Source organism: Oncorhynchus mykiss, chromosome 26 (assembly GCF_057628025.1).
Source record: "Oncorhynchus mykiss isolate SJ-2025 chromosome 26, ASM5762802v1, whole genome shotgun sequence".
Taxonomy (NCBI): Eukaryota; Metazoa; Chordata; class Actinopteri; order Salmoniformes; family Salmonidae; genus Oncorhynchus; species Oncorhynchus mykiss.
In genome coordinates, this window is record NC_143047.1 from 31,040,001 (window position 1) to 31,109,842 (window position 69,842).

The window sequence follows — 69,842 nt, forward strand, 5'->3', positions numbered from 1 at the left end:
CCACCATGTGTCAGCACGGCACCGACCCTGAACTCATCAAACAGGTCCGTGTGCTTGTGTCTGACCCAGACCCTTGGTTGTGTTCTGACCATGACCCTTGGTTGTGTTCTGACCCTGACCCTTGGTTGTGTTCTGACCGTGATCCTTGGTTGTGTCCTGACCCTGACCCATGGTTGTGTTCTGACCGTGAACCTTGGTTGTGTTCTGACCGTGACCCTTGGTTGTGTTCTGACCGTGAACCTTGGTTGTGTTCTGACCCTGATCCTTGGTTGTGTTCTGACCCTGACCATTGGTTGTGTTCTGACCCTGACCCATGGTTGTGTTCTGACCCTGATCCTTGGTTGTGTTCTGACCCTGATCCTTGGTTGTGTTCTGACCCTGACCCTTGGCTGTGTTCTGGTTCTGACCCTTGGCTGTGTTCTGGTTCTGACCCTTGGCTGTGTTCTGACCCTTGGCTGTGTTCTGACCCTTGGCTGTGTTCTGACCCTTGGTTGTGTTCTGACCCTGACCCTTGGTTGTGTTCTGACCCTGACCCTTGGTTGTGTTCTGACCCTGACCCTTGGTTGTGTCCTGACCCTGACCCTTGGTTGTGTCCTGACCCTGACCCTTGGTTGTGTTCTGACCCTGACCCTTGGTTGTGTTCTGACCGTGAACCTTGGTTGTGTTCTGACCGTGACCCTTGGTTGTGTTCTGACCGTGACCCTTGGTTGTGTTCTGACCGTGACCCTTGGTTGTGTCCTGACCCTGACCCTTGGTTGTGTCCTGACCCTGACCCTTGGTTGTGTTCTGACCCTGAACCTTGGTTGTGTTCTGACCCTGACCCATGGTTGTGTTCTGACCCTGATCCTTGGTTGTGTTCTGACCCTGATCCTTGGTTGTGTTCTGACCCTGATCCTTGGTTGTGTTCTGACCCTGACCCTTGGCTGTGTTCTGGTTCTGACCCTTGGCTGTGTTCTGGTTCTGACCCTTGGCTGTGTTCTGACCCTTGGCTGTGTTCTGACCCTTAGCTGTGTTCTGACCCTTGGCTGTGTTCTGACCCTGACCTTTGGCTGTGTCCTGACCCTGACCCTTGGTTGTGTCCTGACCCTGACCCTTGGCTGTGTCCTGACCCTGACCCTTGGCTGTGTCCTGACCCTTGGCTGTGTTCTGACCCTGACCCTTGGCTGTGTCCTGACCCTTGGCTGTGTTCTGACCCTTGGCTGTGTTCTGACCCTTGGCTGTGTTCTGACCCTAGGCTGTGTTCTGACCCTTGGCTGTGTTCTGACCCTGACACTTGGCTGTGTTCTGACCCTGACCTTTGGCTGTGTCCTGATCCTGACCCTTGGTTGTGTCCTGACCCTGATCCTTGGCTGTGTCCTGACCCTGACCCTTGGCTGTGTCCTGACCCTTGGCTGTGTTCTGACCCTGGCTGTGTTCTGACCCTGACCCTTGGCTGTGTCCTGACCCTTGGCCGTGTTCTGACCCTGGCTGTGTTCTGACCCTTGGCTGTGTTCTGACCCTTGGCTGTGTTCTGACCCTTGGCTGTGTTCTGACCCTTGGCTGTGTTCTGACCCTTGGCTGTGTTCTGACCCTGGCTGTGTTCTGACCCTGACCCTTGGCTGTGTCCTGACCCTTGGCCGTGTTCTGACCCTGGCTGTGTTCTGACCCCAGGTTGTGAAGCAGCAGTTCTACATCATTGGAGCTGTGACTCTCAACAATCTACTGCTGCGTAAAGACATGTGCTCCTGGAGCAAAGGCATGCAGATCAGGTCGGTTCAGAGAGGCTGTCATGTCTTATGTATAGACAGACTGTGTCTAATGTGTTTTATAGAGTGTGTGTGTAACGTATATAATGTGGTGTACCAGGTATAACGTGAGTCAGCTGGAGGAGTGGCTGCGTGACAAGTCTCTGATGCTGTGTGGAGCCAAGGAGACTCTGGAGCCTCTGATTCAGGCTGCTCAGCTGCTGCAAGTCAAGAAGAAGACGGACGAAGACGCCGAGGCCATCTGCTCCATGTGCAACAGCTTGTCCACATCTCAGGTATCCAATCACAGCTCACTATTCTGCTCATGTACTAAACCAATTAGAGCCCTCTCTACCACTCACGTACTGAACTAACCAATCACAGCCCTCTCTACCACTCACGTACTGAACTAGTCAATCACAGCCCTCTCTACCACTTAGGTCCTGAACTGACCAATCCCAGCCCTCGGGTACTCAATTTACCAGTCAAGCCCTATCACTGCGGAGAATGGGACAGGGGATCAGTTGAGTTAATAGTTCAAGGTTCAACAAATGAAGTTTGTCTCTGTGTTTCTGTGTTCCCAGATTGTGAAGGTGTTGAACCTGTACACTCCAGTCAACGAGTTTGAAGAGAGGGTGTCTGTTACCTTCATACGAACCATACAGGTAAGATCTGTCTGTCTGTCTGTCTGTCTGTCTGTCTGTCTGTCTGTCTGTCTGTCTGTCTGTCTGTCTGTCTGTCTGTCTGTCTGTCTGTCTGTCTGCAACTAATGTATATATTTTCTCTCCCTGTTCTTCCCTTCCTCCCCCTCTCTCTGTCTGTCAGACTCGTTTGCGGGACCGCTGTGAGACTCCTCAGCTGTTGATGGACACTAAGATCATCTACCCAGTCACCTTCCCTTTCAACCCCTCCTCTCTGGCCCTGGAGACTATCCAAATACCAGGCTCCCTCAACCTAGCCTTCCTTACCCGCGTCTAACACACACACACACACACACATACACAACTAATAGATAGGCTATACATATGTACACATGCATACACAAAGCATTCTCTTCCTAACACATCCAAACACTTACATACAGTGCACACACACATACACACGCTCAGCTTCCACCCTACGGTAGTCTTTATATCAGTAGTTGAAAGCCCATCCTCCTCCGCGTGTACAAATGCTCAACTCTAAGAGAATGCACCGCTACAGGCCACCTTTTCTCCTATCTTACCCCCTTTTACTAAGCTACACTCCCCACCTACAACCCCATTTCAGACCTAGTACCGTGTTCCCCCAGTCCTCTTTTCTCCTCTTTGTTCTCTTCTCAATAGTGTAGTGTTTTCTAGCAGTCCGGTTCTCCCATAGGAATGTATTACGGTACACTTAAGCTAGCTGTCCAGGGCTAGCATCACAGCTAGCTAGCTCCTTCAGCTAAGCTCAGCTAGCATCTGTTGTGTTATGATAGGATGCTAGCGCTTCCACAGTTATCTAGCTAGCATCAGTTTTGAGTACATCGTTATCAACTCACCCACTGAACACATTCAAGCCAAGTGCAGTACCCATTGTCTGTACCATACTTTTATACATATATAAATACATATAAATATTAATATATATATATATCACGCTAGGGTGTTTTATTTATTGCATTTATCTCACTCCCTTTCCTAAAATACGTTTTTCTTTGCAGACAGAAAACATGGATACCATAGACTTGTAGGCTTATCTCTCCAGCTTTCCAGACCGGAGAGAAGTATGGCCTTGGAAAGACCACTAGAGTCCTGTAGTATTAGAATTATGTCTACAGCAGATGATCTATGCAGTCTCATTTAATTAGCACTATTTAATGTAGCTTTTTATTTGTTTAGCTCATGATGTATTGTGCTTTAAGATCTCTCTGCCGTAGCTTTGTCCTGCTTTAACCTGCTTCTCTAGTAGATCTGCACTTTAGCACCACTGCACCAGAGGTTGAAATAGAGGATTAGACTGGAACAGAGGTTGAAATAGAGGATTAGACTGGAACAGAGGTTGAAATAGAGGATTAGACTGGAACAGAGGTTGAAATAGAGGATTAGACTGGAACAGAGGTTGAAATAGAGGATTAGACTGGAACAGAGGTTGAAATAGAGGATTAGACTGGAACAGAGGTTGAAATAGAGGATTAGACTGGAACAGAGGTTGAAATAGAGGATTAGACTGGAACAGAGGTTGAAATAGATGATTAGACTGGAACAGAGGTTGAAATAGAGGATTAGACTGGTACAGGTTGAAATAGAGGATTAGACTGGAACAGAGGTTGAAATGGAGGATTAGACTGGAACAGAGGTTGAAATAGAGGATTAGACTGGAACAGAGGTTGAAATAGAGGATTAGACTGGGACAGAGGTTGAAATAGAGGATGAGACTGGAACAGAGGTTGAAATAGAGGATGAGACTGGAACAGAGGTTGAAATAGAGGATGAGACTGGAACAGAGGTTGAAATAGAGGATGAGACTGGAACAGGTTGAAATAGAGGATTAGACTGGAACAGGTTGAAATAGAGGATTAGACTGGAACAGAGGTTGAAATAGAGGATTAGACTGGAACAGAGGTTGAAATAGAGGATTAGACTGGACCAGAGGTTGAAATAGAGGATTAGACTGGACCAGAGGTTGAAATAGAGGATTAGACTGGAACAGAGGTTGAAATAGAGGATTAGACTGGAACAGAGGTTGAAATAGAGGATTAGACTGGAACAGAGGTTGAAATAGAGGATTAGACTGGAACAGAGGTTGAAATAGAGGATTAGACTGGAACAGAGGTTGAAATAGAGGATTAGACTGGAACAGAGGTTGAAATAGAGGATTAGACTGGAACAGAGGTTGAAATAGAGGATTAGACTGGAACAGAGGTTGAAATAGAGGATTAGACTGGAACAGAGGTTGAAATAGAGGATTAGACTGGAACAGAGGTTGAAATAGAGGATTAGACTGGAACAGAGGTTGAAATAGATGATTAGACTGGAACAGAGGTTGAAATAGAGGATTAGACTGGTACAGGTTGAAATAGAGGATTAGACTGGAACAGAGGTTGAAATGGAGGATTAGACTGGAACAGAGGTTGAAATAGAGGATTAGACTGGAACAGAGGTTGAAATAGAGGATTAGACTGGGACAGAGGTTGAAATAGAGGATGAGACTGGAACAGAGGTTGAAATAGAGGATGAGACTGGAACAGAGGTTGAAATAGAGGATGAGCCTGGAACAGAGGTTGAAATAGAGGATGAGACTGGAACAGGTTGAAATAGAGGATTAGACTGGAACAGGTTGAAATAGAGGATTAGACTGGAACAGAGGTTGAAATAGAGGATTAGACTGGAACAGAGGTTGAAATAGAGGATTAGACTGGACCAGAGGTTGAAATAGAGGATTAGACTGGACCAGAGGTTGAAATAGAGGATTAGACTGGACCAGAGGTTGAAATAGAGGATTAGACTGGACCAGGTTGAAATAGGGGATTAGACTGGAACAGAGGTTGAAATAGAGGATTAGACTGGAACAGAGGTTGAAATAGAGGATTAGACTGGAAAAGAGGTTGAAATAGAGGATTAGACTGGAACAGAGGTTGAAATAGAGGATTAGACTGGAACAGAGGTTGAAATAGAGGATTAGACTGGAACAGAGGTTGAAATAGAGGATTAGACTGGAACAGAGGTTGAAATAGAGGATGAGACTGGAACAGAGGTTGAAATAGAGGATGAGACTGGAACAGAGGTTGAAATAGAGGATGAGACTGGAACAGAGGTTGAAATAGAGGATGAGACTGGAACAGGTTGAAATAGAGGATTAAACTGGAACAGAGGTTGAAATAGAGGATTAGACTGGAACAGAGGTTGAAATAGAGGATTAGACTGGACCAGAGGTTGAAATAGAGGATTAGACTGGACCAGAGGTTGAAATAGAGGATTAGACTGGACCAGGTTGAAATAGAGGATTAGACTGGAACAGAGGTTGAAATAGAGGATTAGACTGGAACAGAGGTTGAAATAGAGGATTAGACTGGAACAGAGGTTGAAATAGAGGATTAGACTGGAACAGAGGTTGAAATAGAGGATTAGACTGGAACAGGTTGAAATAGAGGATTAGACTGGAACAGAGGTTGAAATAGAGGATTAGACTGGAACAGGTTGAAATAGAGGATGAGACTAGAACAGGTTGAAATAGAGGATTAGACTGGAACAGAGGTTGAAATAGAGGATTAGACTGGAACAGAGGTTGAAATAGAGGATTAGACTGGAACAGAGGTTGAAATAGAGGATTAGACTGGAACAGAGGTTGAAATAGAGGATTAGACTGGAACAGAGGTTGAAATAGAGGATTAGACTGGAACAGAGGTTGAAATAGAGGATTAGACTGGAACAGAGGTTGAAATAGAGGATTAGACTGGAACAGGTTGAAATAGAGGATGAGACTAGAACAGGTTGAAATAGAGGATTAGACTGGAACAGAGGTTGAAATAGAGGATTAGACTGGAACTGAGGTTGAAATAGAGGATTAGACTTGAACAGAGGTTGAAATAGAGGATTAGACTGGAACAGAGGTTGAAATAGAGGATTAGACTGGAACAGAGGTTGAAATAGAGGATTAGATTGGAACAGAGGTTGAAATAGAGGATTAGACTGGAACAGAGGTTGAAATAGAGGATGAGACTGGAACAGGTTGAAATAGAGGATTAGACTGGAACAGAGGTTTAAATAGATAGAGGATTAGACGTGCAGTAGTTGGCTAGACTGGACGAGTAGTTTAGATGGGTATGGGTATAAAACTATCAGGTTTAGACGGCTTCAGCTACTGTACTTGCTTCTCCACTTTAACTAAGTAGTTTGGTTTCAAAACCCCTACAGAGGACTCACTAACTCTCACACACACTAGTGACTGTTGTTAAAAACACTGGATCCTACATATCCACTACCACAGCGTTTCCCTGATTTTTAAAAATGGGGTCGGAAAAAAATACAATAAAACCGTTCATAGAACCAGGGTTACGTCGGTAACCTCCGGTAGCCTCGGTAACCTCCGGTAGCCTCTAGATACAGTTGTAATAAACAGAGCGGTTTCTGTTTTCTTCCTACAAATGTGGCTCTATCTTTTAAAAGATACAACATATAATGAATGACCCCATCACTGAAAGATCAGACTCTCAGGAACACGGATGTGTCTTCTGTTTCCTTCTACAATGGCCACAAGCCTCATTAGATCAGAGTGGACAAGACCAGGAACTAAATCAGCTAAAACAATAAGTTTACATTAGTGTTGATTTCATCACTTTTTTCTACATGGTGGAGGTGTGATTTGTTATTATATCAAAATGGGGCTGCAGACCAAACAGTTGGAACTCCTGCAGTACCAACTAATACATATCTACATGTCCTCACCCCACCACTCTGTCTGCTCCACTCTCTGTACATTATGATGGACAAGATCTATAGGTATTCCTTTCAGTATTATAGCCTTGGAAAGGAGGTTGTGTGTTACTAAACCTGGTTACCACTGAGCCAGTCTGTTTTACTGTAGTTGCTCTCATAATCCATCGCATTTAGACTCAATATCAACCATGTCTTGAATGTTTTCCCCTACAGCCTGTATGATAATGCTGCCTTGCCAGCTTTACTCCAGAAACTAAATCACTTCTTTGTAGACAAACTATTACATGCCCTGGCTACAGTCTCTACCCTACCCTACTCTAACTCTTACCCCCTTCTTTCATTCCCTACTAACCTACTCTAACTCTTACCCCCTTCTTTCATTCCCTACTAACCTACTCTAACCCCCTTCTTTCATTCCCTACTAACCTACTCGAACTCTTACCCCCTTCTTTCATTCCCTACTAACCTACTCTAACCCCCTTCTTTCATTCCCTACTAACCTACTCTAACCCCCTTCTTTCATTCCCTACTAACCTACTCTAACAACTCCTTCACTGTCTCCCCAACCCCTTCTTCACTGTCTCCCCAACCCCTTCTTCACTGTCTCCCCTACCCCTTCTTCACTGTCTCCCCTACCCCCTCTTCACTGTCTCCCCAACCCCTTCTTCACTGTCTCCCCAACCCCTTCTTCACTGTCTCCCCAACCCCTTTTTCACTGTCTCTCCAACCCCTTCTTCACTGTGTCCCAACATCAGCCAAGTCTGTTTTCATGGCTCTACTTTTAGAGAAAGCAACCATGTTTTTACTCAGTACCAGATAGTGACCAGGAGAGGGCGACATTGGACACTAGGTCACATGACTGTGGCTTCTCTAAAACCAGACGTTCTGCCAGATGTTCTATAGAATCAAAGAAGATATACTAACATTCTATTCACTACCACTAAGGCCCTTCTAACCTCTCTGACTGGTCAAGCGCTGAGGGACAGAAAGGATAGAACTACATTTCTCATCATCGTTGCCTCTCTTCCTTACTTGTGCCATCAGTGTTCACCCATACCCTAACTGCTCATCAACCATCAACTTTATTTAACCATCAACCTTATTGTTTAACCTTCAACCTTATTATTTACCGTGACCTTTATTTGCCTCCCAACCCTGACCCTTTGCATTTTGTTCCCTGGCCTATAGAGAGACACGACTCAGAAAAACATATTATTATTACTATCATTGATGTAGGAGTCAAGTTCATCTTTAAACTTGTTTTGTGGTGCATATTCATTAATAATCATATATTTATTATTGGGACCATCATGAGTGTATTGTATAAAAATTAAAAATGGCCTTTTTGTTACATTTTTGCAGCGTTGCATTTTAATGAAGGATTTTTAGGATGAAGTTTTAGGTTGTTCAACATGTTTATAGTGATACCAGATCTACAATGCATATCTGCATCTTGGACGATACTGGAATACTGCAGGTTTTAGGCTGTTCAACATGTTTATAGTGATACCAGATCTACAATGCATATCTGCATCTTGGACGATACTGGAATACTGCAGGTTTTAGGTTGTTCAACATGTTTATAGTGATACCAGATCTACAATGCATATCTGCATCTTGGACGATACTGGAATACTGCAGGTTTTAGGCTGTTCAACATGTTTATAGTGATACCAGATCTAAAATGCATATCTGCATCTTGGACGATACTGGAATACTGCAGGTTTTACCCTTGTGAATGTTTTAGCTGTTATTGATCATACATATAGGATGACTTCATTGATACTCATGTTTGGGACAAAGCCTTACATATGATTTTAAAAACACTATCATCTCCTGTCTTTGTCTGTGTCTGTCTGTTACACGACTACTGTTTTAAAAAGTAGCATTATTATTGAATGTTTTGACAAGTTGACCTTAGATCTTATTTCAGAGGCTGGGATGGAAGGATTGTTTTGACAAGTTGACCTTAGATCTTATTTCAGAGGCTGGGATGGAAGGATTGTTTTGGCAAGTTGTCCTTAGATCTTATTTCAGAGGCTGGGATGGAAGGATTGTTTTGACAAGTTGTCCTTAGATCTTATTTCAGAGGCTGGGATGGAAGGATTGTTTTGACAAGTTGTCCTTAGATCTTATTTCAGAGGCTGGGATGGAAGGATTGTTTTGACAAGTTGTCCTTAGATCTTATTTCAGAGGCTGGGATGGAAGGATTGTTTTGACAAGTTGTCCTTAGATCTTATTTCAGAGGCTGGGATGGAAGGATTGTTTTGACAAGTTGACCTTAGATCTTATTTCAGAGGCTGGGATGGAAGGATTGTTTTGACAAGTTGTCCTTAGATCTTATTTCAGAAGCTGGGATGGAAGGATTGTTTTGACAAGTTGTCCTTAGATCTTATTTCAGAGGCTGGGATGGAAGGATTGTTTTGACAAGTTGTCCTTAGATCTTATTTCAGAGGCTGGGATGGAAGGATTGTTTTGCTTTCTGTCTAGTTGCACTTTTTGAAATATTTACTGAACAAGTTGAATAAATGCTGATAAAGTTAGCTCTGTCTGCCCTTAACCTATCTGATATTCTAATTTCTTTGATCATCCTGTGGTTTATGCTCCTCCAGAGAGGTCATCTAGCTGTAGTCATTTACACAGTAGAAGGCTATAGTCTTACTGACTATCCCAAATGGTACCATATTCACTAGATAGTGCACAGCTTTTGACCAGGGACCATAGGGAATAGGGCGCCATTTGGTATGTACCCTTAGCCCATTTCTATGATTAGCCTTCTTCAAGCAGTGTAGATGGACCACTCTTCCCGCTCTCCCCTTCCCTTATAGTGTCCCAGTCTGTATATGCCGTGTGCCTCAGACAGGCTTGTTCACGTAGACACTCTGTGGTACGACCGGTCTTCACCTCATTTCAGATATACATTTTAACATCTCCAGATGGTTCTTAAAATAGATACTTAAAATCTCCCTTTTTTTTATGGTTTTGACAATTGAGGTCAATGCTAAAGTATCACATCAAGTCACGACATCATCACCAACCGACACATCTCATTGATCTAATGATCTTCAGACTTCATACAGTCCACCTGTGGAAGAGATGCTGAACTCTGCTCTCTCCTCTCCATCTCCTCGCTTCTATTCACTTCTTTGTCCTCTCTCCTCCCATGTGTACATCGGGTGAACTGGACTGTGTGTATAATTCCTGGTAGCTGTACTTAGTGAATGTGTTCACCATTAAGAAACTTGGAATAAGTTTAAATTGTCAAACTCTGTAAAAGACAAATAAAGGAATTCAGCACTGAAAATATTTGTTTATTTTTTTGTCCCAAGCCAAAAGCAAGCTGTGGTCATGAATGGGTTATGAAAATAATAGCAGTTATTATATTACTGTATTATTTATAAACATTCTGCCATGGAATTTTAGCTTTAAGTTCATATTAAATACGTTAACTATTTCTGCCCTCAGACCGTCCAGTGGCTAGCTGACCTATAGCCTGAACAAGTAATACAGCCCTTATTAACAACAGATCTAGGATCAGATAACATTACCACCAACAATAACATTTACCATTAGTGGAGGTGAAACAATCTGACCTTGGACCAGTGATTAGGGACAGCTTCTATCCAGTCGTAATACTTTGGGCTTCATCCCAAATGGAACCATATTCTCTTTCTAATGCACTACTTTTGACCAGGCCATCGGGTTCTGGACATAAGAAGTGCACTTTAAAGGGGATATAGTGCCATTTGGGGCGTGACCCTGGTCTGTACCTGAGGGTAATACTGTGGCGTGGTCAAAGCCCTTGGTAAGTAGCTTAGTGTTCCCTCTCTGTCCCTGCCCTCCAATCCTCTAACTAACGTTGGAAAACACTCCTCAGGATAGCATACCGTCTGACAGACAAACCAACTTCCCTCATTAGGTAAGAACTATATTATACGTTTGTTATGATGATGTCATGCAGTTGTGTTGGAAACAGTTGATCAGCAATTTTTTTTATATTTAAGGCATATCAGATCTGTAAGCATGTACAATATGAGATGGACTGATTTTAAATAATGACAAGGTGTCGACTTAGTTATAACTCAATATACATGGCCTTCAGTAATGTATTTAGGATATTACTTTGAGAATTTGATAGACCACTGAAAAGCCATACATGGACTGTATAGGGCTTAGTGTTAGGTGGATCACTATCAGCACTGTAACAGTAAAGCCTATTTCTCAGTCTCTATTTTAAGCATGTGGCTAGTACAGTACGGAACGGTGTACAGTAGTATAGGAAGTTTGTGGGTACCATCCACTACCGTTGTGCCCTCGAGCAAGGCACTCGCTCCGGCATAACCCCCACATAGCTCCAGGGGTGCTGCATTGTGGTTGACCTTGTGCTCCTTGGAAGTGTCTGTATGTTGTTATGTGTTTCTGTGCTGTCCTGGGGGTTGGGAGCAGCGCATCCTGCATTCCTAAGGCTACTGATCAAAATAGCCACATGGCTAGCAGATAACAAATATACTACATATCAACCTAGGATCAATGATTTAGCCAGCTAACTTACCTAAATATTTAGAAATATTCATGTTCGTTTTGTAAATGGGCATGGTCTACTACTCTAATTTACTCAACAACCAAAAACACAAAGTCCGATCATAAGTAAAAAATTGTATTAACCAGAAAACCAATAGTTATTTCTCAAAGTTAGCTGGCTAACTTATTGACCCTGCTTTGTAGTATACCCCTCAGACCCATGGTTCAGACAATAGGCAGACAAGACCGGAACAAAAATGGCAATTGTGGGAGGAGCACAAGGTCAACCTGGAGTTATGTAGGGGTAATATTCTAATAAAATAACATGTTTGTTGTCAGATGTAAACAACAGGTACAGACTAACAGTGAAATGCTTACTTACGGGCCCTTCCCATATAGCAGCAAGCGCCCTGCTCAACGGCACAATGGCAGCTACTAACTTCCTAATAATATAGTTCTATTTCTACAATTGTGTGTTTATCTCTAGTACTGTGTATGTCTTACAGCCCACAATATACTATATACAGTGCCTTTGGAAAGTATTCAGACCCCTTGACTTTTTCCACATGTTGTTAGGTTACAGCCTAATTCTAAAACTTTTTTCCCCTCATCAATCTACACACAATGCTCCATAATGACGTAGCAAAAACAGGTTATACATTTTTGCTCATTTATTTAAAAATATGAAATATTACATTTACATACAGTATCAGTCAAAAGTTTGGACACACCTACTCATTCCAGGGTTTTTCTGTATTTTTACAGGGTGGGGGGGGGTGTTAAGGAAAAAAATTGAAAATAAAAGTAACAAATAATTAAACAGCAGCAGTAAAATAAGTCAAATTGCGAGGGCACCGGTTAGTTGAGGTAGTTGAGGTAATATGTACATGTAGGTAGAGTTAAAGTGACAATGCATAGATAATAAACTGAGAGTAGCAGCAGCATAAAGAGGGGTCTGGGTAGCCCTTTGATTAGCTGTTCAGGAGTCTTATGGCTTGGTGGGGGAAGCTGTTAAGAAGCCTTTTGGACCTCGATCTGGTGCTCCGGTACCTCTTGCCGTGCAGAAGCAGAGAGAACAGTCTATGACTAGGTTGGCTGGAGTCTGACAATTTTTCGGGCCTTCCTCTGACACCACCTGATATAGAGGTACTGGATGGCAGAAAGCTTGGCCCCAGTGATGTACTGGGCCTTCTGCAATGCCCTCTGTAGTGCCTTGCGTTTGGAGGCCGAGCAGTTGCCATACCAGGCAGTGATGCAACCAGTCAGGATGCTCTCGATGGTGCAGCTGTAGAACCTTTTGAATATCTGTGGACCCATGCCAAATCTTTTCAGTCTCCTGAGGGGGAATAGGCTTTGTCGTGCCCTCTTCACAGCTGTCTTAGTGTGTTTGGTCCATGATAGTTTGTTGGTGATGTGGATACCAAGGAACTTGAAGCTCTCAACCTGTTCCACTACAGCCCCGTTGATGAGAATGGGGGTGTGTTCGGGTCCTCCTTTTTATGTAGTCCACAATCATCTCCTTAGTCTTGATCACGTTGAGGGAGAGGTTGTTGTCCTGGCACCACACAACCAGGTCTCTGACCTCCTCCCTATAGACTGTCTCATCGTTGTCGGTGATCGGGCATACTACTGTGTCATCGGCAAGCTTGATGATGGCGTTGGAGTCGTGCCTGGCCATGCAGTCATGAGTGAACAGGGAGTACTGGAGGGGATTGAGCACGCACTCCTGAGGGGCCCCTGTGTTGAGGATAAGCGTGGCGGATGTGTTGTTCCCTACCCTTACCACCTGGGGGCGACCCGTCAGGAAGTCCAGGATCCAGTTGCAGAGGGAGGTGTTTAGTCCCAGGGTCCTTAGCTTAGTGGTGAGCTTTGAGGGCACTATGGTGTTGAACCATAGAATGAATAGTATTCTCACATAGGTGTTCCTTTTATCCAGGTGGGAAAGGGCAGTGTTGAGTGCAATAGAGATTGTATCATCTGTGGATCTGTTGGGGCGGTATGCAAATTGGAGTGGGTCTAGGGTTTCTGGGATAGTGGTGTTGATGTGGGCCAAGACCAGCCTTTCAAAGCACTTCATGGCGACAGACAGGTCGGTAGTCATTTACAGACGGGTTGGGTCAGTAGTCATTTAGGCAGGTTACTTTGGTGTTCTTGGGCACAGGGACTATGGTGGTCTGCTTGAAATATTGGTATTACAGACTCAGTCAGGTTGAAAATGTCAGTGAAGACACTTTCCAGTTGGCCAATACTGTCATCAAGGCAACGGGTGGCTACTGTCATCAAGGCAACGGGTGGCTACTTTGAAGAATCTCAAATATAAAATATATTTTGATTTAACACTTTTGGTTACTACATGATTTCATATGTTATTTCATAGTTTTAATGTCTTCACTAGTACTGATCTTCTACAATGTAGAAAATAGTAAAAATAAATAAAACCCCTTGAATGAGTAGGTGTGTCCAAACTTTTGACTGGTACTGTAAGTAGTCAGACCCTTCACTCAGTACTTTGTTGAAGCACCTTTGGCAGCGATTTCAGCCTCGAGTCTTCTTGTGTATGACGCTACAAGCTTGGCACACCTGTATTTGGGGAGTTTCTCCCATTCTTCTCTGCAGATCCTCTCAAGCTCTGTCAGTTTGGATGGGAAGCGTTGCTGCACAGCTATTTTCAGGTCTCTCCAGCGATGTTCGATCAGGTTTTATGTCCAGGCTCTGGCTGGGTCACTCAAGTACATTCAGAGACTTGTCCCGAAGCCACTCCTGCGTTGTTATGGCTGTGTGCTTAGGGTCGTTGTCCTGTTGGAAGATGAATCTTCGCCCCAGTCTGAGGTCCTGAGAGTTCTGGAGCAGGTTTTTATCAAGGATCTCTCTGTACTTTGCTCCGTTCATCTTTGCCCCAATCCTGACTAGTCTCCCAGTCCCTGCCACTGAAAAACATCCCCACACCATGATTCTGCCACCACCATGCTTCACCGTAGGGATGGTGCCAGGTTTCCTCCAGACGTGACGTTGGCATTCAGGCCAAAGAGTTCAATCTTGGTTTCTTCGGGCCAGAGAATCTTGTTTATCATGGTCTGAGAGTCATTTAGGTGGCTTTTGGCAAACTCCAAGTGGGCTGTCATGTGCCTTTTACTGAGGAGTGGCTTCCATCTGGCCACTCCACACTAAAGCCCTGATTGGTGGAGTGCTACAGAGCTGGTTGTCCTTCTGGAAGGTTCTCCCATCTCCACAGAGCAACTCGGAGTTCAGTCAGTGTGACCATTGGGTTCTTGGTCACCTCCCTGACCAAGGCCTTTCTCCCCCGATTACTCAGTTTGGCTGGGCGGACAGCTCTAGGAAGAGTCTTGGTGGTTCCAAACTTTTTTTCATTTAAGAATGATAGAGGCCACTGTGTTCTTGGGGACCTTCAATGCTGCAGAAACGTTTTGTACCCCTCCCCAGACCTGTACCTCGATACAATCCTGTCTCTGAGCTCTACGGACAATTATTTTGACCTCATGGCTTGGTTATTGCTCTGACATACACTGTCAACTGTGGGACCTTATAAAGACAGGTGTGTGCCTTTCGAAGTCATGTCCAATCAATCAATTGAATTTACCACAGGTGGACACCAATCAAGTTGTAGACACATCTCAAGGATGATCAATGGAAACAGTACCTGAGCTCAATTTTGAGTCTCGTAGAAAAGGGTCTGAATAAATAAGGTATTTTTTTTCACTTTGTCATTATGGGGTATGGTGTGTAATGTAGTGTTCTATTTCTACTGTGTGTAATGTAGTGTTCTATTTCTACTGTGTGTAATGTAGTGTTCTATTTCTACTGTGTGTAGACTGCAGTGTTCTATTTCTACTGTGTGTAATGTAGTGTTCTATTTCTACTGTGTGTAATGTAGTGTTCTATTTCTGCTGTGTGTAGACTGCAGTGTTCTATTTCTACTGTGTGTAATGTAGTGTTCTATTTCTACTGTGTGTAATGCAGTGTTCTATTTCTACTGTGTGTAATATAGTGTTCTATTTCTACTGTGTGTAATGCAGTGTTCTATTTCTACTGTGTGTAATGCAGTGTTCTATTTCTACTGTGTGTAATATAGTGTTCTATTTCTACTGTGTGTAATGTAGTGTTCTATTTCTACTGTGTGTAATGCAGTGTTCTATTTCTACTGTGTGTAATATAGTGTTCTATTTCTACTGTGTGTAATGTAGTGTTCTATTTCTACTGTGTGTAATGTAGTGTTCTATTTCTACTGTGTGTAATGTAGTGTTCTATTTCTGCTGTGTGTAGACTGCAGTGTTCTATTTCTACTGTGTGTAATGTAGTGTTCTATTTCTACTGTGTGTAATGCAGTGTTCTATTTCTGCTGTGTGTAGACTGCAGTGTTCTATTTCTACTGTGTGTAGACTGCAGTGTTCTATTTCTACTGTGTGTAGACTGCAGTGTTCTATTTCTACTGTGTGTAATATAGTGTTATATTTCTACTGTGTGTAGACTGCAGTGTTCTATTTCTACTGTGTGTAATATAGTGTTATATTTCTACTGTGTGTAGACTGCAGTGTTCTATTTCTACTGTGTGTAATGCAGTGTTCTATTTCTACTGTGTGTAGACTCCAGTGTTCTATTTCTACTGTGTGTAGACTGCAGTGTTCTATTTCTACTGTGTGTAATGTAGTGTTCTATTTCTACTGTGTGTAATGTAGTGTTCTATTTCTACTGTGTGTAATGTAGTGTTCTATTTCTACTGTGTGTAATGTAGTGTTCCATTTCTACTGTGTGTAATATAGTGTTCTATTTCTACTGTGTGTAATGTAGTGTTCTATTTCTACTGTGTGTAATGTAGTGTTCTATTTCTACTGTGTGTAATGTAGTGTTCTATTTCTACTGTGTGTAGACTGCAGTGTTCTATTTCTACTGTGTGTAATGTAGTGTTCTATTTCTACTGTGTGTAGACTGCAGTGTTCTATTTCTACTGTGTGTAATGTAGTGTTCTATTTCTACTGTGTGTAATGTAGTGTTCTATTTCTACTGTGTGTAGACTGCAGTGTTCTATTTCTACTGTGTGTAATGCAGTGTTCTATTTCTACTGTGTGTAGACTGCAGTGTTCTATTTCTACTGTGTGTAGACTGCAGTGTTCTATTTCTACTGTGTGTAATGTAGTGTTCTATTTCTACTGTGTGTAATGTAGTGTTCTATTTCTACTGTGTGTAATGTAGTGTTCTATTTCTACTGTGTGTAATGTAGTGTTCTATTTCTACTGTGTGTAGACTGCAGTGTTCTATTTCTACTGTGTGTAATGTAGTGTTCTATTTCTACTGTGTGTAGACTGCAGTGTTCTATTTCTACTGTGTGTAATGTAGTGTTCTATTTCTACTGTGTGTAATGTAGTGTTCTATTTCTACTGTGTGTAATGTAGTGTTCTATTTCTACTGTGTGTAATGTAGTGTTCTATTTCTACTGTGTGTAGACTGCAGTGTTCTATTTCTACTGTGTGTAATGTAGTGTTCTATTTCTACTGTGTGTAATGTAGTGTTCTATTTCTACTGTGTGTAATGTAGTGTTCTATTTCTACTGTGTGTAATGTAGTGTTCTATTTCTACTGTGTGTAATGTAGTGTTCTATTTCTACTGTGTGTAGACTGCAGTGTTCTATTTCTACTGTGTGTAGACTGCAGTGTTCTATTTCTACTGTGTGTAGACTGCAGTGTTCTATTTCTACTGTGTGTAATGTAGTGTTCTATTTCTACTGTGTGTAATATAGTGTTCTATTTCTACTGTGTGTAATGTAGTGTTCTATTTCTACTGTGTGTAATGTAGTGTTCTATTTCTACTGTGTGTAATGTAGTGTTCTATTTCTACTGTGTGTAGACTGCAGTGTTCTATTTCTACTGTGTGTAATGTAGTGTTCTATTTCTACTGTGTGTAGACTGCAGTGTTCTATTTCTACTGTGTGTAATATAGTGTTCTATTTCTACTGTGTGTAGACTGCAGTGTTCTATTTCTACTGTGTGTAATATAGTGTTATATTTCTACTGTGTGTAGACTGCAGTGTTCTATTTCTACTGTGTGTAATGTAGTGTTCTATTTCTACTGTGTGTAATGTAGTGTTCTATTTCTACTGTGTGTAATATAGTGTTCTATTTCTACTGTGTGTAGACTGCAGTGTTCTATTTCTACTGTGTGTAGACTGCAGTGTTCTATTTCTACTGTGTGTAATGTAGTGTTCTATTTCTACTGTGTGTAATATAGTGTTCTGTTTCTACTGTGTGTAGACTGCAGTGTTCTATTTATACTGTGTGTAATATAGTGTTCTATTTCTGCTGTGTGTAGACTGCAGTGTTCTATTTCTACTGTGTGTAATGCAGTGTTCTATTTCTACTGTGTGTAGACTGCAGTGTTCTATTTCTACTGTGTGTAGACTGCAGTGTTCTATTTCTACTGTGTGTAGACAGCAGTGTTCTATTTCTACTGTGTGTAGACTGCAGTGTTCTATTTCTACTGTGTGTAGACTGCAGTGTTCTATTTCTACTGTGTGTAGACAGCAGTGTTCTATTTCTACTGTGTGTAGACTGCAGTGTTCTATTTCTACTGTGTGTAGACTGCAGTGTTCTATTTCTACTGTATGTAGACTGCAGTGTTCTATTTCTACTGTGTGTAATGTAGTGTTCTGTTTCTACTGTGTGTAGACTGCAGTGTTCTATTTCTACTGTGTGTAATATAGTGTTCTATTTCTACTGTGTGTAGACTGCAGTGTTCTATTTCTACTGTGTGTAATGCAGTGTTCTATTTCTACTGTGTGTAGACTCCAGTGTTCTATTTCTACTGTGTGTAGACTGCAGTGTTCTATTTATACTGTGTGTAGACAGCAGTGTTCTATTTCTACTGTGTGTAGACTGCAGTGTTCTATTTCTACTTTGTGTAGACTGCAGTGTTCTATTTCTACTGTGTGTAATATAGTGTTCTATTTCTACTGTGTGTAGACTGCAGTGTTCTATTTCTACTGTGTGTAGACTGCAGTGTTCTATTTCTACTGTGTGTAGACTGCAGTGTTCTATTTCTACTGTGTGTAATGTAGTGTTCTATTTCTACTGTGTGTAATATAGTGTTCTGTTTCTACTGTGTGTAATGTAGTGTTCTATTTCTACTGTGTGTAATGTAGTGTTCTATTTCTGCTGTGTGTAGACTGCAGTGTTCTATTTCTGCTGTGTGTAGACTGCAGTGTTCTATTTCTACTGTGTGTAGACTGCAGTGTTCTATTTCTACTGTGTGTAGACTGCAGTGTTCTATTTCTACTGTGTGTAGACTGCAGTGTTCTATTTCTGCTGTGTGTAGACTGCAGTGTTCTATTTCTGCTGTGTGTAGACTGCAGTGTTCTATTTCTACTTTGTGTAGACTGCAGTGTTCTATTTCTACTGTGTGTAATATAGTGTTCTGTTTCTACTGTGTGTAGACTGCAGTGTTCGATTTCTACTGTGTGTAATATAGTGTTCTATTTCTACTGTGTGTAGACTGCAGTGTTCTATTTCTACTGTGTGTAATGCAGTGTTCTATTTCTACTGTGTGTAGACTCCAGTGTTCTATTTCTACTGTGTGTAGACTGCAGTGTTCTATTTATACTGTGTGTAGACAGCAGTGTTCTATTTCTACTGTGTGTAGACTGCAGTGTTCTATTTCTACTGTGTGTAATGCATATCTCCACCCTAATGTATATTTTACAGCCAACTATGTATTTATACAGTATTTGTCTGTATCAGATTGTGGTTATGTATCTGTTCTATTTCTGCAGTGCCTAATGAACTGCAATATACACCGTGTAGAAACAGATAAATAATGACCTGCAATATAGACACTGCAGAAATAGAACAGATAGATATTGCAAGTCATTCTATACAGTTGAAGTGGGAAGTTTACATACACCTTAGCCAAATACATTTAAACTCAGTTTCACAACTCCTGACATTTAATCCTAGTAAAAATTCCTGTTTTAGGTCAGTCAGGATCACCACTTTATTTTAAGAATGTGAAATGTCAGAATAATAGTAGAGAGAATTATTTATTTCAGCTTTTATTTATTTCATCACATTCCCAGTGGGTCAGACATTTACATACACTCAATTAGTATTTGGTAGCATTGCCTATAAATTGTTTAACTTGGGTCAAACGTTTTGTGTAGCCTTCCACAAGCTTCCCGCACACGCTTTTTCAGTTCTGCCCACAAATGTTCTATAGGATTGAGGTCAGGGCTTTGTGATGGCCACTCCAATACCTTGACTTTGTTGTCCTGAAGCCATTTTGCCACAACTTTGAAAGTATGCTTGGGGTCATTGTCCATTTGGAAGACCCATTTGCTACCAAGCTTTAACTTCCTGACTGATGTCTTGAGATGTTGCTTCAATATATTCACATAATTTTCCCTCCTCATAATGCCATCTATTTTGTTAAGTGCACCAGTCCCTCCTGCAGCAAAGCACCCCAACAACATGATGCTGCCACCCCCGTTCTTCGCGGTTGGGATGGTGTTCTTCTATTTTTGTTTCATCAGACCAGAGGACATTTCTACAAAAAGTATGATCTTTGTCCCCATGTGCAGTTGCAAACCGTAGTCTGGATTTTTTATGGCATTTCTGGAGCATTGGCTTCTTCCTTGCAGAGCGGCCTTTCAGGTTATGTCCATATAGGACTCGTTTTACTGTGGAAATAGATACTTTTGTACCTGTTTCCTCCAGCATCTTTACAAGGTCCTTTGCTGTTGTTCTGGGATTCGCACCAAAGTACGCTCTTCTCTAGGAGGCAGAACCCGTCTCCTTCCTGAGTGGTATGACGGCAGCGTGGGCCCATGGTGTTTATACTTGCGTACTATTGTTTGTACAGATGAACGTGGTACCTTCTGGCATTTGGAAATTGCTCCCAAGGATGAACCAGACTTGTGGAGGTTTACAATTTTATTTTTTGAGGTCTTGGCTGATTTCTTTTGATTTTCCCATGATGTCAAGCAAAGGGGCACTGAGTTTGAAGGTAGACCTTGAAATACATCTACAGGTACACCTCCAATTGACTCAAATGATGTCAATTAGCCTATCAGAAGCTTCTAAAGCCATGACATAATTTTCTGGAGTTCTCCAAGCTGTTTAAATGCACAGTCAACTTAGTGTCTGTAAACTTCTGACCCACTGGAATTGTGATACAGTGAGTTATAAGTTAAATAATCTGTCTGTAAACAATTGTTGGAAAAATGACTTGTGGCATGCACAAGTAGATGTCCTAACCAACTTGCCAAAACTATAGTTTATTAACAAGAAATGTGTGGAGTGGTTGAAAACGAGTTTTAATGACTCCAACCTAAGTGTATGTAAACTTCCGACTTCAACTGTATCTGTTCTATTTCTACACTGTGTATATTGCAGCTCATTATTTATCTGTTCTATTTCTGCAGTGTCTATGTTGCAGTTCATTAGACACTATAGAAATAGAACAGATAGATAACGACCTGCAATATGGACACTGCAGAAATAGAACAGATAGATATTGCAGGTCATTATATCATTATATATCTGTTCTATTTCTACACATTGTATATTGCAGGTCCATATCCAGCTCTGCATGTCTATGATTCATTCCTCAGACTATCACTATCAGTGGCAGTTACCGATCCCCACCATTATACAGTGTAATAATGTACATCCAAGTGTGTGTGTGCATGCATCTCCTAAAATAGGCCTACTGCTCTCCCCTTCTCTGAGCAGGATCAGGCAGGAGGGAGATTCCCCACTGCTTATCGTCAACACAGCTGTCAGCACACACACACCTACACACACACTCTCACTCCCTCAATCCTCTCACTCTGTCTCTTATTCACTATCTCTCTCTAACTGACTCACACATACACACATTCTCTCCCTATCTCTCTAGCTCACGCTCTCTCTCTCTCTCTCTCTCTCTCTCTCTCTCTCTCTCTCTCTCTCTCTCTCTCTCTCTCTCTCAATTCAATTCAATTCAATTCAAGGGCTTTATTGGCATGGGAAACGTGTTAACATTGCCAAAGCAAGTGAGGTAGATAATATATAAAGTGAAATAAACAATAAAAATTAACAGTAAACATCACACATACAGAAGTTTCAAAACAATAAAGACATTACAAATGTCATATTATATATATATATATATATATATATATATATATATATATATATATATATATATATATATATATATATACAGTGTTTTAACAATGTACAAATAGTAAAGGATGTGGATGAGTCTCTCTCTCTCTCACTCACACTCACACTCTCTAACACACACACACACACATACACAAAATAGCAATGCTCCCTTCAGGTGAATCGATAACAGTGTGTATGTGTGTTATTTCTCATACCTGAATGTTGACACTGTGTTCCTTTTCTCCTCTATACAGGTCTGTGGTTAATCAGCTGCAGCCATGTGTGACCAGACGTTTTTGGCCATCACTTTCGGGCCGTGTGACAGCTGCTCAGAGAACCGCCCCTTGATGAATCTATACATCAAGACTGAACCCATCAACTACTGCTCACTATGCATGGAGATTGTACGTCTCTTTACCCATGACCTCTAACCTCTGACTCTAACCAATCTAACGGCTCCTTCCTGGACCAATAGGGAATAGGGATAGATTTGAGATTCTTTATGTATTTTTAGGGGGTTGGAGAGGACCCCATCTGAGAATGCAGCCTCCCTATCTGTCTGATATACAGTAGCAGCGAGCCTCTTTCAACAAACACACACACACACACACACCATTCCTGGATGAATTCACCACCTAATTTTATCTGTACTCCCTTCTCTCTGGCAGCTCATCCACACTTACAGCAACCTTGTCTTTCACTTCTCTAAACAACAATAGGTGCAAAAACACCTTTCAAAGGAAAATAACATACATTTAAACAAGGAAACTGCAATGTGGTAAAATAAAATATGGAAAATGTGATTTTTCTGTCAAGTATTTACATGAACATTATTAGAGGAAAGTTAGGCTATATTTAGTACAATTACTACCAAAGACAGTCATAGTGGCTTCTCTGGAGCGAGAAAAACAGAGATATAGAAAGAGAGGGAGAGGTAGAGACTTGCCAGAGAGCGAGTGAGACAAGAGACAGGGAAAGAGGGGGAGAAGGGGAGAGAGCGGGGGAGAAGGAGCACATCAGCGCGGCAGCAGCATCAGGGGCATATTCATTAGTCCAAACAAAAACTAGAGTTCATATTGGAAAAATGCAGGTAGGTCTCTCCGTTTCGTTCCGTTTGCTTCCGTTTAAGAAACGTTTTGCAACAGAATCGGCGTAATGAATACGCACCAGCTGTAGGAAGGCAGAGCCGCCTTGACGGGAGCAGCCAGCGCGCGACTAAAAACATCTGCTCTTGCTGTTCCCTTTTCTGTCCTTTCCCCGTTCCCTTCTTTCGTTCCTCCTCTCTAAAGATGGCGTGCCAGGGCCTTGCGAGCGGCGAGACTCTGATGTCGCTGAAGGCGGAGAGCGAGACGCTGAGGAAGAAGCTCGAGGAGGAGCGGAAGAAGCTGCACGATGTGGAGTGTGAGTTTAATGGGAGGGAGAGGGGCCTCGCGATGCACAAAATGTTTACTGTCTGTACCCTAAACATGAAAGTTATGCAGAAGCTATTATTATATCCGTTATTATATCCCAACTGAATTTGATATTCATGCCAAAAATCATCTGACATGTAATTTCCAGAGATTTGCCCGTGGCCATGAAAGCGCATTAGATAAACTACCAGAAGATAGTTAATAGAGAGCATTGCAGCAAAGTTTTCCTGCATCAGGGTGATCAAATAAATATCCTACCTATTCATTTACACGACAATTCATTGTCATTACTAGAGTTTTTAACTGCGCGTGTGTGTGTGTGTGTGTGTGTAGTGGAGAAGGTAGCTGAGAAGGCAGAAGCTCTTGGTGAGTTAAACATGAAGACTCGGAGGACACTGAAGGGCCATGGCAACAAGGTGCTCTGTATGGACTGGTGCAAAGACAAACGACGCATTGTCAGCTCCTCACAGGTATGCACACACACGAACTGCTCTCTTTTCCTCCCTCTCCACCCTATCCCCCTATCCTCCTTCTATTCTACTGTCATTAGTGTGTTTTGGTCACAACCCTGTCCATGGTGCTGAACTCCCTGACTCCACTTATATCAATTCTCCTCTTTATTCCTCCCTTCTTCCCTTCTCAACCCTCTCTCCTCCCTTCTTCATTCATTTTCCTTGTCTTCTGTCTACCAGGATGGGAAGGTCATCGTATGGGATGCTTTCACCACCAATAAGGTTAGTAAAAGCAGCCGGAGTGTGTGTGAGTGCACTAATGGCAGCCTAATTCAGTCCCATGGTGGAGCGGTCTTAACCAGGCTTATTTATGTTAATGTATATGCACACTGTGTTCTAGGAACATGCAGTGACCATGCCGACTACGTGGGTGATGGCGTGTGCCTACGCCCCCTCTGGCTGTGCCATCGCCTGTGGGTGAGTCTCACCCTAACCTCTGACCTTTAACCCCTTAGCCCCAAGAAAGGTATTGGCTTGATGCTGAAGTACTGGCTTGAGGGCTTGATGTTAAAATCTCTCTCTCTCGTCTGTCTGTCTGTCTGACAGGGGATTGGATAATAAGTGCTCAGTGTACCCTCTCTCATTGGACAAGGACGAGAACTTGGCGGCCAAGAAGAAGTCGGTTGCCATGCACACCAACTACCTGTCCGGCTGCACCTTCACCAACTCTGACATGCAAGTTAGGGACTAGACACACACATACATGCACACACACACACACACACACACACAGACATAGACACACTCAGACACACACAACACAATGAGGAGAGGGAAGGAAATTTAGATTTTCAGAACAAGGAGGAGTGAATGGATAGAGGGAGGGAGGAATAGAAGGAAGGAAATATTAGATGTTTAAGGCTGTTAATAATTCATCTCTGCTAGACAGAAGAGGAACTGTTGAGAATTATAGCCGGATGAGGAGAAGGTGATGAGAGAAAGCGTGAGAGAGAGGAGAGGAAACAGAGAAGTTGCCCATAGAGAGAGATGGCCGTCCATTGTGAGTGTATTAATAGACATTAAGAGGCCTTTATCTGTCAGAGCTGAAAACTCATACCTAAGGGGGCACACACACAATATACGTCTCCCTAATGCACTGGGGTCTGTTGGTGGGTGTTGAGCTGTGAAGACGTGTGTGTGTGTGTGTGTGTGTGTGTGTGTGTGTGTGTGTGTGTGTGTGTGTGTGTGTGTGTGTGTGTGTGTGTGTGTGTGTGGTGTGTGTGGAATAAAGCACAGGGCTGTGGAGAGTCGAGACTACATTGCCCCAGTCAATCTCAGTTCAGTCTCACTTTCATATCATTATTGTCTGACGGGGATGTTTCATATCTTTGTCTGACTGACAGGGGGATGTTTCATATCAACCGTTTGGTTCCTATTGAATACACAGTTAGCACATTTGGTTCCTAGTGAATACACAGTTAGCACATTTGGTTCCTAGTGAATACACAGCACATTTGGTTCCTTGTGAATACACAGTTAGCACATTTGGTTCCTAGTGAATACAGAGTTAGCACATTTGGTTCCTAGTGAATACACAGTTAGCTCGTTTGGTTCCTAGTGAATACACAGTTAGCACGTTTGGTTCCTAGTGAATACACAGTTAGCACGTTTGGTTCCTAGTGAATACACAGTTAGCCCGTTTGGTTCCTAGTGAATACACAGTTAGCACATTTGGTTCCTAGTGAATACACAGTTAGCACATTTGGTTCCTAGTGAATACACAGTTAGCACATTTGGTTCCTAGTGAATACACAGTTAGCACATTTGGTTCCTTGAAAGTTGTAGGAATGTATGTTTTTGGCTTCACGTTGGTTGCGAGAACGAAGCCATACGTTTCCTGACCGGTAAAACAGATTTCTTTATTTAAATGTTCTGAGAACAGAAAATAACATTTAGCCTGTTCTGGGAATGTTTATTTTTAGGTTGTAGGGAGGTTGTGAGAACGTTTTACTCTGATTCCTTGAACCTTTTCTTAACACTGTGAGAATAGACATTATAGGTTATTTGGAGGTTTTAGAATAACTTCTTTAAAACTTTCACTGAATGTTTCTGCTAGCTTATTTTGGGTTAACTTTTTTGAAGTCCAAGCATGATTGAAAACGTAGAAATAATTAATTTCCTTAGTCATTAATCATGCAAACACATGCATTTTTTGTGTCACTGCATCAATGAGATTTGAACCTATAATCTAATGTTCTCTATCCATGGAATTAGTCCACTGCCCCACCAGGATGGAGCTAGCATGCCATGTTTTTTTACACATACAAAGCTGTTCATTTTGTCTATTCAAACAGACCCCATTTCAAAGGAAATAAGCACTCATTAAGATGTGGCCAATTAATGTGCGTTGCTGTGTGTTTCAGTATCCTGATAATGTGTGTGTGTGTGTGTGTGTTTCAGTATCCTGATAGTGTGTGTGTTGCTGTGTGTGTGTTAAAGTATCCTGATAAAGTGTGTGTGTTGCTGTGTGTGTTTCAGTATCCTGATAGTGTGTGTGTTGCTGTGTGTGTTTCAGTGTCGTGACAAAGTGTGTTGCTGTGTGTGTGTTTCAGTATGCTGATAAAGTGTGTGTGTGTGTGTGTTTCAGTATCCTGATAAAGTGTGTGTGTGTGTGTTTCAGTATCCTGATAAAGTGTGTGTGTTGCTGTGTGTGTTTCAGTATCCTGATAAAGTGTGTGTGTGTGTGTAGATCTTGACATCCAGTGGGGACGGTACCAGTGCGCTGTGGGACGTGGAGAGTGGTCAGCTGCTGCAGAGTTTCCACGGTCACTCTGCTGATGTCCTCACTCTGGACCTCGCCCCCTCTGAGACTGGAAACACCTTCGTCTCCGGGGTCAGTGTGTGTGTGTGTGTGTGTGTGTGTGTCTCCTATCTATCTATCTACAGTGCCTTGCGAAAGTATTCGGCCCCCTTGAACTTTGCGACCTTTTGCCACATTTCAGGCTTCAAACATAATGATATAAAACTGTATTTGTTTGTGAAGAATCAACAACAAGTGGGACACAATCATGAAGTGGAACGACATTTATTGGATATTTATTGGATATTTCAAACTTCAAACAAATCAACAACAAAACTGAAAAATTGGGCGTGCAAAATTATTCAGCCCCCTTAAGTTAATACTTTGTAGCGCCACCTTTTGCTGCGATTACAGCTGTAAGTCGCTTGGGGTATGTCTATCAGTTTTGCACATCGAGAGACTGACATTTTTTCCCATTCCTCCTTGCAAAACAGCTCGAGCTCAGTGAGGTTGGATGGAGAGCATTTGTGAACAGCAGTTTTCAGTTCTTTCCACAGATTATCGATTGGATTCAGGTCTGGACTTTGACTTGGCCATTCTAACACCTGGATATGTTTATTTTTGAACCATTCCATTGTAGATTTTGCTTTATGTTTTGGATCATTGTCTTGTTGGAAGACACATCTCCATCCCAGTCTCAGGTCTTTTGCAGACTCCATCAGGTTTTCTTCCAGAATGGTCCTGTATTTGGCTCCATCCATCTTCCCATCAATTTTAACCATCTTCACTGTCCCTGCTGAAGAAAAGCAGGCCCAAACCATGATGCTGCCACCACCATGTTTGACAGTGGGGATGGTGTGTTCAGGGTGATGAGCTGTGTTGTTTTTACGCCAAACATAACGTTTTGCATTGTTGCCAAACAGTTCAATTTTGGTTTCATCTGACCAGAGCACCTTCTTCCACATGTTTGGTGTGTCTCCCAGGTGGCTTGTGGCAAACTTTAACCAACACTTTTTATGGATATCTTTAAAAAAATGGCTTTCTTCTTGCCACTCTTCCATAAAGGCCAGATTTGTGCCAGAGATCCACCTCAGCTGTAGATCTCTGCAGTTCATCCAGAGTGATCATGGGCCTCTTGGCTGCATCTCTGATCAGTCTTCTCCTTGTATGAGCTGAAAGTTTAGAGGGACGGCCAGGTCTTGGTAGATTTGCAGTGGTCTGATACTCCTTCCATTTCAATATTATCGCTTGCACAGTGCTCCTTGGAATGTTTAAAGCTTGGGAAATCTTTTTGTATCCAAATCCGGCTTTAAACTTCTTCACAACAGTATCTCGGACCTGCCTGGTGTGTTCCTTGTTCTTCATGATGCTCTCTGCACTTTTAACGGACCTCTGAGACTATCACAGTGCAGGTGCATTTATACGGAGACTTGATTACACACAGGTGGATTGTATTTATCATCATTAGTCATTTAGGTCAACATTGGATCATTCAGAGATCCTCACTGAACTTCTGGAGAGAGTTTGCTGCACTGAAAGTAAAGGGGCTGAATAATTTTGCACGCCCAATTTTTCAGTTTTTGATTTTTGAAAAAAGTTTGAAATATCCAATAAATGTCGTTCCACTTCATGATTGTGTCCCACTTGTTGTTAAAAATACAGTTTTATATCTTTATGTTTGAAGCCTGAAATGTGGCAAAAGGTCGCAAAGTTCAAGGGGGGCGAATACTTTCGCAAGGCACTGTATCTATCTATCTCTCTGTCCCTCCCCTAACATGTCTGTTTGTTCATTCCAGGGTTCTGATAAGAAGGCTAACGTTTGGGACTTGCGCTCAGGGCAGAACGTCCAGTCGTTTGATACCCACGACTCTGACATCAACTGTGTCAAGTAAGTAGCAGCATCCACATCAACCCTTTACACAGCTTCACTGTCTACAGATCACCTATCCCTTATAGTATCCACATAATCTCTACAGTACAGCTAACAGCATCCATCAACCCTAAACCTAACCCTTTACACAGCTTCACTGTCTACAGATCACCTATCCCTTATAGTATCCACATAATCTCTACAGTACAGCATCCATCGACCCTAAACCTAACCCTTTACACAGCTTCATTGTCTACAGATCCCCTATCCCTTATAGTATCCACATAATCTCTACAGTACAGCTAACAGCATCCATCAACCCTAAACCTAACCCTTTATACAGCTTCACTGTCTACAGATCACCTATCCTTATAGTATCCACATAATCTCTACAGTACAGCATCCATCGACCCTAAACCTAACCCTTTACACAGCTTCACTGTCTACAGATCACCTATCCTTATAGTATCCACATAATCTCTACAGTACAGCTAACAGCATCCATCGACCCTAAACCTAACCCTTTATACAGCTTCATTGTCTACAGATCCCCTATCCTTATAGTATCCACATAATCTCTATAGTACAGCTAACAGCATCCATCAACCCTAAACCTAACCCTTTACACAGCTTCACTGTCTACAGATCCCCTATCCCTTATAGTATCCACATAATCTCTACAGTACAGCATCCATCGACCCTAAACCTAACCCTTTACACAGCTTCACTGTCTACAGATCACCTATCCTTATAGTATCCACATAATCTCTATAGTACAGCTAACAGCATCCATCAACCCTAAACCTAACCCTTTACACAGCTTCACTGTCTACAGATCCCCTATCCCTTATAGTATCCACATAATCTCTACAGTACAGCATCCATCAACCCTAAACCTAACCCTTTACACAGCTCCACTGTCTACAGATCCCCTATCCCTTATAGTATCCACATAATCTCTACAGTAAAGCTAACAGCATCCATCAACCCTAAACCTAACCCTTTACACAGCTTCACTGTCTACAGATCACCTATCCTTATAGTATCCACATAATCTCTACAGTACAGCTAACAGCATCCATCAACCCTAAACCTAACCCTTTACACAGCTTCACTGTCTACAGATCACCTATCCTTATAGTATCCACATAATCTCTACAGTACAGCATCCATCAACCCTAAACCTAACCCTTTACACAGCTTCACTGTCTACAGATCCCCTATCCCTTATAGTATCCACATAATCTCTACAGTAAAGCATCCATCAACCCTAAACCTAACCCTTTACACAGCTTCACTGTCTACAGATCCCCTATCCCTTATAGTATCCACATAATCTCTACAGTAAAGCTAACAGCATCCATCGACCCTAAACCTAACCCTTTACACAGCTTCACTGTCTACAGATCCCCTATCCTTATAGTATCCACATAATCTCTACAGTAAAGCTAACAGCATCCATCGACCCTAAACCTAACCCTTTACACAGCTTCACTGTCTACAGATCCCCTATCCTTATAGTATCCACATAATCTCTACAGTACAGCTAACAGCATCCATCGACCCTAAACCTAACCCTTTACACAGCTTCACTGTCTACAGATCCCCTATCCCTTATAGTATCCACATAATCTCTACAGTAAAGCTAACAGCATCCATCGACCCTAAACCTAACCCTTTACACAGCTTCACTGTCTACAGATCCCCTATCCCTTATAGTATCCACATAATCTCTACAGTACAGCTAACAGCATCCATCGACCCTAAACCTAACCCTTTACACAGCTTCATTGTCTACAGATCCCCTATCCCTTATAGTATCCACATAATCTCTACAGTAAAGCTAACAGCATCCATCGACCCTAAACCTAACCCTTTATACAGCTTCACTGTCTACAGATCACCTATCCTTATAGTATCCACATAATCTCTACAGTAAAGCTAACAGCATCCATCGACCCTAAACCTAACCCTTTATACAGCTTCACTGTCTACAGATCACCTATCCTTATAGTATCCACATAATCTCTACAGTAAAGCTAACAGCATCCATCAACCCTAAACCTAACCCTTTACACAGCTTCATTGTCTACAGATCCCCTATCCTTATAGTATCCACATAATCTCTATAGTACAGCTAACAGCATCCATCAACCCTAAACCTAACCCTTTACACAGCTTCACTGTCTACAGATCACCTATCCCTTATAGTATCCACATAATCTCTACAGTAAAGCATCCATCAACCCTAAACCTAACCCTTTACACAGCTTCACTGTCTACAGATCCCCTATCCTTATAGTATCCACATAATCTCTACAGTACAGCTAACAGCATCCATCAACCCTAAACCTAACCCTTTACACAGCTTCACTGTCTACAGATCACCTATCCTTATAGTATCCACATAATCTCTACAGTACAGCATCCATCAACCCTAAACCTAACCCTTTACACAGCTTCACTGTCTACAGATCACCTATCCCTTATAGTATCCACATAATCTCTACAGTACAGCATCCATCAACCCTAAACCTAACCCTTTACACAGCTTCACTGTCTACAGATCCCCTATCCCTTATAGTATCCACATAATCTCTACAGTACAGCTAACAGCATCCATCGACCCTAAACCTAACCCTTTACACAGCTTCACTGTCTACAGATCACCTATCCTTATAGTATCCACATAATCTCTATAGTACAGCTAACAGCATCCATCAACCCTAAACCTAACCCTTTACACAGCTTCATTGTCTACAGATCCCCTATCCCTTATAGTATCCACATAATCTCTACAGTACAGCATCCATCGACCCTAAACCTAACCCTTTACACAGCTTCACTGTCTACAGATCCCCTATCCCTTATAGTATCCACATAATCTCTACAGTACAGCTAACAGCATCCATCAACCCTAAACCTAACCCTTTACACAGCTTCACTGTCTACAGATCACCTATCCTTATAGTATCCACATAATCTCTATAGTACAGCTAACAGCATCCATCAACCCTAAACCTAACCCTTTACACAGCTTCACTGTCTACAGATCCCCTATCCTTATAGTATCCACATAATCTCTACAGTACAGCTAACAGCATCCATCAACCCTAAACCTAACCCTTTACACAGCTTCACTGTCTACAGATCACCTATCCTTATAGTATCCACATAATCTCTATAGTACAGCATCCATCAACCCTAAACCTAACCCTTTACACAGCTTCACTGTCTACAGATCACCTATCCTTATAGTATCCACATAATCTCTATAGTACAGCTAACAGCATCCATCAACCCTAAACCTAACCCTTTACACAGCTTCACTGTCTACAGATCACCTATCCTTATAGTATCCACATAATCTCTATAGTACAGCATCCATCAACCCTAAACCTAACCCTTTACACAGCTTCACTGTCTACAGATCACCTATCCCTTATAGTATCCACATAATCTCTACAGTACAGCTAACAGCATCCATCGACCCTAAACCTAACCCTTTACACAGCTTCACTGTCTACAGATCACCTATCCTTATAGTATCCACATAATCTCTACAGTACAGCATCCATCAACCCTAAACCTAACCCTTTACACAGCTTCACTGTCTACAGATCACCTATCCTTATAGTATCCACATAATCTCTACAGTACAGCTAACAGCATCCATCAACCCTAAACCTAACCCTTTACACAGCTTCACTGTCTACAGATCACCTATCCCTTATAGTATCCACATAATCTCTACAGTACAGCATCCATCGACCCTAAACCTAACCCTTTACACAGCTTCACTGTCTACAGATCCCCTATCCCTTATAGTATCCACATAATCTCTACAGTACAGCTAACAGCATCCATCAACCCTAAACCTAACCCTTTACACAGCTTCACTGTCTACAGATCACCTATCCTTATAGTATCCACATAATCTCTATAGTACAGCTAACAGCATCCATCAACCCTAAACCTAACCCTTTACACAGCTTCACTGTCTACAGATCCCCTATCCTTATAGTATCCACATAATCTCTACAGTACAGCTAACAGCATCCATCAACCCTAAACCTAACCCTTTACACAGCTTCACTGTCTACAGATCACCTATCCTTATAGTATCCACATAATCTCTATAGTACAGCATCCATCAACCCTAAACCTAACCCTTTACACAGCTTCACTGTCTACAGATCACCTATCCTTATAGTATCCACATAATCTCTATAGTACAGCTAACAGCATCCATCAACCCTAAACCTAACCCTTTACACAGCTTCACTGTCTACAGATCACCTATCCTTATAGTATCCACATAATCTCTATAGTACAGCATCCATCGACCCTAAACCTAACCCTTTACACAGCTTCACTGTCTACAGATCCCCTATCCTTATAGTATCCACATAATCTCTATAGTACAGCATCCATCAACCCTAAACCTAACCCTTTACACAGCTTCACTGTCTACAGATCACCTATCCCTTATAGTATCCACATAATCTCTACAGTACAGCTAACAGCATCCATCGACCCTAAACCTAACCCTTTACACAGCTTCACTGTCTACAGATCCCCTATCCTTATAGTATCCACATAATCTCTATAGTACAGCATCCATCGACCCTAAACCTAACCCTTTACACAGCTTCACTGTCTACAGATCCCCTATCCTTATAGTATCCACATAATCTCTATAGTACAGCATCCATCAACCCTAAACCTAACCCTTTACACAGCTTCACTGTCTACAGATCACCTATCCCTTATAGTATCCACATAATCTCTACAGTACAGCTAACAGCATCCATCAACCCTAAACCTAACCCATTACACAGCTTCACTGTCTACAGATCCCCTATCCCTTATAGTATCCACATAATCTCTATAGTACAGCATCCATCAACCCTAAACCTAACCCTTTACACAGCTTCACTGTCTACAGATCCCCTATCCCTTATAGTATCCACATAATCTCTACAGTACAGCTAACAGCATCCATCAACCCTAAACCTAACCCTTTACACAGCTTCACTGTCTACAGATCACCTATCCTTATAGTATCCACATAATCTCTATAGTACAGCTAACAGCATCCATCAACCCTAAACCTAACCCTTTACACAGCTTCACTGTCTACAGATCCCCTATCCTTATAGTATCCACATAATCTCTACAGTACAGCATCCATCGACCCTAAACCTAACCCTTTACACAGCTTCACTGTCTACAGATCCCCTATCCCTTATAGTATCCACATAATCTCTACAGTACAGCATCCATCAACCCTAAACCTAACCCTTTACACAGCTTCACTGTCTACAGATCCCCTATCCTTATAGTATCCACATAATCTCTATAGTACAGCTAACAGCATCCATCAACCCTAAACCTAACCCTTTACACAGCTTCACTGTCTACAGATCCCCTATCCTTATAGTATCCACATAATCTCTATAGTACAGCATCCATCAACCCTAAACCTAACCCTTTACACAGCTTCACTGTCTACAGATCACCTATCCCTTATAGTATCCACATAATCTCTACAGTACAGCATCCATCAACCCTAAACCTAACCCTTTACACAGCTTCACTGTCTACAGATCACCTATCCCTTATAGTATCCACATAATCTCTACAGTACAGCTAACAGCATCCATCGACCCTAAACCTAACCCTTTACACAGCTTCACTGTCTACAGATCACCTATCCCTTATAGTATCCACATAATCTCTACAGTACAGCTAACAGCATCCATCGACCCTAAACCTAACCCTTTACACAGCTTCACTGTCTACAGATCACCTATCCTTATAGTATCCACATAATCTCTACAGTACAGCATCCATCAACCCTAAACCTAACCCTTTACACAGCTTCACTGTCTACAGATCCCCTATCCTTATAGTATCCACATAATCTCTACAGTACAGCATCCATCGACCCTAAACCTAACCCTTTACACAGCTTCACTGTCTACAGATCACCTATCCCTTATAGTATCCACATAATCTCTACAGTACAGCTAACAGCATCCATCAACCCTAAACCTAACCCTTTACACAGCTTCACTGTCTACAGATCACCTATCCTTATAGTATCCACATAATCTCTACAGTACAGCTAACAGCATCCATCAACCCTAAACCTAACCCTTTACACAGCTTCATTGTCTACAGATCACCTATCCCTTATAGTATCCACATAATCTCTACAGTACAGCTAACAGCATCCATCAACCCTAAACCTAACCCTTTACACAGCTTCACTGTCTACAGATCCCCTATCCCTTATAGTATCCACATAATCTCTACAGTACAGCATCCATCAACCCTAAACCTAACCCTTTACACAGCTTCACTGTCTACAGATCCCCTATCCTTATAGTATCCACATAATCTCTATAGTACAGCTAACAGCATCCATCAACCCTAAACCTAACCCTTTACACAGCTTCACTGTCTACAGATCACCTATCCCTTATAGTATCCACATAATCTCTACAGTAAAGCATCCATCGACCCTAAACCTAACCCTTTACACAGCTTCACTGTCTACAGATCCCCTATCCTTATAGTATCCACATAATCTCTATAGTACAGCTAACAGCATCCATCAACCCTAAACCTAACCCTTTACACAGCTTCACTGTCTACAGATCACCTATCCCTTATAGTATCCACATAATCTCTACAGTACAGCATCCATCAACCCTAAACCTAACCCTTTACACAGTTTCACTGTCTACAGATCCCCTATCCCTTATAGTATCCACATAATCTCTACAGTACAGCTAACAGCATCCATCAACCCTAAACCTAACCCTTTACACAGCTTCACTGTCTACAGATCCCCTATCCTTATAGTATCCACATAATCTCTACAGTACAGCATCCATCAACCCTAAACCTAACCCTTTACACAGCTTCACTGTCTACAGATCACCTATCCCTTATAGTATCCACATAATCTCTACAGTACAGCATCCATCAACCCTAAACCTAACCCTTTACACAGCTTCACTGTCTACAGATCCCCTATCCCTTATAGTATCCACATAATCTCTACAGTAAAGCATCCATCGACCCTAAACCTAACCCTTTACACAGCTTCACTGTCTACAGATCACCTATCCTTATAGTATCCACATAATCTCTACAGTACAGCTAACAGCATCCATCAACCCTAAACCTAACCCTTTACACAGCTTCATTGTCTACAGATCCCCTATCCCTTATAGTATCCACATAATCTCTACAGTACAGCATCCATCAACCCTAAACCTAACCCTTTACACAGCTTCACTGTCTACAGATCCCCTATCCCTTATAGTATCCACATAATCTCTACAGTACAGCATCCATCAACCCTAAACCTAACCCTTTACACAGCTTCACTGTCTACAGATCACCTATCCTTATAGTATCCACATAATCTCTATAGTACAGCTAACAGCATCCATCAACCCTAAACCTAACCCTTTACACAGCTTCACTGTCTACAGATCCCCTATCCCTTATAGTATCCACATAATCTCTATAGTACAGCATCCATCAACCCTAAACCTAACCCTTTACACAGCTTCACTGTCTACAGATCCCCTATCCCTTATAGTATCCACATAATCTCTACAGTACAGCATCCATCAACCCTAAACCTAACCCTTTACACAGCTTCACTGTCTACAGATCCCCTATCCCTTATAGTATCCACATAATCTCTACAGTAAAGCATCCATCAACCCTAAACCTAACCCTTTACACAGCTTCACTGTCTACAGATCCCCTATCCCTTATAGTATCCACATAATCTCTATAGTACAGCATCCATCAACCCTAAACCTAACCCTTTACACAGCTTCACTGTCTACAGATCCCCTATCCCTTATAGTATCCACATAATCTCTACAGTACAGCTAACAGCATCCATCAACCCTAAACCTAACCCTTTACACAGCTTCACTGTCTACAGATCACCTATCCCTTATAGTATCCACATAATCTCTACAGTAAAGCATCCATCAACCCTAAACCTAACCCTTTACACAGCTTCACTGTCTACAGATCCCCTATCCCTTATAGTATCCACATAATCTCTACAGTACAGCATCCATCGACCCTAAACCTAACCCTTTACACAGCTTCACTGTCTACAGATCCCCTATCCTTATAGTATCCACATAATCTCTATAGTACAGCTAACAGCATCCATCAACCCTAAACCTAACCCTTTACACAGCTTCACTGTCTACAGATCACCTATCCCTTATAGTATCCACATAATCTCTACAGTACAGCATCCATCAACCCTAAACCTAACCCTTTACACAGCTTCACTGTCTACAGATCCCCTATCCCTTATAGTATCCACATAATCTCTATAGTACAGCATCCATCAACCCTAAACCTAACCCTTTACACAGCTTCACTGTCTACAGATCCCCTATCCCTTATAGTATCCACATAATCTCTACAGTACAGCTAACAGCATCCATCAACCCTAAACCTAACCCTTTACACAGCTTCACTGTCTACAGATCACCTATCCCTTATAGTATCCACATAATCTCTACAGTAAAGCATCCATCAACCCTAAACCTAACCCTTTACACAGCTTCACTGTCTACAGATCACCTATCCCTTATAGTATCCACATAATCTCTATAGTACAGCATCCATCAACCCTAAACCTAACCCTTTACACAGCTTCACTGTCTACAGATCCCCTATCCCTTATAGTATCCACATAATCTCTACAGTACAGCTAACAGCATCCATCAACCCTAAACCTAACCCTTTACACAGCTTCACTGTCTACAGATCACCTATCCTTATAGTATCCACATAATCTCTACAGTACAGCTAACAGCATCCATCAACCCTAAACCTAACCCTTTACACAGCTTCACTGTCTACAGATCCCCTATCCCTTATAGTATCCACATAATCTCTACAGTAAAGCATCCATCAACCCTAAACCTAACCCTTTACACAGCTTCACTGTCTACAGATCACCTATCCCTTATAGTATCCACATAATCTCTATAGTACAGCATCCATCAACCCTAAACCTAACCCTTTACACAGCTTCACTGTCTACAGATCCCCTATCCCTTATAGTATCCACATAATCTCTACAGTACAGCTAACAGCATCCATCGACCCTAAACCTAACCCTTTACACAGCTTCACTGTCTACAGATCACCTATCCCTTATAGTATCCACATAATCTCTACAGTACAGCATCCATCGACCCTAAACCTAACCCTTTACACAGCTTCACTGTCTACAGATCCCCTATCCCTTATAGTATCCACATAATCTCTACAGTACAGCATCCATCGACCCTAAACCTAACCCTTTACACAGCTTCACTGTCTACAGATCACCTATCCTTATAGTATCCACATAATCTCTACAGTACAGCTAACAGCATCCATCAACCCTAAACCTAACCCTTTACACAGCTTCACTGTCTACAGATCCCCTATCCCTTATAGTATCCACATAATCTCTACAGTACAGCATCCATCAACCCTAAACCTAACCCTTTACACAGCTTCACTGTCTACAGATCCCCTATCCTTATAGTATCCACATAATCTCTATAGTACAGCTAACAGCATCCATCAACCCTAAACCTAACCCTTTACACAGCTTCACTGTCTACAGATCACCTATCCCTTATAGTATCCACATAATCTCTACAGTAAAGCATCCATCGACCCTAAACCTAACCCTTTACACAGCTTCACTGTCTACAGATCCCCTATCCTTATAGTATCCACATAATCTCTATAGTACAGCTAACAGCATCCATCAACCCTAAACCTAACCCTTTACACAGCTTCACTGTCTACAGATCACCTATCCCTTATAGTATCCACATAATCTCTACAGTACAGCATCCATCAACCCTAAACCTAACCCTTTACACAGTTTCACTGTCTACAGATCCCCTATCCCTTATAGTATCCACATAATCTCTACAGTACAGCTAACAGCATCCATCAACCCTAAACCTAACCCTTTACACAGCTTCACTGTCTACAGATCCCCTATCCTTATAGTATCCACATAATCTCTACAGTACAGCATCCATCAACCCTAAACCTAACCCTTTACACAGCTTCACTGTCTACAGATCACCTATCCCTTATAGTATCCACATAATCTCTACAGTACAGCATCCATCAACCCTAAACCTAACCCTTTACACAGCTTCACTGTCTACAGATCCCCTATCCCTTATAGTATCCACATAATCTCTACAGTAAAGCATCCATCGACCCTAAACCTAACCCTTTACACAGCTTCACTGTCTACAGATCACCTATCCTTATAGTATCCACATAATCTCTACAGTACAGCTAACAGCATCCATCAACCCTAAACCTAACCCTTTACACAGCTTCATTGTCTACAGATCCCCTATCCCTTATAGTATCCACATAATCTCTACAGTACAGCATCCATCAACCCTAAACCTAACCCTTTACACAGCTTCACTGTCTACAGATCCCCTATCCCTTATAGTATCCACATAATCTCTACAGTACAGCATCCATCAACCCTAAACCTAACCCTTTACACAGCTTCACTGTCTACAGATCACCTATCCTTATAGTATCCACATAATCTCTATAGTACAGCTAACAGCATCCATCAACCCTAAACCTAACCCTTTACACAGCTTCACTGTCTACAGATCCCCTATCCCTTATAGTATCCACATAATCTCTATAGTACAGCATCCATCAACCCTAAACCTAACCCTTTACACAGCTTCACTGTCTACAGATCCCCTATCCCTTATAGTATCCACATAATCTCTACAGTACAGCATCCATCAACCCTAAACCTAACCCTTTACACAGCTTCACTGTCTACAGATCCCCTATCCCTTATAGTATCCACATAATCTCTACAGTAAAGCATCCATCAACCCTAAACCTAACCCTTTACACAGCTTCACTGTCTACAGATCCCCTATCCCTTATAGTATCCACATAATCTCTATAGTACAGCATCCATCAACCCTAAACCTAACCCTTTACACAGCTTCACTGTCTACAGATCCCCTATCCCTTATAGTATCCACATAATCTCTACAGTACAGCTAACAGCATCCATCAACCCTAAACCTAACCCTTTACACAGCTTCACTGTCTACAGATCACCTATCCCTTATAGTATCCACATAATCTCTACAGTAAAGCATCCATCAACCCTAAACCTAACCCTTTACACAGCTTCACTGTCTACAGATCACCTATCCCTTATAGTATCCACATAATCTCTATAGTACAGCATCCATCAACCCTAAACCTAACCCTTTACACAGCTTCACTGTCTACAGATCCCCTATCCCTTATAGTATCCACATAATCTCTACAGTACAGCTAACAGCATCCATCAACCCTAAACCTAACCCTTTACACAGCTTCACTGTCTACAGATCACCTATCCTTATAGTATCCACATAATCTCTACAGTACAGCTAACAGCATCCATCAACCCTAAACCTAACCCTTTACACAGCTTCACTGTCTACAGATCCCCTATCCCTTATAGTATCCACATAATCTCTACAGTACAGCATCCATCAACCCTAAACCTAACCCTTTACACAGCTTCACTGTCTACAGATCACCTATCCCTTATAGTATCCACATAATCTCTATAGTACAGCATCCATCAACCCTAAACCTAACCCTTTACACAGCTTCACTGTCTACAGATCCCCTATCCCTTATAGTATCCACATAATCTCTACAGTACAGCTAACAGCATCCATCAACCCTAAACCTAACCCTTTACACAGCTTCACTGTCTACAGATCACCTATCCTTATAGTATCCACATAATCTCTACAGTACAGCTAACAGCATCCATCAACCCTAAACCTAACCCTTTACACAGCTTCACTGTCTACAGATCCCCTATCCCTTATAGTATCCACATAATCTCTACAGTACAGCTAACAGCATCCATCAACCCTAAACCTAACCCTTTACACAGCTTCACTGTCTACAGATCCCCTATCCCTTATAGTATCCACATAATCTCTATAGTACAGCATCCATCGACCCTAAACCTAACCCTTTACACAGCTTCACTGTCTACAGATCACCTATCCTTATAGTATCCACATAATCTCTACAGTACAGCTAACAGCATCCATCGACCCTAAACCTAACCCTTTACACAGCTTCACTGTCTACAGATCACCTATCCCTTATAGTATCCACATAATCTCTACAGTACAGCATCCATCGACCCTAAACCTAACCCTTTACACAGCTTCACTGTCTACAGATCCCCTATCCCTTATAGTATCCACATAATCTCTACAGTACAGCATCCATCGACCCTAAACCTAACCCTTTACACAGCTTCACTGTCTACAGATCACCTATCCTTATAGTATCCACATAATCTCTACAGTACAGCTAACAGCATCCATCAACCCTAAACCTAACCCTTTACACAGCTTCACTGTCTACAGATCACCTATCCTTATAGTATCCACATAATCTCTACAGTACAGCTAACAGCATCCATCAACCCTAAACCTAACCCTTTACACAGCTTCACTGTCTACAGATCCCCTATCCCTTATAGTATCCACATAATCTCTACAGTAAAGCATCCATCAACCCTAAACCTAACCCTTTACACAGCTTCACTGTCTACAGATCACCTATCCCTTATAGTATCCACATAATCTCTATAGTACAGCATCCATCAACCCTAAACCTAACCCTTTACACAGCTTCACTGTCTACAGATCCCCTATCCCTTATAGTATCCACATAATCTCTACAGTACAGCTAACAGCATCCATCAACCCTAAACCTAACCCTTTACACAGCTTCACTGTCTACAGATCACCTATCCTTATAGTATCCACATAATCTCTACAGTACAGCTAACAGCATCCATCAACCCTAAACCTAACCCTTTACACAGCTTCACTGTCTACAGATCCCCTATCCCTTATAGTATCCACATAATCTCTACAGTACAGCTAACAGCATCCATCAACCCTAAACCTAACCCTTTACACAGCTTCACTGTCTACAGATCCCCTATCCCTTATAGTATCCACATAATCTCTATAGTACAGCATCCATCGACCCTAAACCTAACCCTTTACACAGCTTCACTGTCTACAGATCACCTATCCTTATAGTATCCACATAATCTCTACAGTACAGCTAACAGCATCCATCGACCCTAAACCTAACCCTTTACACAGCTTCACTGTCTACAGATCACCTATCCCTTATAGTATCCACATAATCTCTACAGTACAGCATCCATCGACCCTAAACCTAACCCTTTACACAGCTTCACTGTCTACAGATCACCTATCCTTATAGTATCCACATAATCTCTACAGTACAGCTAACAGCATCCATCAACCCTAAACCTAACCCTTTACACAGCTTCACTGTCTACAGATCACCTATCCTTATAGTATCCACATAATCTCTACAGTACAGCTAACAGCATCCATCAACCCTAAACCTAACCCTTTACACAGCTTCACTGTCTACAGATCACCTATCCCTTATAGTATCCACATAATCTCTACAGTACAGCTAACAGCATCCATCAACCCTAAACCTAACCCTTTACACAGCTTCACTGTCTACAGATCCCCTATCCCTTATAGTATCCACATAATCTCTACAGTACAGCTAACAGCATCCATCAACCCTAAACCTAACCCTTTACACAGCTTCACTGTCTACAGATCCCCTATCCCTTATAGTATCCACATAATCTCTACAGTACAGCTAACAGCATCCATCAACCCTAAACCTAACCCTTTACACAGCTTCACTGTCTACAGATCACCTATCCCTTATAGTATCCACATAATCTCTATAGTACAGCATCCATCAACCCTAAACCTAACCCTTTTTATTATTGTTTTCTATTTAACCTTTATTTAACCAGGCAAGTCAGTTAAGAACCAATTCTTATTTACAATGACGGCCTGGGAACAGTGGGTTAACTGCCTTGTTCATGGGTAGAACGACAGATTTTTACCTTGTCAGCTCAGGGATTCGATCTAGCAACATTTCGGTTACTGGCCCAATGCTCTAACCACTAGGCTTTCATACAGCTTAGTGCACACATCAACCTTTTTACTCCTCTCACACTCTCTCTTTCTCGCTATCGCTCTCCCTCTCTCTCGCTCTCTCTCTCCAGGTACTACCCCAGTGGCGATGCTTTTGCCTCTGCTTCTGACGACTCTACCGTGAGTTTATAACACACTTATAGCACACGTATACACCCTACTTAGTGCACTACTCTTGAACAAAGCCACAGAGTTGCAGCCAAAAAGCTCTAATCAAAGGTAGTGCCCTATAAAGGGAATAGGGTGCCACTGGACAGATGATGGACCTTTGATGTGATTCTGTGGGTTGTGTGTGGCAGTCGGACACTCTGTCTCAATAACACCGTTCAGTTAACAGAATCTCTGGGAGAGAATTGATTATCTTAGTGTGATGTCACTGGTCAAAGACCGCTCTTTCACATCATACAGTCCATGTGTCAAAGCATCCCACTGTTTTACATTACTACACAGGTTTGTATTAAGAAGTGTTATTCAGGCCAAGGAGGAAAAATACAATACATTACGATATAACTTTATTGTACATCATGGGAAAATTACAATGTAACTTTGTCTCTCATTAGGAAATATGCTGGGCCTTTGAGTTCACAGCACAGACAGAAACAACAACTAGCATGTAATGGGTTAAATAAAACATCTAATCAAAATGTCCCATTGATTGTCTGTGTGTTCCAGTGCCGTCTGTTTGATCTCAGGGCTGATCGGGAGGTGTCCATCTACTCCAAAGACAGCATAATGTTTGGAGCCGCCAGTGTCGACTTCTCTCTTAGTGGTAAGATGTGGACAATAGTCAGCAACCGTTTGACAGATAATACCTCTTTATTAGCTTCCTCTCAACAGAGACTAGAGTCAACTAAACATCTTTTGGTCCCCTGATCATGAACACATTTACAATAATGCTGTTGGACATTTACAATAATGCTGTTGGACATTTACAATAATGCTGTTGGACATTTACAATAATGCTGTTGGACATTTACAATAATGCTGTTGGACATTTCCTGGTGTTGTTGTGTTATTATTGGATGTTGTGCCAGGCAATCTTTCCTATCTTCACTTTGCCTCTTTCACTTTCTTTCTTACCGGGTGTGATGATGCAATAGATATACTGCCACGGCCTTTATAGCGGTCAAGGGATTTTATTTATCAAAAATCACTGAAACTGGAAACACTTATGTCCCTCACTAGCTTTAAGCACCAACTGTCAGAGCAGCTCACAGATTACTGCACCTGTACATAGCCCATCTATAATTTAGCCCAAACAACTACCTCTTTCCCTACTGTATTTATTTTATTTATTTATTTATTTTGCTCCTTTGCACCCCATTATTTGTATTTCTACTTTGCACATTCTTCCACTGCAGATCTACCATTCCAGTGTTTTACTTGCTATATTGTATTTACTTTGCCACCATGACCTTTTTTTTTGCCTCACCTCATTTGCTCACATCGTATATAGACTTGTTTATACTGTATTATTGACTGTATGTTTGTTTTACTCCATGTGTAACTCCGTGTCGTTGTATGTGTCGAACTGCTTTGCTTTATCTTGGCCAGGTCGCAATTGTAAATGATAACTTGTTCTCAACTTGCCTACCTGGTTAAATAAAGGTGAAATAAATTTGATCTTATCTGATTTTGTGTGTAGGCCGAGACTGGATTCTATCCCCAAAAATGTTATTCCTCTGTGTGTTATATAATTGTAGAGGTACAAAGTCTTTAGTATTAGTTTTTATATGGCTGTATAAAGATGACAGTTTATTATCAAACTTGTGATAGAGATCACACTTCAGCCAAGAGGGGAATTTAATGCAGTTGAGATGTGGGAAAGGGAATTACCACTCTGCCATCTGGAGTTTTACTACATTTTTACCAAAACTGGATTCCATGTAACTTAGAGGTGATTGATTATTCATTATATCCTCTCTATTAGCCTCTGTCAAATGCATTTTAAACTGTAATACATCTGTTCTGTGATGTCCTCCAGCATATTGGAGAATATTCTAGAATCTGACCCTTTATCTCTGTATCCATCTTTCTCTCTCTCTCTCTCCACCCCTCCTCCAGGTCGTCTGTTGTTTGCTGGCTATAATGACTACACCATCAATGTGTGGGACGTCCTGAAGGGGACCAGAGTAGCCATCCTGTTTGGTCATGAGAACAGAGTCAGCTCACTCAGAGTCTCTCCTGATGGAACTGCTTTCTGCTCCGGGTCCTGGGACAACACTCTACGGGTGAGACAAGAGGGTAGGGGGGTCGGAAGGGAGCTGAAACAAGGAGGGACAACACCTTATTTAAAAAAAAGAATTTTTATTTAACTAGGCAAGTCAGTTAAGAACAAATTCTTATTTACAATGACGGCCTACCCCGGCCAACGCTGGGCTAATTGTGCGCCGCCCTTTGGGACTCCCAATCACGGCCGGATGTGATACAACATGGGCTAGAGAGAGGGGGAGAGGCTGAGAGTACCTATTTGTGGAAAACCCTGGTTCTGCAGAGTCATGCGTCAGACTATCCCCACAGTACATACTTCTGTTTTCCACTACAGGCACAGCCACAATATAGGATGCGGAAACCACCACTGAGAGATACTGTAGTAGTTGTTGTTCATTAATGTCTGTGGAAGTATAGTAACACAGCCATAGACTTCCCTCTGGTGATCTCACCTACATCATTTTAGCAGACATGTTTATTCAGAGCGACTTAGTGGATGCATACATTTTCATACTCCCCCCCCATACTGATTCCCCGTGGGAATTAAACCCACAACCCTGGCGTTGCAAGACCCTGGTGTTACAAGTGCCACGCTCTACCAACAGAGCCACACAGGGCCACTTCTCCTCCGAGTTGCTCTGCCTCATAATCTACACCGGTCTGACAAAGGGGGATTCTCCATCTCCCCAAAAATCTGATTTCTATCAAGGGTTCTTCCTTCCAGGGAGTTTTTCATTGTCACTATGCTGCTGCCTGCTCTTTGGGGTCTGCACCGGGTACCTGTAATATACTTTTTGACAAGTGCTGTTGTTTAAATGTCTTATTGAATACAATCTGATGTTCTGTGCTCTTTCTCGAACAGATCTGGGCCTAGAGCTGCTGATGTCATCAGAGCGAGACTGAACCCCTGGAAGTCAGGGGTCAGAGGTTAAGGGTCAGGACCAGAGTCATGTGACCAGTCGACCCAGAGTGCCCATGGAGCACACCCTGCCGCAGAAAGAGTCTGCCTATAGAAACTATATTCAGTTACACACAATAATAAACTATCTAGGTTTGACTCACAGAGACTATTTGTTTGACTGAAGTTGGACTATACCAAATGCTCATCAGGTCAATGAGGTCCTAAAGCTTTATTATGAGCAGTATTACAATTATTATTACTATTGTATTACTAAAGTCAGTTGAGCAGTTTTCCTCTACAGCAGGTCCTAGCCAATGCCATGCAGTACTGACTTTCCTGTATAGAAGCTAACTCACTGCCGTTTTTATGCTCTCTAGTCCCCCTTTAAACCTGCTTCACAGTCTGTAGTTTACCAGTCAATTAGACCTGCCCAGGTTGTAACTTGCTCAGATCTAAAGCGCAATACTACTGTTATATAAAACCAGGCCATAGACTGTGGCTAGCCAGAGGGAGAAAGAGGGAGTGTTTGAAGTATTGTTCATTTGTAATCATAGTCTTCTTGTGAAATAAATACATTTTATTTAAATTATTGATTACTGGTGTCTTACAAGTTTGTTTTATCCTATGGTTATGATGGAAATGACGAAGAGGATGATGATATGGAGACAGGTAACGTTATTTCCATGACATCTGATTCTCTTCTAGCGGAACAATACAATTCAGGGAAATGCCATTTTTTGTGACGTTGCTTAGTGAGTATAAAGTCTGGCGAGAGCCTGGTGAGGCGGAAATACGGTTGATGACAGCGATCCTCCTTCCGTCTGTACGTGGAGAAAGCAGTCTGATCGCTGGGAGGGTGAGCTTTTTGTTAACTTTTTCCTACCTAGAATATGCGATTTATTTTTCTTCAACTATTCTTGGATAAGCGTATCAAGCTTCGGTTTTACAGATTGAGTGAATGGATCGATGCGGTTTGAGCCACTGATGTTGTTCGCTGCCTTGGTTTCTCTGGTCCTTTGTGTCAATCAGTACTACACTAGTTAGCTTTCAGCTGCTAGCCAGAAATGTCTAACGTTCGCGAGAAGCCCTACTTACTCATATCCAAACCATGACTGGTTATCTATTTTCCAATGTTGATGGTGACAAGAAAATGTAAAACAATCCAACCACTTAACGTTAATTTAGCTAGCTAGATTGCGATGTGTGTGACAAGTACAAATATGTCAATGTTCAAGTCAATTCAATTTTCTTTATACGGTACTGTAGCTAGCTAACGTATTAGCTCTAGCTACAACCCTTGTTTCTTTCATGCCTCGTCCTGAATTAATCCAGACTTAAAGGGCTCTTAAATTAGATTTGACTGGCTTGCTCACATAGCCAGTTATTTAGCTAGCTAGTTACAAAGCTACCTAGCCAACTGTGTACCGTTCTATTTACAGATTAGTTCAAGCTTGCTATGTGGTCTATGCAGCTCATTGGAAAACGTAGCTTTGCTTTCAGTTTTGAGTACAAGCCTCTACTTGGTATTGCACAGAGGATGTCACCTCTTTGGGATTAGATTGAGGTTGTTTCCAATAGACCATGTAGGGTGGGTTGTGGAGTGAAGCCTGCTGTATAATGTATTACCTTTTAGGCATAACAATATGAATATTGAGAATGTTTCCTCTATAGTCTAGCCCCTGCAGTGTGGGCTGTGAGAAATTAACTGCATGTGATAATGTATTGATAGTGTTTCCTGTATTTATCATGTCGTGCTGCCTGTGGAAAAAAACTGTAGCAGAGGCCCTTTCTGATATATAGGCTATAGATGATGTATTAACTGTATGTCTTCCTGTAGACCATGTCATGCGGGCTGTGGAAAGAAACCCTGGCAATAGCAGAGGACTACCTGTCTGTCTGCAGTATTATCCCTGCCAGTGGGTCCCGGAAAGCCCCGCCTGGTCCTCCTCCCAGCGACTCGGCTGCAGCCATGCGGCGCCAGGCCCGGGACATGGAGGCCAAGCACCGGGCCCGCTTCCATGCCCTGGCACACAGCTTCCTGTGCCAATGCGGGCCGGACCCCTGCGCCTGTCTGAGGAGGGTGATGGAGGAGCTGGTGGGAGATGGACAGATGAACTGGGGGAGGGTGGTCTCTCTGTTCACCTTCACTGGTGTGCTGGTCAGAGAACTACAGGGAGAGGACACAGACCAGGGGCTGGGTAATGGCATGGAGCTGGGGGGGAAGGAGAGCTGCAGGGCACTGGCGGAGACCATAGCAGACTACCTAGGAGAGGAGAAGAGTGACTGGATGCTGGAGAACAAAGGCTGGGTAGGTTTGAGCAGTAAGCATCACACACATGCGCTTATGGACACATATGCACGCACACACACAGGATCATTGATTAAGCTGGTGGGAATTAGAGATGGGAATCTGGGCTCATGTCAGCAGCACTAGTTCTCTGTCAAGCTAAGAGAAACAGTTGGACAATGACACCTTCTATTGTCAATAATGTCTGTTTCAGACACCTTGTGGCTTCTTGCTATGTGGCTGCTGTGTTTGTGCTACCAACACAATGTTCTGGTCTAATCCAGAAATGACTGCTTAAAACGCAGGATTTTTGTGGTACAAGAAATATGACAATATTGGGGACAGTTTCCCAGACAGATTAAGTCTAGGGGCGGAAGGTAGCCTAGTGGTTAAGAACATTGGGCCAGTAACGGGAAGGTTGCTGGTTTGAATCCCAGAGACAACTAGGTGAAAAATCTGTCGATGTCCCCTCGAGCAAGGCCTTAATTCCTCCTGTAAATCACTCTGGATAAGAGCGTCTACTAAATTACTGTAAAAGTGTCAATGTAGTTCTGGAACCTCAATGGAGAATTCCCACAATTTGAAATTGTCTGGGGCCCTAAATTTGCCTTTTTTTTATTCTTTTTTTTTTAACCCCTTTCTCTCCCCAATTTCGTGGTATCCACTTGTTTAGTAGCTACCATCTTGTCTCATCGCTACAACTCCTGTACGGGCTCGGGAGAGACGAAGGTTGAAACACAGCGCGCATCCAACCCAGAAGCCAGCCGCACCAATGTGTTGGAGGAAACACCATGCACCTGGCAACCTTGGTTAGTGCGCACTGCGCCCGGCCCGCCACAGGAGTCGCTGGTGCGCGATGAGACAAGGATATCCCTACCGGCCAAGCCCTCCCTAACCCGGACGACGCTAGGCCAATTGTGCGTCACCCCATGGGCGCGAACCCAGAGTCTCTGGTGTGACAGAGACTCTGCGCCACCCGGGAGGCCACCAAATTTGCCTTTTTATGCTGTTGTGTCACAGTAGATTTATAAATGTATGCGGGCTGTGGAAAGAAACACTTCAGTCAATACAGAGTGATTTTACTGTGGTGTGGACTATAAACCCTGGTTGTCTGAGAGGTCAAAGGTCTACCTGTCACTTTAAAGCGGGTTTGTCCAAGGTCAACACAGCCAGTATAGTCATATAAAGTGGATCAGGGGTAGTGGGGTTACTGGGGTACTCCAAAACAACATAGGACTGTAGTGCTGGGGTAGCAACAACACAGCTGCAGCTCAATTTGTTGACTGCTTTTGTGAATTAACCACCACCCCCCCCCCCCCCCTAGCCAGCTGGTCCCAACAGCCGTATGTACCGTCTCTAACGTAACAGTCTAGTGACCTCCAAGCACACAACAATCGTTAATACTCAAAAACTAGTCTGGTTCAGAACAACAAATAGACTGATGAACACAACCAGCTGGGTCTGGATCAGAACAACAAATAAACTGATGAACACAACCAGCTGGGTCTGGATCAGAACAACAAATAGACTGATGAACACAACCAGCTGGGTCTGGATCAGAACAACAAATAGACTGATGAACACAACCACATTTTGAGATTTGCCTTACTAATCACGACACAGGTCTGTTATAGCAGGGTCTGAAAACACGAGAGGAAATGGGGCTTTTTGAGCAGTATTGAACTAAGTTTCTTGACTTCCTTATTTTGATCTCTAGCCTGGTCCTTTGATACACCATCGTGACCTGAATAAGTGTTCAATAAAATATATGGATCTAATCTTCTCTTCTAGGAGGGCTTCTGTAAGTTCTTCCACACAGCAAGAGAGGTGAACCAGGACTCGTCCATGAAGACTGCCCTGTTTGCTGCTGCTGGCGTGGGCATCGCAGGGTTAACCTTCCTCCTGGTCCGCTAACACACAGCACAAGCCCTGCTGCATCATCAGTCTCATTTCAAAGTGATGGCCGTGTGGTAGGTCTTCAATGGGTTAAATGGTGTCACAACAGGGGCAAAACACTGTCTTGAAAATGAGGGGTGGGGGGAGAGACTAACTTAGGGCCAAAATATCTTTTTTTGAATAGTGGATGAGACATGTCCCCCTTCACCCCCTGGTGAGTTACGCCCATGTGTCACACTGAAGCAGGATTCCATTACATGGTTTAGTTTCATTCATCAACTGAATGTTTCCACATCTTTCAGTCTGCAGTAATACCTTCAACTATTACCAACTCTATGATTCAGTCATACTTAGAGATTGTACCACAACAAACTAAAGGCCTTCTGAAATGATGGAATATGTGAATATTATTAGTTTACATATCTTTCCGCTGTTATGCTATTAAAATATAGTATTTTGTCAAAGCGAGAGCACAGGGACCACATGTTGTGTTGACCACAACTGGACTACTATGGTTGGTTGCATTCTGTTTGACCGTGCAGCTACACAGATGACCATTTAGATGTGGATGGCTGCTTCTCAAATGGGGTCTTCATCCCTATATCAGGGCTATTCAAATCCAAGCCTGACGTAGTCCTGCTTTTCTGTTCTACCTGATCATTAATGGCACCCAACTGGTGTCTCAGGTCTAAAGCCGTTCCTGGTAAGAGGGGAGGAATGAAAATCAACAGTGGAACTGGCTTGTTGGTCCAGATTTCAATATCCCTGACCTATATAGAAATGGGGTGGCATTTGGGGACAAACCCCATCATTTTGTCCACTGCTTAGTGTCCTGACTTGTTTTTATGAATGTCCCTCTTGCCTTTCTACTTCAAGTAATGTGTGTGTGTGTGGCAAGAATATTTTTTAGTGTAATAAACATACATTAATATATTATATTTATATGAAATAAAAATGTTAAGTTGCCATCTTTGCATTGCCCCTTGGTAGATTTCATTGTTATTTTGTAGTTTACCTTTTTCTCTCTGTCTCGTCATGTTAGACATCCATTTCTAGTTTATAAAAACAGGGTTCTTCTACTCCAGGCCCGGAGGTCCACATTACTGCCCGATTCTTTTCTACCTGCTAATTGATTGGCCCCGTCTCTGAGATGATGAAAACCAGAAGTGTTCAGGTCCTCCAGGCCTGTAGTTAAATATCCTTGGTCTGTCTGTGTAGGTTTCTATCAGTGTCTGAGATGGTATGTAATGTTTTTCAGGGCTTTACAGACAGTGGTGCTACAGTGTGAGATGATATTAAGCATGTCTGCCTCAGACCAATTGACTAGACATGGTCTGCATTGCAAATGCACCCTGTTCCCTATAGTGCGTGACTTATTTATGTCTTTTTCTAAATAAAAAGTTTCAGTCATGGAGTTACAGTACTGTCTTTTGTTAAAGGTGAGTGTGAGAGACTGCAGGATGGTAAAGACACTGATAGTCCAGGAGTCCTTTTGGTTTCACTTTGACTTCAGAACTCTTTCTGACTTCTTGTTACGGTCACTAAGTGTTTATCAGCCTACACACTACCCCTCATCTCCCCCATCATGGTCTTGCAGGCCTCCGGCTCCACATCTCGTCTCTCCGATACTCTTCTCAGAATAAAAGCGCTGACTTGTATCCTGTTACACAACTGCAGCTACTGCTATTTTAGATGCAACTAATGGTACTTTAGTCACCGTCACATACAAGGCTGTGGTTACTGCTGTTCTCTACACACTCACCACAAGCCTTCTAAGAAACACAGCCATTGCTGTGAGAAACACAACTTTGTCTTTCACGGAGTCACATTTGTCTCAATAGTTTTTGCTAAATGTATTTCTGGTGAATTGGAAATCCAGTGTTTTCTCCTAGCCAGAGAATTCAGTCCTACGCTCAGTGACGCTACAGCGATGAGACTTGTCTGTCAGTGAGGGGGCGGGATTAGACCAGTGCCGTAACCATTCGGTCTTATCCTTGTCTACCAGGATGAGATGTACGGACAGAGACTGAAACCTCTTAACTAATGGCACTTTAGTCACCATCACATACAAAGCTGTGGTTACCGCTGTTCTCTACACGTAGCCACAGCAAACCTTCTAGGACGCTGCAGTTGTCTCTTGTTACACAAGTCAGCACTTTTTATTCAAATTCTGAGAAGTGTATCGGAGAGACGAGATGTGGAGCATGAGGCCTGCCCCATCAAGATGAGATCAGATAGTGACAGACTCTGAAATAGCACAAACTACTAGCTATCAAGATGAGATCAGATAGTGACTGAGACTCTGTTATTCAAGAGTGTCACTATCTCATCTTGATGATCGTTACTAGTTTCCGTTATGCTGGCTTTTAACGGTTTTGGCTTTCCATCTGATATACACTTTTATCATGTTTATTCTCACACACACCCCTGAGCCATGGGAAGAGCAGTATTATCTGCTGCTTCTCCAATCTGTTTATACTATCAGCACTGTCTGCTGACCCACACTGTACACACAAGCCTGGCTCTCTGACTAGCCGGCACTCACCCCAAGCAAACCTTGCAAATGGGTTTGACCCCCTTTCACTGCTTCCCATACAATGTCTCTCTGCCCAGAGTAGATTTCTGGCTAAGAGTGACTGTTTAATGTCACCAAAAGTCTCTGGGATGGAGGAGGGGTTCCAGAGTGAGTGATGGAGGTAAGCGTGTATAGCATTGTATATCTGAACCATCAAAGGGTCTGTATAGCCCTCGGCCTCTCAGACCCTCAGAACATGCAACACTGAGACTGACCTGATTTCCTACCATAGAACACATACAACATACTGAGAGCTGAGCTGATGTTGTCAATGTGTGACTGTTATATCCTGTTGACATGTTTTCTCCCAGTAGACTAACAGCAGCCCGTCACTGCTGTGGTTCATCATGGGGAACTGGCTAACATATTAATACCCAGTTATTATCACTAGTTCTATTGACACTGGCTGTTTAGATGATGGATTATAGAGATTACTGATGAAGGGGGACATCCTTACTGGCTCCCAGATGGGACTCTCGGGACTGAATCTCAAAAACAAGCAAAGGGGGAGGGGGAATTGGTGAGAGACCAGGATGGAGAGAGTGTGAGGAATGGAGAGGCAGCGAGTCAGACAGAAGTCTGGGGGTTTGAGAAACATGTTAAACTCTCTGACCTCAATGACCTTAGACACCCAGCAGAATGATCACTGACCTTAGACACCCAGCAGAATGATCACTGACCTTAGACACCCAGCAGAATGATCACTGACCTTAGACACCCAGCAGAATGATCACTGACCTTAGACACCCAGCAGAATGATCACTGACCTCAGACACCCAGTAGAATGATCACTAACCTTAGGCACCCAGTAGAATGATCACTGACCTTAGGCACCCAGTAGAATGATCACTGACCTTAGACACCCAGCAGAAGGATCACTGACAGACACCCAGCAGAATGATAACTGACCTTAGACACCCAGCAGAATGATCACTGACCGGCTGATGTCTGGGCTGGGGACTGATGCTAGTCATGCTGTGTTGGTATCCCTAAACTGGACAGGTGACAGTGAATGATATCTATAGACTGGAGAGGGGACAGTGAATGATATCTATAGACTGGAGCGGGGACAGTGAATGATATCTATAGACTGGAGAGGGGACAGTGAATGATATCTATAGACTGGAGAGGGGACAGTGAATGATATCTATAGGCTGGAGCAGGGACAGTGAATGATATCTATAGACTGGAGCGGGGACAGTGAATGATATCTATAGACTGGAGCGGGGACAGTGAATGATATATATAGACTGGAGAGGGGACAGTGAATGATCTCTATAGAGTGAAGAGGGGACAGTGAATGATATCTATAGACTGGAGCAGGGACAGTGAATGATATCTATAGACTGGAGCAGGGACAGTGAATGATATCTATAGACTGGAGCGGGGACTGTGAATGATATATATATAGACTGGAGAGGGGACAGTGAATGATATCTATAGAGTGGAGAGGACAGTGAATTATATCTATAGACTGGAGAGGGCACAGTGAATGATATCTATAGACTGGAGAGGGGACAGTGAATGATATCTATAGACTGGAGAGGGGACAGTGAATGATATAGACTGGAGAGGGGACAGTGAATGATATAGACTGGAGAGGGGACAGTGAATGATATCTAGACTGGAGCATGGACAGTGAATGATATCTATAGACTGGAGAGGGCACAGTGAATGATATCTATAGACTGGAGAGGGCACAGTGAATGATATCTATAGACTGGAGCGGGGACAGTGAATGATATCTATAGACTGGAGAGGGGACAGTGAATGATATCTATAGACTGGAGAGGGGACAGTGAATGATATAGACTGGAGAGGGGACAGTGAATGATATCTAGACTGGAGAGGGCACAGTGAATGATATCTATAGACTGGAGAGGGCACAGTGAATGATATCTATAGACTGGAGAGGGCACAGTGAATGATATCTATAGACTGGAGCGGGGACAGTGAATGATATCTATAGACTGGAGAGGGGACAGTGAATGATATCTATAGACTGGAGAGGGGACAGTGAATGATATAGACTGGAGAGGGGACAGTGAATGATATCTATAGACTGGAGCATGGACAGTGAATGATATCTATAGACTGGAGCAGGGACAGTGAATGATATCTATAGACTGGAGCGGGGACAGTGAATGATATCTATAGACTAGAGCGGGGACTGTGAATGATATATATAGACTGGAGTGGGGACAGTGAATGATATCTATAGAGTGGAGAGGGGACAGTGAATGATATCTATAGACTGGAGAGGGCACAGTGAATGATATCTATAGACTGGAGAGGGCACAGTGAATGATATCTATAGACTGGAGCGGGGACAGTGAATGATATCTATAGACTGGAGAGGGGACAGTGAATGATATCTATAGACTGGAGAGGGCACAGTGAATGATATCTATAGACTGGAGAGGGCACAGTGAATGATATCTATAGACTGGAGCGGGGACAGTGAATGATATCTATAGACTGGAGCGGGGACAGTGAATGATATCTATATACTGGAGAGGGGACAGTGAATGATATAGACTGGAGAGGGGACAGTGAATGATATCTATAGACTGGAGCATGGACAGTGAATGATATCTATAGACTGGAGCAGGGACAGTGAATGATATCTATAGACTGGAGCGGGGACTGTGAATGATATATATATAGACTGGAGAGGGGACAGTGAATGATATCTATAGAGTGGAGAGGGGACAGTGAATGATATCTATAGACTGGAGAGGGCACAGTGAATGATATCTATAGACTGGAGCATGGACAGTGAATGATATCTATAGACTGGAGAGGGGACAGTGAATGATATAGACTGGAGAGGGGACAGTGAATGATATCTAGACTGGAGCATGGACAGTGAATGATATCTATAGACTGGAGAGGGCACAGTGAATGATATCTATAGACTGGAGAGGGCACAGTGAATGATATCTATAGACTGGAGCGGGGACAGTGAATGATATCTATAGACTGGAGAGGGGACAGTGAATGATATCTATAGACTGGAGAGGGGACAGTGAATGATATAGACTGGAGAGGGGACAGTGAATGATATCTATAGACTGGAGCATGGACAGTGAATGATATCTATAGACTGGAGCAGGGACAGTGAATGATATCTATAGACTGGAGCGGGGACAGTGAATGATATCTATAGACTAGAGCGGGGACTGTGAATGATATATATATATAGACTGGAGTGGGGACAGTGAATGATATCTATAGAGTGGAGAGGGGACAGTGAATGATATCTATAGACTGGAGAGGGCACAGTGAATGATATCTATAGAGTGGAGAGGGGACAGTGAATGATATCTATAGACTGGAGAGGGCACAGTGAATGATATCTATAGACTGGAGAGGGCACAGTGAATGATATCTATAGACTGGAGCGGGGACAGTGAATGATATCTATAGACTGGAGAGGGGACAGTGAATGATATCTATAGACTGGAGAGGGGACAGTGAATGATATAGACTGGAGAGGGGACAGTGAATGATATCTAGACTGGAGAGGGCACAGTGAATGATATCTATAGACTGGAGAGGGCACAGTGAATGATATCTATAGACTGGAGAGGGCACAGTGAATGATATCTATAGACTGGAGCGGGGACAGTGAATGATATCTATAGACTGGAGAGGGGACAGTGAATGATATAGACTGGAGAGGGGACAGTGAATGATATCTATAGACTGGAGCATGGACAGTGAATGATATCTATAGACTGGAGCAGGGACAGTGAATGATATCTATAGACTGGAGCGGGGACAGTGAATGATATCTATAGACTAGAGCGGGGACTGTGAATGATATATATATATATAGACTGGAGTGGGGACAGTGAATGATATCTATAGAGTGGAGAGGGGACAGTGAATGATATCTATAGACTGGAGAGGGCACAGTGAATGATATCTATAGACTGGAGAGGGCACAGTGAATGATATCTATAGACTGGAGCGGGGACAGTGAATGATATCTATAGACTGGAGAGGGGACAGTGAATGATATCTATAGACTGGAGAGGGCACAGTGAATGATATCTATAGACTGGAGAGGGCACAGTGAATGATATCTATAGACTGGAGCGGGGACAGTGAATGATATCTATAGACTGGAGCGGGGACAGTGAATGATATCTATAGACTGGAGAGGGGACAGTGAATGATATAGACTGGAGAGGGGACAGTGAATGATATCTATAGACTGGAGCATGGACAGTGAATGATATCTATAGACTGGAGCAGGGACAGTGAATGATATCTATAGACTGGAGCGGGGACTGTGAATGATATATATATAGACTGGAGAGGGGACAGTGAATGATATCTATAGAGTGGAGAGGGGACAGTGAATGATATCTATAGACTGGAGAGGGCACAGTGAATGATATCTATAGACTGGAGCATGGACAGTGAATGATATCTATAGACTGGAGAGGGGACAGTGAATGATATAGACTGGAGAGGGGACAGTGAATGATATCTAGACTGGAGCATGGACAGTGAATGATATCTATAGACTGGAGAGGGCACAGTGAATGATATCTATAGACTGGAGAGGGCACAGTGAATGATATCTATAGACTGGAGCGGGGACAGTGAATGATATCTATAGACTGGAGAGGGGACAGTGAATGATATCTATAGACTGGAGAGGGGACAGTGAATGATATAGACTGGAGAGGGGACAGTGAATGATATCTATAGACTGGAGCATGGACAATGAATGATATCTATAGACTGGAGCATGGACAGTGAATGATATCTATAGACTGGAGAGGGGACAGTGAATGATATCTATAGACTGGAGCGGGGACAGTGAATGATCTCTATAGACTGGAGATGGGACAGTGAATGATATAGACTGGAGAGGGGACAGTGAATTATATCTATAGAACGTGCGTTGAAGATGTCGTTCCCATAGCAACGATTAAAACATTCCCAAACCAGAAACCGTGGATTGATGGCAGTAGTCGTGTGAAACTGAAAGCGCGAACCACTGCTTTTAATCAGGGCAAGGTGACCGGAAACATGACCGAATACAAACAGTGTAGCTATTCCCTCCGCAAGGCAATCAAACAAGCTAAGCATCAGTATAGAGACAAAGTAGAATCTCAATTCAACGGCTCAGACACAAGAGGTATGTGGCAGGGTCTACAGTCAATCACGGATTACAAAAAGAAAACCAGCCCCGTCACGGACCAGGATGTCTTGCTCCCAGGCAGACTAAATAACTTTTTTGCCCGCTTTGAGGACAATACAGTGCCACTGACACGGCCCGCAACCAAAACATGCAGACTCTCCTTCACTGCAGCCGACGTGAGGAAAACATTTAAACGTGTCAACCCTCGCAAGGCTGCAGGCCCAGACGGCATCCCCAGCCGCGCCCTGAGAGCATGCGCAGACCAGCTGGCTGGTGTGTTTACGGACATATTCAATCAATCCCTATCCCAGTCTGTTGTTCCCACATGCTTCAAGAGGGCCACCATTGTTCCTGTTCCCAAGAAAGCTAAGGTAACTGAGCTAAACGACTACAGTAGCACTCACTTCCGTCATCATGAAGTGCTTTGAGAGACTAGTCAAGGACCATATCACCTCCACCCTACCTGACACCCTAGACCCACTCCAATTAGCTTACCGCCCAAATAGGTCCACAGACGATGCAATCTCAACCACACTGCACACTGCCCTAACCCATCTGGACAAGAGGAATACCTATGTGAGAATGCTGTTCATCGACTACAGCTCGGCATTTAACACCATAGTGCCCTCCAAGCTCGTCATCAAGCTCGAGACCCTGGGTCTCGACCCCGCCCTGTGCAACTGGGTACTGGACTTCCTGACGGGCCGCCCCCAGGTGGTGAGGGTAGGCAACAACATCTCCACCCCGCTGATCCTCAACACTGGGGCCCCACAAGGGTGCGTTCTGAGCCCTCTCCTGTACTCCCTGTTCACCCACGACTGCGTGGCCACGCACGCCTCCAATCATCAAGTTTGCGGACGACACAACAGTGGTAGGATTACCAACAACGACGAGACAGCCTACAGGGAGGAGGTGAGGGCCCTCGGAGTGTGGTGTCAGTAAAATAACCTCACACTCAACGTCAACAAAACTAAGGAGATGATTGTGGACTTCAGGAAACAGCAGAGGGAACACCCCCCTATCCACATCGATGGAACAGTAGTGGAGAGGGTAGTAAGTTTTAAGTTCCTCGGCATACACATCACAGACAAACTGAATAGGTCCACCCACACAGACAGCATCGTGAAGAAGGTGCAGCAGCGCCTCTTCAACCTCAGGAGGCTGAAGAAATTTGGCTTGTCACCAAAAGCACTCACAAACTTCTACAGATGCACAATCGAGAGCATCCTGTCGGGCTGTATCACCGCCTGGTACGGCAACTGCTCCGCCCACAACCGTAAGGCTCTCCAGAGGGTAGTGAGGTCTGCACAACGCATCACCGGGGGCAAACTACCTGCCCTCCAGGACACCTACACCACCCGATGTCACAGGAAGGCCATAAAGATCATCAAGGACAACAACCACCCGAGCCACTGCCTGTTCACCCCGCTATCATCCAGAAGGCAAAGTCAGTACAGGTGCATCAAAGCTGGGACAGAGAGACTGAAAAACAGCTTCTATCTCAAGGCCATCAGACTGTTAAACAGCCACCACTAACATTGAGTGGCTGCTGCCAACACACTGACTCAACTCCAGCCACTTTAATAATGGGAATTGATGGGAAATTATGTAAAATATATCACTAGCCACTTTAAACAATGCTACCTAATATAATGTTTACATACCCTACATTATTCATCTCATATGTATACGTACTCTATATCATCTACTGCATCTTTATGTAATACATGTATCACTAGCCACTTTGTTTACATACTCATCTCATATGTATATACTGTACTCAATACCATCTACTGTATCTTGCCTATGCCGCTCTGTACCATCACTCATTCATATATCTTTATGTACATATTTTTTATCCCCTTACACTTGTGTCTATAAGGTAGTAGTTTTGGAATTGTTAGTTAGATTACTCGTTGGTTATTACTGCATTGTCGGAACTAGAAGCACAAGCATTTCGCTACACTCGCATTAACATCTGCTATGTATGTGACAAATAAAATTTGATTTGATTTGATTTAGACTGAAGCAGGGACAGTGAATGATATCTATAGACTGGAGAGGGGACAGTGAATGATATCTATAGACTGGAGAGGGGACAGTGAATGATATATATAGACTGGAGATGGGACAGTGAAGGATATCTATAGACTGGAGAGGGGACAGTGAATAATATCTATAGACTGGAGCAGGGACAGTGAATGATATCTATAGACTGGACAAGGGAGGGTGAATGATATATAGAGACTGGAGAGGGGACAGTGAATGATGTCCGCTCTAGACTGGACAGGGGACAGTGAATGATGTTCGCTCTAGTCTGGACAGGGGACAGTGAATAATGTTCGCTCTAGACTGGACAGGGGACAGTGAATGATAGCGCTAGACTGGACAGGTGACAGTGAATGATAGCGCTAGACTGGACAGGAGACAGTGAATGATGTTAGCGCTAGACTGGACAGAGGACAGTGAATGATGTTAGCGCTAGACTGGACAGGGGGCAGTGAATGATGATAGCGCTAGACTGGACAGGGGGCAGTGAATGATGTTCGCTCTAGACTGGACAGGGGGCAGTGAATGATGTTAGCGCTAGACTGTGGACAGGGGACAGTGAATAATGTTCGCTCTAGACTGGACAGGGGACAGTGAATGATAGCGCTAGACTGGACAGGTGACAGTGAATGATGTTAGCGCTAGACTGGACAGGGGACAGTGAATGATGTTAGCGCTAGACTGGACAGGGGGCAGTGAATGATGTTAGCGCTAGACTGGACAGGGGGCAGTGAATGATGTTCGCTCTAGACTGGACAGGGGGCAGTGAATGATGTTAGCGCTAGACTGTGGACGGGGACAGTGAATGTCACTAGACTGTGGACGGGGAGTAGTGAATGTCACCAGACTGTGGACAGGGGAGTAGTGAATGTCACTAGACTGTGGACAGGGGACAGTGAATGTCACTAGACTGGACAGGGTACAGTGAATAATGTTAGCGCTAGACTGGACAGGTGACAGTGAATGATAGCGCTAGAATGGACAGGAGACAGTGAATGATGTTCGCTCTAGACTGGACAGGGGACAGTGAATGATAGCGCTAGAATGGACAGGTGACAGTGAATGATAGCGCTAGAATGGACAGGAGACAGTGAATGATGTTCGCTCTAGACTGGACAGGGGACAGTGAATGCTGTTCGCTCTAGACTGGACAGGGGACAGTGAATGCTGTTCGCTCTAGACTGGACAGGGGACAGTGAATGATAGCGCTAGAATGGACAGGAGACAGTGAATGATGTTCGCTCTAGACTGGACAGGGGACAGTGAATGCTGTTCGCTCTAGACTGGACAGGGGACAGTGAATGCTGTTCGCTCTAGACTGGACAGGGGACAGTGAATGCTGTTCGCTCTAGACTGGACAGGGGGCAGTGAATGATGTTAGCGCTAGACTGTGGACAGGGGACAGTGATTGTCACTAGGCATGTCATGTAATGTCACTAGCCACTAGACTGTGGACAGGGGACAGTGAATGTCACTAGGCATGTCATGTAATGTCATTAGCCACTAGACTGTGGACAGTGAATGTCACTAGGCAATGTCATGTAATGTCACTAGCCACTAGACTGTGGACGGGGAGAAGTGAATGTCACTAGACTGTGGACAGGGAGTAGTGAATGTCACTAGACTGTGGACGGGGAGTAGTGAATTTCACTAGACTGTGGACAGGGAGTAGTGAATGTCACTAGACTGTGGACGGGGAGTAGTCAATGTCACTGGACTGTGGACGGGGAGTAGTGAGTGTCACTAGACTGTGGACAGGGGACAGTGAATGTCACTAGACTGTGGACAGGGGACAGTGAATGTTACTAGACTGTGGACGGGAGTAGTGAATGTCACTAGAATGTGGACGGGGACAGTGAATGTCACTAGACTGTGGACGGAGAGTAGTGAATGTCACTAGACTGTGGACAGGGGACATTGAATGTCACTAGAATGTGGATGGGGACAGTGAATGTCACTAGACTGTGGACGGGGAGCAGTGAATGTCACTAGACTGTGGACAGGGAAAGTGAATGTCACTAGACTGTGGACGGGGACAGTGAATGTCACTAGACTGTGGACGAGGAGTAGTGAATGTCACTAGACTGTGGACGGGGAGTAGTGAATGTCACTAGACTGTGGACGGTGAGTAGTGAATGTCACTAGACTGTGGACAGGGAGTAGTGAATGTCACTAGACTGTGGACAGGGAGTAGTGAATGTCACTAGACTGTGGACAGGGAGTAGTGAATGTCACTAGACTGTGGACAGCGAGTAGTGAATGTCACTAGCCACTAGACTGTGGACGGGGAGTAGTGAATGTCACTAGACTGTGGACAGGGAGTAGTGAATGTCACTAGACTGTGGACAGGGAGTAGTGAATGTCACTAGACTGTGGACAGCGAGTAGTGAATGTCACTAGACTGTGGACAGGGAGTAGTGAACGTCACTGGACTGTGGACGGGGAGTAGTGAGTGTCACTAGACTGTGGACAGGGAGTAGTGAATGTCACTAGACTGTGGACAGCGAGTAGTGAATGTCACTAGACTGTGGACAGGGAGTAGTGAATGTCACTGGACTGTGGACGGGGAGTAGTCAGTGTCACTAGGTATGTCATGTAATGTCACTAGCAACTAGACTGTGGACAGGGGACAGTGAATGTCACTAGGCATGTTATGTAATGTTACCAGCCACTAGACTGTGGACAGGGAGTAGTGAATGTCACTAGACTGTGGACAGGGGACAGTGAATGTCACTAGACTGTGGACGGGGAGTAGTGAATGTCACTAGCCACTAGACTGTGGACGGGGAGTAGTGAATGTCACTAGACTGTAGACGGGGAGTAGTGAATGTCACTAGCCACTAGACTGTGGACGGGGAGTAGTGAATGTCACTAGACTGTGGACGGGGACAGTGAATGTCACTAGACTGTGGACGGGGAGTAGTGAATGTCACTAGACTGTGGACGGGGAGTAGTGAATGTCACTAGACTGTGGACAGGGAGTAGTGAATGTCATTAGACTGTGGACAGCGAGTACTGAATGTCACTAGACTGTGGACAGGGAGTAGTGAATGTCACTGGACTGTGGACGGGGAGTAGTGAGTGTCACTAGGTATGTCATGTAATGTCACTAGCAACTAGACTGTGGACAGGGGACAGTGAATGTCACTAGGCATGTTATGTAATGTTACCAGCCACTAGACTGTGGACAGGGAGTAGTGAATGTCACTAGACTGTGGACAGGGGACAGTGAATGTCACTAGACTGTGGACGGGGAGTAGTGAATGTCACTAGACTGTGGACGGGGAGTAGTGAATGTCACTAGACTGTGGACGGGGAGTAGTGAATGTCACTAGACTGTGGACGGGGAGTAGTGAATGTCACTAGACTGTGGACGGGGACAGTGAATGCCACTAGACTGTGGACAGGGAGTAGTGAATGTCACTAGACTGTGGACAGCGAGTAGTGAATGTCACTAGACTGTGGACAGGGAGTAGTGAATGTCACTGGACTGTGGACGGGGAGTAGTGAGTGTCACTAGGTATGTCATGTAATGTCACTAGCAACTAGACTGTGGACAGGGGACAGTGAATGTCACTAGGCATGTTATGTAAAGTTACCAGCCACTAGACTGTGGACAGGGAGTAGTGAATGTCACTAGACTGTGGACAGGGGACAGTGAATGTCACTAGACTGTGGACGGGGAGTAGTGAATGTCACTAGACTATGGACGGGGAGTAGTGAATGTCACTAGACTGTGGATGGGGAGTAGTGAATGTCACTAGACTGTGGACGGGGACAGTGAATGCCACTAGACTGTGGACAGGGGACAGTGAATGTCACTAGACTGTGGACGGGGAGCAGTGAATGTCACTAGACTGTGGACAGGGGACAGTGAATGCCACTAGACTGTGGACAGGGGACAGTGAATGTCACTAGACTGTGGACGGGGAGTAGTGAATGTCACTAGACTGTGGACGGGGACAGTGAATGCCACTAGACTGTGGACGGGGAGCAGTGAATGCCACTAGACTGTGGACGGGGAGCAGTGAATGTCACTAGACCGTGGACGGGGAGTAGTGAGTGTCACTAGACTGTGGACAGGGGACAGTGAATGTCACTAGACTGTGGACGGGGAGTAGTGAATGTCACTAGACTGTGGACGGGGAGTAGTGAATGTCACTAGACTGTGGACGGGGAGTAGTGAATGTCACTAGACTGTGGACGGGGAGTAGTGAATGTCACTAGACTGTGGACAGGGGAGTAGTGAATGTCACTGGACTGTGGACAGGGGACAGTAAATGTCACTAGACTGTGGACGGGGAGTAGTGAATGTCACTAGACTGTGGACGGGGAGTAGTGAATGTCACTAAACTGTGGACGGGGAGTAGTGAATGTCACTAGACTGTGGACGGGGAGTAGTGAATGTCACTAGACTGTGGACGGGGAGTAGTGAATGTCACTAGACTGTGGACGGGGAGTAGTGAATGTCACTAGACTGTGGACGGGGAGTAGTGAATGTCACTAGACTGTGGACGGGGAGTAGTGAATGTCACTAGACTGTGGACGGGGAGTAGTGAATGTCACTAGACTGTGGACGGGGAGTAGTGAATGTCACTAGACTGTGGACGGGGAGTAGTGAATGTCACTGGACTGTGGACAGGGGACAGTAAATGTCACTAGACTGTGGACGGGGAGTAGTGAATGTCACTAGACTGTGGACGGGGAGTAGTGAATGTCACTAAACTGTGGACGGGGAGTAGTGAATGTCACTAGACTGTGGACGGGGAGTAGTGAATGTCACTAGACTGTGGACGGGGAGTAGTGAAATTCACTAGACTGTGGACGGGGAGCAGTGAATGTCACTAGACTGTGGACGGGGACAGTGAATGCCACTAGACTGTGGACAGGGAGTAGTGAATGTCACTAGACTGTGGACAGCGAGTAGTGAATGTCACTAGACTGTGGACAGGGAGTAGTGAATGTCACTGGACTGTGGACGGGGAGTAGTGAGTGTCACTAGGTATGTCATGTAATGTCACTAGCAACTAGACTGTGGACAGGGGACAGTGAATGTCACTAGGCATGTTATGTAAAGTTACCAGCCACTAGACTGTGGACAGGGAGTAGTGAATGTCACTAGACTGTGGACAGGGGACAGTGAATGTCACTAGACTGTGGACGGGGAGTAGTGAATGTCACTAGACTGTGGACGGGGAGTAGTGAATGTCACTAGACTGTGGACGGGGAGTAGTGAATGTCACTAGACTGTGGACGGGGAGTAGTGAATGTCACTAGACTGTGGACGGGGAGTAGTGAATGTCACTAGACTGTGGACGGGGAGTAGTGAATGTCACTAGACTGTGGACGGGGACAGTGAATGCCACTAGACTGTGGACAGGGGACAGTGAATGTCACTAGACTGTGGACGGGGAGCAGTGAATGTCACTAGACTTTGGACAGGGGACAGTGAATGCCACTAGACTGTGGACAGGGGACAGTGAATGTCACTAGACTGTGGACGGGGAGTAGTGAATGTCACTAGACTGTGGACGGGGAGTAGTGAATGTCACTAGACTGTGGACAGGGGACAGTGAATGCCACTAGACTGTGGACGGGGAGCAGTGAATGTCACTAGACTGTGGACGGGGAGTAGTGAGTGTCACTAGACTGTGGACAGGGGACAGTGAATGCCACTAGACTGTGGACGGGGAGTAGTGAATGTCACTAGACTGTGGACGGGGAGTAGTGAATGTCACTAGACTGTGGACGGGGAGTAGTGAATGTCACTAGACTGTGGACGGGGAGTAGTGAATGTCACTGGACTGTGGACAGGGGACAGTAAATGTCACTAGACTGTGGACGGGGAGTAGTGAATGTCACTAGACTGTGGACGGGGAGTAGTGAATGTCACTAAACTGTGGACGGGGAGTAGTGAATGTCACTAGACTGTGGACGGGGAGTAGTGAATGTCACTAGACTGTAGACTGGAAGTAGTGAATGTCACTAGACTGTGGACGGGGAGTAGCGAATGTCACTGGACTGTGGACGGGGAGTAGTGAATGTCACTAGACTGTGGACGGGGAGTAGTGAATGTCACTAGACTGTGGACCGGGAGTAGTGAATGTCACTAGACTGTGGACGGGGACAGTGAATGTCACTAGACTGTGGACGGGGAGTAGTGAATGTCACTAGACTGTGGACGGGGAGTAGTGAATGTCACTAGACTGTGGACCGGGAGTAGTGAATGTCACTAGACTGTGGACGGGGAGTAGTGAATGTCACTAGACTGTGGACAGGGAGTAGTGAATATCACTAGACTGTGGACAGGGAGTTGTGAATGTCACTAGACTGGGGACAGGGAGTAGTGAATGTCACTAGACTGGGGACAGGGGACAGTGAATGATGTTTGCTTCCCTTGGACTTCTTTCTGGGTTTTGTGCTGTGAGTTATCCATCTGCTCTTACAGTAGCTGTGATACATGTGGCAGGTGGGTGTGTACAGTGGGGCAAAAAAGTATTTAGTCAGCCACCAATTGCGCAAGTTCTCCCACTTAAAAAGATGAGAGGCCTGTAATTTTCATCATAGGTACACTTCAACTATGACAGACAAAATGAGAAATCACATTGTAGGATTTTTTATTAATTTATTTGCAAATTATGGTGGAAAATAAGTATTTGGCCACCTACAAACAAGCAAGATTTCTGGCTCTCACAGACCTGTAACTTCTTCTTTAAGAGGCTCATCTGTCCACTCGTTACCTGTATTAATGGCACCTGTTTGAACTTGTTATCAGTATAAAAGACACCTGTCCACAACCTCAAACAGTCACACTCCAAACTCCACTATGGCCAAGACCAAAGAGCTGTCAAAGGACACCAGAAACAAAATTGTAGACCTGCACCAGGCTGGGAAGACTGAATCTGCAATAGGTAAGCAGCTTGGTTTGAAGAAATCAACTGTGGGAGCAATTATTAGGAAATGGAAAAGACATACAAGACCACTGATCTCCCTCGATCTGGGGCTCCACGCAAGATCTGATCACAAGAACGGTGAGCAAAAATCCCAGAACCACACGGGGGGACCTAGTGAATGACCTGCAGAGAGCTGGGACCAAAGTAACAAAGTCTACCATCAGTAACACACTACGCCGCCAGGGACTCAAATCCTGCAGTGCCAGACGTGTCCCCCTGCTTAAGCCAGTACATGTCCAGGACCGTCTGAAGTTTGCTAGAGAGCATTTGGATGAGCCAGAAGAAGATTGGGAGAATGTCATATGGTCAGATGAAACCAAAATATAACTTTTTGGTAAAAACTCAACTCGTCGTGTTTGGAGGACAAAGAATGCCGAGTTGCATCCAAAGAACACCATACCTACTGTGAAGCATGGGGGTGGAAACATCATGCTTTGGGGCTGTTTTTCTGCAAAGGGACCAGGACGACTGATCCGTGTAAAGGAAAGAATGAATGGGGCCATGTATCGTGAGATTTTGAGTGAAAACCTCCTTCCATCAGCAAGGGCATTGAAGATGAAACGTGGCTGGGTCTTTCAGCATGACAATGATCCCAAACACACCGCCCAGGCAACGAAGGAGTGGCTTCGTAAGAAGCATTTCAAGGTCCTGGAGTGGCCTAGCCAGTCTCCAGATCTCAACCCCATAGAGAATCTTTGGAGGGAGTTGAAAGTCCGTGTTGCCCAGCAACAGCCCCAAAACATCACTGCTCTAGAGGAGATCTGCATGGAGGAATGGGCCAAAATACCAGCAACAGTGTGTGAAAACCTTGTGAAGACTTACAGAAAACGTTTGACCTCTGTCATTGCCAACAAAGGGTATATGACAAAGTATTGAGAGAAACTTTTGTTATTGACCAAATACTTATTTTCCACCATAATTTGCAAATAAATTCATTAAAAATCCTACAATGTGATTTTCTGGATTTTTTTTTCTAATTTTGTCTGTCATAGTTGAAGTGTACCTATGATGGAAATTACAGGCTTCTCAACTTTTTAAGTGGGAGAACTTGCACAATTGGTGGCTGACTAAATACTTTTTTGCCCCACTGTATGTGTGTTCGTAATGTTGGTTTTGGTTTTAAATATACTTAAGTATCAAATTAAATGTAATTGCTATAATATACTTAAGTATCAAAATAATTTAAAATTCCTTGTATTAAGCAAATAGCACACTCAACACTCAGACATAATTTACAAACAAAGCATTTGTGTTTAGTGGGTCCGCCAGATCAGATGAAGTAGGGATGAACAGGGATTTTTTTTCTCCTGCGTGAATTTGACCAGTTTCCTGTCCTGCCTGCTAAGCATTAAAAAAGTGATAATGGGGTAAAAAGTTAATTATTTTCTTTAGGAATGTAGTGAAGTAAAAGAAGTCAAAAATAGAAATAGTAAAGTGAAGTACAGATACCCCAAATAAACATTTTAAGTAAACATAATTTAAAGTACTACTAAGTAAGTACTACTTACCACTGCTGGCACTGCCAGTTTGTCACTGTGTAATAGCAGTAGGATGTTGATTTGTGTATAGAGCAGATATATCCCTCTCTGATAATTCAGAACCTGGTGGGATAGAGAGAGAAAGGAGAAAAAGAGCGAAAGATTGGTAGATGAGGATCTGGACAGGAAGCCTGCAGTAGATTGGTGCTCTGATCTCAGGCGGTATGAGATTGTATCTGTCCGTGGTGCACGCACTACTGTCACCTGGTAGGCCAGTCTGTGATGCTGCTGGAGTGTGTGGATGTTACCTGGTAAAGTGCAGTGTGTGTGTGTGTGTGTGCCCTGCTCCCCTATAACCTTCCCAACACACACACACTATACCAACGGATTGATTTCATTTATTTGATCATTTAAAAATACAAGTACAACTGCAGAGATCTATATCGAGTAGAATATAACTTCTAGAATATAAATCTAAATGCTAGTCTAAATAATATCCCTGTCTGTATCATGAAATAAAAACATAACATAACAGTATAAACCAGACAGGATGAGAGTATTTTCCTTAAATCACAGACCGTTGAAATTACTCTAGGGGCTCCCTGGTGTCGCAGCGGTCTAAGACACCGCATCTCAGTGCAAGAGGCGTCACTACAGACCCTGGAAGATTCCAGGCTGTATCACAGCCGGCCGTGATTGGGAGTCCCATAGGGCGGCGCACAATTGGTCCAGCATCGTCCAGGTTTAGCCGTCATTGTCAATAAGAATTGGTTCTTAACTGACGTGCCTTGCTTTATTTAACTAACTAGTCTCCATGTTCACATCCCTAGTTTCAATGTGAACAATCATTAATAGAATCAGGTCAGTACTCAGGATCTTATAAAACACTGTCCTCCCCCTCTCTCCTTTCCACCTCTTGCTCTCCACTCATCTACTGGAGCAGGGTTTCCCGAACTCGGTCCTAGGCCCCCCCTGGGAGCACGTTTTGATGTTTGCATTAGCATAACACACAGGCTGCACATGGCATGTCAAATCTATAACTTTACACTGGACAATAGAAATGGAGAGGGTAGTTAATGTTGGTAAATGTTAGACTGATGATGTAAATAATGAGTTTCTCTAACTGGAAAATCATGTCAATGTTTTGCTTTTGTCTGCAAACTCTCTCTTTAAATCAATAACCTGAGCCAATAGGAAGTCTATTGGTTCCACACCAACACATTCAGACAGTTTGTTCACTGTCTCACTGTTTTCTTTAGTATAACAACAGATCTCCTAACATTGTAGAGTAGACATTAACAGATCCCCTAACATTGTAGAGTAGACATTAACAGATCCCCTAACATTGTAGAGTAGACATTAACAGATCTCCTAACATTGTAGAGTAGACATTAACAGATCTCCTAACATTGTAGAGTAGACATTAACAGATCTCCTAACATTGTAGAGTAGACATTAACAGATCTCCTAACATTGTAGAGTAGACATTAACAGATCTCCTAACATTGTAGAGTAGACATTAACAGATGTAGTACAACGTTAAACAATAACCACCCAACATTCTATGTGGACTTCCACAGACATGATTCTTCTCTGTGTGTGTGTGTGTGTGTGTGTGTGTGTGTGTGAGTGAGAGAGAGAGAACAATGCGAAAGAGATGTGAGAGCAGGTGGGCACTGTCACAGATAAGCTGCGTGACTCTCCCTCTATCCACCTGTTACCTGAAGGACATGGTTAGATGGGGGCCAGAGAGATAGAGGGGTAGAAAGGGTCAGATTCTAGAATATTCTCCAATATGCTGGAGGACATCACAGAACAGATGTATTACAGTTTAAAATGCATT

At 43.4% G+C, this 69,842-nt stretch overlaps 3 protein-coding genes across 7 annotated transcripts in view; all 3 read left to right on the forward strand.

The window, feature by feature from the left end:
- LOC100136710 (unconventional myosin-Va) overlaps positions 1-3,337 on the forward strand; it is an 82,668-nt gene extending 79,331 nt beyond the window's left edge. For all 3 annotated transcript variants that reach the window (XM_090222667.1, XM_090222668.1, XM_090222669.1), the window contains 5 exons: positions 1-44; positions 1,651-1,748; positions 1,846-2,020; positions 2,309-2,389; positions 2,550-3,337. The exon at positions 1-44 is cut by the window's left edge and continues 141 nt beyond it. In XM_090222667.1, the coding sequence (XP_090078793.1) occupies positions 1-44; positions 1,651-1,748; positions 1,846-2,020; positions 2,309-2,389; positions 2,550-2,702 (551 nt within the window). In that variant the 3' untranslated portion in view covers positions 2,703-3,337. The remainder of the gene's footprint in view (positions 45-1,650; positions 1,749-1,845; positions 2,021-2,308; positions 2,390-2,549) is intronic.
- A 7,581-nt stretch (positions 3,338-10,918) lies between these two features.
- LOC110514837 (guanine nucleotide-binding protein subunit beta-5b) lies at positions 10,919-46,189 on the forward strand. 3 transcript variants are annotated; one of them, XM_036963421.2, is made up of 13 exons: positions 10,919-11,042; positions 22,050-22,199; positions 23,085-23,196; positions 23,541-23,677; positions 23,900-23,941; positions 24,060-24,136; positions 24,266-24,398; positions 26,409-26,552; positions 28,256-28,347; positions 42,560-42,608; positions 43,161-43,257; positions 44,553-44,719; positions 45,562-46,189. In XM_036963421.2, exons 2-13 carry the CDS (start codon positions 22,074-22,076, stop codon positions 45,571-45,573), a joined length of 1,188 nt encoding a protein of 395 aa, XP_036819316.2. In that variant the 5' UTR covers positions 10,919-11,042; positions 22,050-22,073; the 3' UTR covers positions 45,574-46,189. The 3 variants fall into 3 exon arrangements, with proteins under 3 accessions (XP_036819316.2, XP_036819317.2, XP_036819318.2); XM_036963422.2 differs by lacking the exon at positions 10,919-11,042 and having other exon boundaries at positions 21,980-22,199; XM_036963423.2 differs by lacking the exons at positions 10,919-11,042; positions 22,050-22,199 and adding an exon at positions 22,746-22,885.
- Positions 46,190-46,349: 160 nt separating this feature from the next.
- On the forward strand, positions 46,350-51,197 carry LOC110514838 (anti-apoptotic protein NR13). Its single transcript, XM_036963424.2, has 3 exons — positions 46,350-46,456; positions 47,438-47,908; positions 49,679-51,197. The coding sequence occupies exons 1-3, from the start codon at positions 46,400-46,402 to the stop codon at positions 49,799-49,801; spliced, it is 651 nt and encodes a 216-aa protein (XP_036819319.2). The 5' UTR covers positions 46,350-46,399; the 3' UTR covers positions 49,802-51,197.
- Positions 51,198-69,842: the final 18,645 nt, after the last annotated feature.

Coding starts and splice junctions, on each gene's coding strand:
- LOC110514837 (XM_036963421.2), top strand. CDS start 22,074: ATGTGTGACCAGACGTTTTTGGCCATCACTTTCGGGCCGTGTGACAGC. Junction 24,137..24,265: donor GGCTGTGCCATCGCCTGTGG/GTGAGTCTCACC, acceptor TCTGTCTGACAG/GGGATTGGATAATAAGTGCT. Junction 24,399..26,408: donor TCACCAACTCTGACATGCAA/GTTAGGGACTAG, acceptor GTGTGTGTGTAG/ATCTTGACATCCAGTGGGGA.
- LOC110514838 (XM_036963424.2), top strand. CDS start 46,400: ATGACAGCGATCCTCCTTCCGTCTGTACGTGGAGAAAGCAGTCTGATC. Junction 46,457..47,437: donor GCAGTCTGATCGCTGGGAGG/GTGAGCTTTTTG, acceptor GTCTTCCTGTAG/ACCATGTCATGCGGGCTGTG. Junction 47,909..49,678: donor TGCTGGAGAACAAAGGCTGG/GTAGGTTTGAGC, acceptor CTTCTCTTCTAG/GAGGGCTTCTGTAAGTTCTT.